The 72,089-nt window shown below is 30.4% G+C and overlaps 4 protein-coding genes, 2 long non-coding RNA genes and 1 pseudogene across 9 annotated transcripts in view; 4 read left to right on the top strand and 3 right to left on the bottom strand.

Annotated features, from left to right (window-relative positions):
* LOC103492612 (transcription factor EMB1444) overlaps window positions 1–922 on the top strand; it is an 8,493-nt gene extending 7,571 nt beyond the window's left edge. For 2 of the 3 annotated variants that reach the window (XM_051091727.1, XM_017045595.2), the window contains one exon: window positions 557–922. In XM_051091727.1, the coding sequence (XP_050947684.1) occupies window positions 557–637 (81 nt within the window). In that variant the 3' untranslated portion in view covers window positions 638–922. The remainder of the gene's footprint in view (window positions 1–556) is intronic. The other variant, XR_538292.3, reaches the window with a different exon arrangement.
* A 208-nt stretch (window positions 923–1,130) lies between these two features.
* LOC107991157 (1-aminocyclopropane-1-carboxylate oxidase homolog 11-like) lies at window positions 1,131–1,918 on the bottom strand (annotated as a pseudogene).
* Window positions 1,919–10,564: 8,646 nt separating this feature from the next.
* On the top strand, window positions 10,565–14,573 carry LOC107991152 (uncharacterized). 2 transcript variants are annotated; one of them, XM_051091652.1, is made up of 6 exons: window positions 10,565–10,739; window positions 10,870–11,258; window positions 11,654–11,749; window positions 13,562–13,647; window positions 13,748–13,834; window positions 14,210–14,573. In XM_051091652.1, exons 2-6 carry the CDS (start codon window positions 11,202–11,204, stop codon window positions 14,244–14,246), a joined length of 363 nt encoding a protein of 120 aa, XP_050947609.1. In that variant the 5' UTR covers window positions 10,565–10,739; window positions 10,870–11,201; the 3' UTR covers window positions 14,247–14,573. The 2 variants fall into 2 exon arrangements, with proteins under 2 accessions (XP_050947609.1, XP_050947586.1); XM_051091629.1 differs by having other exon boundaries at window positions 10,565–11,258.
* A 23,670-nt stretch (window positions 14,574–38,243) lies between these two features.
* Window positions 38,244–43,277, top strand: LOC103492610 (hyoscyamine 6-dioxygenase-like). Its single transcript, XM_008453039.3, has 4 exons — window positions 38,244–38,623; window positions 40,430–40,680; window positions 41,883–42,198; window positions 42,756–43,277. Exons 1-4 carry the CDS (start codon window positions 38,417–38,419, stop codon window positions 43,005–43,007), a joined length of 1,026 nt encoding a protein of 341 aa, XP_008451261.1. The 5' UTR covers window positions 38,244–38,416; the 3' UTR covers window positions 43,008–43,277.
* Window positions 42,650–48,652, bottom strand: LOC127151680 (uncharacterized). The gene is made up of 3 exons (XR_007824776.1): window positions 48,322–48,652; window positions 44,098–44,157; window positions 42,650–42,957 (listed from the first exon to the last, which is right to left on the bottom strand). It is a non-coding gene; the product is annotated as an uncharacterized LOC127151680 (long non-coding RNA).
* A 14,510-nt stretch (window positions 48,653–63,162) lies between these two features.
* On the bottom strand, window positions 63,163–65,931 carry LOC127151660 (uncharacterized). The gene is made up of 2 exons (XR_007824725.1): window positions 65,603–65,931; window positions 63,163–63,369 (listed from the first exon to the last, which is right to left on the bottom strand). It is a non-coding gene; the product is annotated as an uncharacterized LOC127151660 (long non-coding RNA).
* A 970-nt stretch (window positions 65,932–66,901) lies between these two features.
* LOC103492608 (palmitoyl-monogalactosyldiacylglycerol delta-7 desaturase, chloroplastic-like) lies at window positions 66,902–70,108 on the top strand. The gene is made up of 4 exons (XM_008453036.3): window positions 66,902–67,254; window positions 67,774–68,121; window positions 69,075–69,181; window positions 69,750–70,108. Exons 1-4 carry the CDS (start codon window positions 66,949–66,951, stop codon window positions 69,976–69,978), a joined length of 990 nt encoding a protein of 329 aa, XP_008451258.1. The 5' UTR covers window positions 66,902–66,948; the 3' UTR covers window positions 69,979–70,108.
* The last annotated feature ends 1,981 nt before the right edge of the window (window positions 70,109–72,089 follow it).

Genomic DNA, 72,089 nt, shown 5'->3' with positions numbered 1-72,089 from the left:
GAAGCTCCAGGCTTTGGGGCTTTTTCATTTTATTTAAAAAATAGTAATAATTAAGAGTTTTCCTTCTTTATTAACTAAACGAAGCAAGTTTACTAAGCCTAAATGCAAAAATTGTTGTGTTTGAGGTCTTTTTTCCTTCATATTTCCACTTTAGCTACTTTCTCTTTTTAATGTAATATTTTTATATGTTGTCTGCCTCACAAAAAAAGCCCGTGCCTTTCTATGCGCCTTGCTCCTAGGCTCTAGAGGGCTGTGCCTTAGGCATTTAAAAACACATTTAGGCCCACAAGTGAGTGAAAGTCTTAGATGATACGTAGATATTTATGAGTTATGCAAGAAAAGATGAAAGTATATGGTTGAATGCACAAGAATCTGCATCCTTGGTCTTATCATTAAACGTATTATATAATGGTATGTTGGGTGAAATCAAATGTTGGGATATCTCTAATTGCATAAAATGAAACCATTTCCAATTTGTAGAGCAGTGTGAAAGCCAATTTGATGTTTCATTATACTTCTCAATCATTGTTTGTTATCTGGTTTTGAACTATTGTAGGGGGAGAATAACAGAAACATACACAGAATGGATATCTTATGGTCTCTTGTTCAAATACTACAGCGCAGTAGTACAATGTGATAGCTTCAACTGCTGAACTTTTTGCAACTGTTTGTGTAGATTCCTTCTGTAAAATAGTGTGAGTTGCTTGTTGTCTTGTGACTATTTATTCATCTGTCTCCTGCTTTATGGAGTACAACACTTTTTCTCAGAGATTCACCCTTCCCCATACAGCAAAAATGAAGAATGAAAAAGAAAAAAGTAAAGAGAGAAGCAAACCAAGTTGGGTTACTCTGACAGCAAACCAAGTTTCTGTGAACAGCATTATTGTTTCTAAAGTGTGAAAAAAAAAAACTATTTTTGGTTTCTTTGGGTGTGTTTTCTATCTAGCAAGTAATGTCATTTGTTTGAAAAAGAGCTTTCTACTTGATAGAGTGCATCTGTTGTGTATTAGTATAACCCAATTTTAATACTATAAGTTCATTTGAACAATAAAAGTGTTTCTTCTTTTACCTACACTAAAAAAGGCCATCAGTTCTATCTTTTTGACTTTTCTTTGTGGTAAATGGAGTTGTCATATTCTAAAATGTGGTACAGCTGAATGACCATCTAACCCCTTCAGTACATAGTGGCTAAGATATTCATTGATATTAGTGGGTCTATATGGGTGGATTGTCCTCAGATTGAAACTCTTTTGTTGGTCCATAAGGTGTAAGTCTATTCTTTGCACTTGGATAAAATAAACATGCTGCTGATACTCTCTTCCAATTGCTCCTTGCCAACACCCTATGCTCTACATTCTTGATCTTGTCTTTGGTGATTAACTGCAGAAATTGATACAAGATAGCATCAAAGTTAAGCCATTTTGTATTTGTTTGTTTCATTTTTGTTTCTGAACTATTCGTTATCTAGTTGAATAGTATCAAAAAAGTTGATATCAAAATCAATGACACTGCAATATTTAGAAATGGGTCTCGCATCATGTTAACTTTCTGTTATTATCCAACTTAGCAACTAACATCAACAACTAAACTGATGTGGGCTTATGAAGATATGAGATAGAAAGGTATGCTGTCTTTGGAGGCCTGACAAAGCAGAGGCCACCGATATGAAGATTGACCCATTGATTTTGATGGAAGATTTGGAGGCCACCGATGCTGTCTTGGAGAACTGACAAAGCAGAGGGGTTGAGTGCTTGGTTGTGCCCAAAGTGAGCTGTGGTTGATGACAAGTTGGGTAATAGTGACAAAGAAGAGTTTTAGATTTCGTTCATTCTAACCCTCCAAGGTAATTTGTACTGAGCCCCAATGCTTCTAATAGCAACTCTGATATCTTATCTCTTAACTCTCTTATACGCTCCATTTGAATTCACTTATTGCCTCTCTATAAAAAATGAAGAAGTATATATTTTGTATAAGAAACTCTTGCTTCCTCAATTGGATATATTGTTCTACTACGACAGAGTTTGTAACTTCCTACCCTCCTTGAATCACATAGGACTTGTGTTAGACGCATTTTTTGCTTTTAGAACGAGTTTGAAATAACTTTTGAAAACAATGGTATGATTAAGTTTTGAAGGATTCTTTTTCTACTCGATCAAGGTCTACTTTCCTTTTAAATGCTAAACTCACATCTTCAGCTTGATCATTTAAAAGTTTAATTTTAATTATGGGTTAACATTTGAATCAGGGAAAAAGTGAGAATTTCAAATGCAAAACTCACATCTTTTTTATCAAGGTCTACTTCCCTTTCAAATACTTCTTCGATGTTTTGTCTTTTTAATTAATCTTTTTTTTTTATTCAATCTTTTGAGTTTAACTTCTAACTAAATATAAATCTTTTTAATGTTTTATAAATAGTTTATATGGAAGATTTTATTAAACTATAAAGACTATTTATGAAGTTCTATTGGTACTAATTTTTAACAATTTTCTTTTTCTTTCTAAACCACGATAATCAAATCGATAATTTAAACTAATTTTTTATGTTTAAATATTCAATACTCCTAAACATCTAATTTATTTTTTAATTTTGATGTTAAACTTTTAAATGTTAAAATTTAAGCCTTATGATTTTGAGGGATTTTAATTCACGTAGAGTTTTATGTTATTTGTTACTGCAGGAAAGAAATTCTGATCAGAATTCTTGGATTTCATAAGATTTAAAAGAAAATTACTTAATTTATCTTGTGGTATACATTCTAATTTTGAATGGAAACATCATTTAGAAACCTATATTAGTAAATTCGTAGCTTTCTTTTCTTTTTCAGCTACCATGCATCCACACACAAAATTTTAAATTCCTTTCAAATCTTTTTCATTTTAAATAAAGTAGTTAATTTGAAATCATTTATCGTATTTCAAATAACAATATCTACAATAATTTCTTTTTAACTTTCAAATAGCAAGATTTAGAAGTTTAAATAAATAAATAAAGAAGTAAAAATTAAAAGGAAAACGAACCGTTTTGTTTCAAGTTTTTGCCATGTGAATTTAGAAAAATATTGAATATCTAATTTTTAATATAACTTCATTTTTTAAAAAAATTTATGTCATTATTACATAGAGAACTTAAATGTAAAATTTTTCTAATGCTCCATAAATGTAAAATTCTATACCTAGGAGAAGAGCTTTTAATGACTTAATAAAAATTAATAATTTTTATTAATTATTAATATAAATATTATTCGAAAGTTTAATAGATTTTTTCAACTAATACATTTAAAATTAACACTTTTCTTGTTATCTTAAGTATTTAATATAAAATTGTATTATCAATTAGTAAGATTATAATTACTTTGTATTATTTTAACTTTTTAGTAATTATATTATTGTTTAGTACAAAAAATTTCATTTATTTTTATTTTAAGGGGATTAAATAATTAATTAATATAATGATATACTAAATAATGCTAAATTTAAATGACTACATTATTTCCTTACATTTAATTAGGTATTTTCAATTGAAAATTTGTCAAAACTAAAACATATGGAATCAAAGCTCGAAAGATATGGAGTCTCTCCAACTTGGTGTCTTTGAAATTAGAAGATTTCCATTACCAATAAAACTTAACCTTTTGCGAGGGATACCTTGAGTACCATTTCATCTTTTCTCTTCTTTTGGTTGCTCATGGAATTCTACGACGGCTTCCAACACCTTCTCCATCACCCCATTTGGAATCCATATGAAATATCACCCATCTGATCTCACATGCCTCCCCAATCTCCCTCACCACCTCCTCCGGCCTTTTCCTATCCCCCCTTAGGTCTATCACCGGAACCTCTCCCACCCACCCCGTCCTCCCCCGTCTACCCTCTCCGGATGGATGAAGAACTTTGGGATCCTTATCGCTCCTCCATCCTGTATTTGACTCTTTGAAACCCTAAATCCGAGCCGCGAGCCGGAAGCCGCTCCCCCTGGTCCAAGCCGTGAGCCGTGCTCTTATTCCGAGCCGTGAGCCGCGCCCCTTCCGTCCGAGCCGCGAGCCGCCCCTTCGGCCGCGCCGTGAGCCGCGACCCTTTTCCGAGCCGTGAGCCGAGCCCCTTCGGCCGAACCGTGAGCCGCGCATGCCTTCCGCCCGAGCCGTGTTCCCTTCCCAGCCCAGCCGCGTCTTGTTCCTTTTAAGCCTAGCCGTGTTCCCAGGCCAGCCAGACCGATTTGGTCTGTTTGGAAAATTAGTTCGGTTCTCTCTCTCTTTGTTGGGTTAAAATACTATGTTAGCTTTTAGACTAACCTTACTTTATTTAGCTAATTAAAGGTATATAAAAAAAAAATATATATATAGTTTTTAGAAATTGATGTTCATCCTCGTATTTCTTTCTCTCTTCAAAACATTGTATTCGTTTCACACTCTCTCTCTTGATATTGTCTCTCTCCCTTCAAAACATTGTATTCCTTTCCCTCACTTTCTCCATCTAAGCTTCGAGCCTTTGCGACTCATACGCACAATAAATAGTAATATTAATTCTCAGGCATTCATCATCTTATTTCACTGCTCATTCTTTTCTATTGTACTTCTCCTCCCACTGGTAAGCTTAAAGTTTTCAGCTTTTTTATTTCATTCATTTCATCTTCATTGATTCTCCCAATTTCTAGTTTATATATATATTCATTGTCTTCATCTATTCTTTTTTTTTTTTTTTTTTATGCATTCAATCCATTGTACACCACTTAGTAGAATATATAATTAACCACAATGGCCAAAATCCATAATAATTTTTTCAGTTTAAGAAAAAAGTCCACGACTCCACAAGATCCTCAACTCCACAAGATCCTCAACTCATCATCAAAGACAATGACCCATCCCATCAATCAAGAGACGTATTATTATTTTCTTTTCTAAAGAAAACTTGGAGTAAAATGACTTGAAGTATACATATTGTTACAAAATTTAGAATTTAACCAAGAGAGAAAAAAAAAATAATAATAAAGAGGACAAAGGAAAAGAAAAGAAAACTGAGAGTTACTTAATTGAAAGAGGTTTATTAGTATAAGAAAATTTAGATTTCAAATTGTATATAAACACAAAACACAACGTATACAACGATTGGAAATTGTCTATTTATTTACTATAGACCTTTTATATAGAATTTTAGGAGATTAGATTTAGAAAATAAATCATTATTTTTGTTTTATATATTTTTATTTTTAAGTGATCTAAAGTTTTATTATAGTTTCTTAACATGATTTTTTTATTTTTATTTATTTATTTTAACCTAATTAAACTTTTTCAAAAAATTTTATTATATTCCTTTTAAAGTGTAATAGCACCACCTAAGATAAAATTGATTTCTTTAAAAACTTTATTTTACACCCAAAAATATGAATTCTTTTTATTAAGGCAAGGTAAATATATTTCAAATTAATCATGCATGTGTAAAAATAGAAAATTAGAGAAAACAAAACAATGTAGGGATATTTACAACAAAACTAAAAGAGGGCAAACAATCTCATAACCACAATTAGATAGTATAAAAGTATAGCGATAGATAAATAAATCATGAACCTAAATTTGAAATACAAATATTGACAGATAACTTTTATATCTAAAAATATATTTTTTTATTGAATATCTCATTCTTATCTACTATAACTACAAGATCAAAATTAGGCCGACGTTGTTTACATCACCATATGTATAAATCTTGTGTCGGCATAAATACGTATGAAAAATATATGAATTTCTAAAATTTTACCAACGAATTAAAATGATACAATATTTATGATACAAACGATCCCTAAAAATCAAAGACTAAATTAATTTACATGAATTTAAACTTTTATGAACGTGTGTCTCACATTACATAAGAGAAAAATAGTGTTATTTTGGGGACAACACACAAGCACCTAGAAAAGGGTATTGGTATTTGCAAAAACACAAATACTTTCTAACTATATCAAACGATACGTGTCATGAGGGGATAAAAGCCCTTAGCAACTCAAACTCATTTTTTAATTGGAAAATTAAAAATATCATTACATTGGAAAAAGAATTATAGAAATTAAGGCTAAACATGCTTTCTAAAAATATATAGAAAATTACAAAAAAAAAAGTAAAAAAGTAAAGGTACACTTATGTCGTTGACGACTCTGTATCTACCAAATGCTGATTTTGGGACACTACCACTTGAAAACCTTTCTATTCTCTGAACGAGATTTTGGTTTGTGGGAACCAAAATTGGAGTGAAATTTTTGTTTAGAGAGAAAAACTTTCTCACGCAGAGTTACAAAAGCATCCCTCCTGTCGTACACTTATCTCTCATTTCATTCAGACCGAAGAAAAGGGAAGTGCATGGGAAAGTTAGAGAGAATATGGGCACCCAACCACGTTTCCTATTAATTTAATAAATTAAATTAATTAACTAATTATGGGTCTTTTAAAAAATATAAAAAAGCGGCAAAGTATTTACTTGTATAAAACAGTTTTGAAAATGGAAAAAGCCTAGAAGCCCACCGTGTAAAATACCAAAAATGCCCCGTCAACAATGCGCGTAATATATTTGGTAATGCGATTTGTTACACCATCGTTTAATTAATTGGGTACACGATCGTTTAGATTTGTCTACACAACGTTTACACTTGGCTACCCCAAATCTAAACGATTTTTTTTTCAAAATTTGGTATAAACGAATTTTTTCAATATTCTTTATACACGATATTTTAATTTTGGTTACTCTAATTTAAATGTCTAACCAATTTTTTCAATATTCTTTATACACCATCTGCATAAAAAGTAAAAGAAGAAAATCGAATTTTTTCAATATTCTTTATACACAATCTTTTAGTTTTGGTTACTCTAATTTAAATGCGTAACCAATATTTTCAAGATTTTGTATACACCATCTGTTTGAAAAAGAAAAGAAGAAATACGATACAATGCATATAGTGAATGAAAAAAAAAAAAAAAAAGAAACAGGAATAAAAAGAAATAGATTTGGTTACCCAAATCTAAAAAAAAAAGAAGTACATAGGAAGAAGACATAAAAAATCAGAGAAAATGATGGAATGGCAAATCTGGAATATTTAAAAAATGGTTAAATTTATGGACTTTTTATACTACCCGTAAATTTTTGAGTAGCTTGTTATATTTAGGAAAGTTTCCCAACTAATTACTTAATTAATTAAATTAATAATTAATTAAGTAAATTAATAATTAATTAAGTTATATTTAATTAATATTTCATTTAAATCAATGAATATATCTCATGTCAATTTAATTAAATAAAATTAAACTAAACTATTAATTAATTCTCAATTAATTAATTGTTAAATTATATATCTTATATTTAATTTAATTCAAATTTGAATCATATTCAAATATAAATTTCTTGATGGAAAGCATATAAACGCAGCGAAACAAGATTGAAAAAAATTACTCTATATGCAACTAAACACTTTAGTAATTAACATGCTTAAGACTACCTTAATTACACTAATTAAGGTTAAAAGAAATTCTTTACCTTTGAAGCTCCCTGATGCTCCAAATCTTCCACGACCACAAAACCGGAACCACCACTAGAGATCACTCGCTATACTCCAAACTAAGAACTGGATTGTGATATACCCGTCGAATGAAGGAATTAGAGAGAGATATGGAATGAAGTTTTTATAAAGATTAGCCAAAACCAAAACTTTTTTTTTTCAGCTTGAAAAAGAGAACTATTTATAATCTAATTACATGCAAAATTGCATGTAATTAGTTGGATAATTTCTCAACACTTTGTATTCCACTAACATTTAGTGGAATTACTCACAATTCCATTTAGTGGGAATTTTGGATATTCCCATTAATTTTGGTCAAGGACAAAATTGTCATTTGACTATTTTAGTCATAGTCAAACTTTGACTTTTCAAGTAAAAAAAATAACATTTTGACTTTTTACCATTTTGTCCATCTTGATTAATTTCAACCTCCCGAGCATGAATCCACATTCATTTTCTTGAAATTCAAATCACATTTGAATATAAAGCCGGTCAAAGTTTGACTTTTCAAAGTTAAAAATCAACATTTTGACTTTTCACAACTTTGAACATTTCCATCAATTTTGAGCTTCCGAATATGAATCCATATTCATATTTTTTAACGTTTAAATGTGATTTAAATGTAAAGCCCTATAGCCGATGACTATATCACATATATTTGTTGGTTTCTCTCTTTTTATCGAATTCGAACATTTCGAATTATTCCAACATATTGTTCTGAGTTAATTCCGTATGAGCTAGCAGGGGAACCTAATGGACCTATAGATCATGAGCTCCAACGATCCGAGATTAACTGGCTAAACCCTTTTAGATCAAACTAATCAACATTCGTGAACTAACGAGTCATTCTACTAAAGTCTCGTAGCTGCACTCTCCTCACTATAGATATATTTCTGTCCATCTGATATAACCATGATTAGTAAGTTAATCCTTCACAGGTTGTTTGTAACCTCGACTGGGTCAAAATACCGTTTTTACCCTTAAGACTATATCTTGTTCCTTAAGTCTTATTGATCCGCTATTAAACATTTGGTTTAAGATCCAACTTATAAACCGAATCTCTCTCAGACCAATAAAAGGTTGGGGCCCCTATGTTCAAGACTTGGATTAAGTTCTTAAGGGAACAACCTATCTACTAACCCTAAAGCAGGTAGGAGTGAATTCCGTCTTGCATCCTATGTTCCCAACTATTCACCTGATCTTATCCCCGAAATGGAAGGCTTATTGGGCCAACGCAAATGAGTTGTCTTCACCTATGCAAATATAAGGATAATCTTGTGTGAACAAAGTTCACAGTCAGCTTAGGATTAAGGTTAAGTTACCTAGGTCATCAATAAACGAGATAGTCAGTTTTAAACGGTAAACAACGTTATTACGTAAAAGTGACTATTTCATGGTTCTGTCTTATGTAAACCTTTTACATAGGATGCCCCCTCTTTCATGTCTCTACATGAACGATTTAGGATTACATCGTTTGTATTTATTTACAAAGTGGGCCGCATCCATAGTATCTCTGAATAAAAGCACCTAACCTTTAATCATATACTATATACTATTTAGACTATTTACTCGAACATAATTCATGTTTATGTCTTTACGTAAAGTTCAAGTTTACTCAAAAATAGCCTTGGGATCTATGTTTATTAGTTTTAAGAATATAGTATTCAATTTCTCAATAATGACTTTATTGAAAATTAATATGATTACAAACTACGAGTTTTAGGACAAAAGTTCCAACATTTCTTTTGTAACTTATAGTTTTTTTAATGTGTACCATATGCACATTAGATTTTAACTTATAGTTTTAATATGAATCTAATTCACATTAAATTAATATTTGAACTCACATCCAAATATTTTATTCTCTCATAAATTAATTTTGAATCATATCTAAAATTAAATTTAAACAATAAAGTTTAATTAAAATATAAACTTTATATTATAGTGTAGAACCATACAATATATTGATTTTCAAAATAAATTTGAACATTTCAAATTACAATCAATATATAGAAACCTCATTACTCTTTGCAAGCTAGCTAGAAAAAAGACTTAATGGACCTACCGACCAAAAGCTACAACGATATGAGATTAATTGGCTAAACTCATTAACCACATTAATCAATATTCGTTAATTGTGTGTACACCCCACTAAAGACTACAGTTGAACTCTTCTCACTATAGATTTATTTCTATGTCCACAGATATAGATCAATAACAGTAAGTTAGTTATTCACAAGTGTCTGTAACATTAGCTAGGTCAAATTACCGTTTTACCCCAGGTTACTTCTAATCCTTAAATATTAGTGCTCCTCTAATGAACAACCTTTTTATGGTCCAACCAAATCCCTCTCCTGTCATAGAAAGAATAAGATCCTTTATTCAAGTCCTAGAGATACCATTTAAGGGAACATTCATCTACTTACCCTAAAGTTGGGAAGGAGTGAATTTCATCTTGTATGATTATATTCCCAGCTCTCACACTCGATCTTGTCTCCAAAATGATAAGCATATTGAGTCGACAATCTAGTAGTCACTCTTTTCCGTACAAATCAAAGGATAATCCCTCTCGAATAGGAGTTTATAGTACACTCAGGATTTAGACTAAGTTACCTTGGTCATCCTAATGAAATAGAAACCTAACTAGTCAACAGAGTTACATCTAGTGGTTATTATTTCGTGGTCCGATCTTATGTAAACTCATTGCATATGATACCTTCACTCGCGTGTCACTATATAAACGCGTTGAATCATTGTATTTGTCTCAAATACAAAGTGAGTCATATCCATATATAGTACTCATTACTACAAAAACAACATTACTTAGATGCTTGCAGTTTAGAAATACTTGATGCTTCTAATAAAGACTGTCAAATAAAATGAAAAAAACGTCAAGAATAATGAAAAATCTAAAAAATGCATAATTTTTATCAATACTTGACTGGTTAGGAGCGTGAGTATAGTTTTATGTACTTAAATGTCAAGTATTATCTATTTTTAAATAAAATTTCCCATTTTCTCTGAAAATACAAATTATCCTCCAAACTTTCCTTTCCTTTCTCCCTTTCTTCACGCAATTTTCCTCCATAACCCTAGGGACGAACAACTTCTTTGTTCTCTGCCCAAGGGATGAATAGCTTCGACGAAATCGTCCAAGGAAGAACACCTCTGACGAACAACTCCGTTTTTCTCTGCCCAAGAGGTACATTTCCTCTTCTTCTCTGTTTTCCTCCGTTTTTCTCTACCCAAGGTACATTTCTTCTTCTTCTCTATTTGTCTTCGTTGTTCTCTTTTTCGGTCCTTCCACACGGTTCTCCATGACTTGAGAACAGATCGCGATGTGGCAGCGTGTATCTCACTTGGCGTCGCAAGGCGGTTCTCAAGAATGCAACAGATCATCAACAAGTATGACTCGAGAGTAAAGGTGTAAAACTGAGCAAATATGTAAGGCTCCGGCGAGATATAGAGATGAGGTTCATAAAGATTTTGCAAAGTTGATGTAGGGTTCTGAACGAGTCTACTCAACCAAGTGGAGTGAGTCGGTAAATCGTCAGAAGACGAGTGACTTGGTGACGACGGAGACGGCGACAGGAAGAGCATGATTTCTGGCAAAGAGAACGGTGGTTCGGCATGGTGTGAATTGGGAATGGATGGCTGAAATTCAATGATATCGAGAATCACCATAATATCAATTTGGCTTCAAAGAAGTCTGAAGAAGACTGTATGTTCTTTGTTTTCTTGTTTTATGAGGGTTTTCCTTGTCTTTACATAATGTCTATTGAATGATGCGATTACCATTTCTGTTGTTGCAATGTATTTTGTGAATTCTTGAATCGTTTTGTAATGTTTGTCGTTTTTGTTGTTGGATTTTAACAAACATATTTTAGCTACCTTGAATTCAATCCCACGTTCGGTTAGAGACTCAGATTGAGAGAATTGATATACTCTTCTATTTTTCCCTTTCAATTGTATTGACACAATTTAATTGAAGAAAGAGGCACAATATTTACCTTTGAGGGAACGGATAAAAAATGTACTGATGAAGTTTGGCAAACAGATGATTAATTGGAGCTTATACTTGTTATATTCCAAATTCTTATGAATTTATTTTGGCAGATTCTAACACGAGCTGACTTAGGCCTTCCAGATGCATATATCAATGGAGACTTTTCTTTTGTTGATAAAGATGAAGATCTTCTAATTTTTTTCTTGGTAAGCTTTTTCTTTCAACTCAAAATATTTAATCCTTATTTGGCAAGACTCTATCATTCTAATTTCTTTTGCAGATTATTATTGCTAGAAAAGATATAAATTCTTCCATTGCAAAACAAAGGAAGAAACGATATAATCAAAAGAAGAAGAAACTTTGTTGATAACTTGTAATTTACTTCATTCTTTGGATCATATTCTTTCTGTAGTTAGAGATGTGTATTGATGTGGTTGTGTACTTTCTCTGTAGGGTTTAATTTACAAAAGATATAGGAATGTACTCTTAGTTTGTTTCTAATTAGACAGGTTTTTCCAAGTATATGAGAGCTTAGCACTGTATAGCAATAAAGTTTGATTAAGGTAATTTGGAGATTTAGATTTTTGTTATCTATTGTTTTGCTCTTTTATCAATTTTCTTGGAGATTTGGTGTATTTTCTGAAGAGTAAGAGGTCAGTTACTTTTCGTTTTTTAGTATAATAGGTAGCGAGATTTGAAATGTCTTGTTTGATCTGTGTATTTTTTGAAGGATAAGAGATTTGCTTAGACATGATTTTGGCTGTGGTAGATAGCTTTAGACAAAATGTCTTGTTTGATCTGTGTAATTTGTGTATGTGTTTACTCTTCTTTAATCTAGAACATTAGAAAACATTAGGGGCTCATTTTTCATGATCTGTTTCTCACATTTAGGTGTAAAATAATACTTGTTTTGCTTAATTTTCTCTTCTATTTCAAGTTGTTTGTTGGAACCTGTCAGGGTTTAGTTTGGTGAACTTTTGTAATGGGTTGGCTTTGCAGAACAGTTTGGAGTGAGAGTTTTCTCTTTTAGTTTACTGTCTGGAATATTGAATTTGGTTTTGTGATGTTTCTACATTTTACAAAATATTTGTTGAATTCAATTGTGTACGAAATGAGTTGGAACAACACACCGCATACAGAAGTTCATCATGTGAATAACAATTATCCTTATAACACTGTTGGAAGTTTTCTGGAATACTTTGAAGGACTTTCCTACGACCATGTAAATTTCATTTTTTTCAGGTGCTTCACAATCTCAGATAATTTAAATCTGCTTGCTTCTGTGTTCCAAACTCTTGAGCTTTAATTTTTTCCTTGCTATTGAACTATTCAATTGATTATTTGTTTATTTTTATCTTTTTAATCTTCTCCGATGTTCTAATTTCATCAATGAAAAATGCAAGATCTCCAGAAAGTGGATTTGAAGAGAATGTATGATTGAGATAAAGTTTTAACACATTTCTTTGTTATCAAGTTATGAATTTCTTAAGCGTTTGATACTAACACATTTTTGTCGCCCCTAATAATTGATGTTATTAGGTTTGATTTTCTGAATTTTGAATTAGTTTCAATTTCAAGTTTGTGTTCTCTTTTACAGTTGAGTTCATCTTACAAATGGCTAAATGTTAAATAAAAGTAGAATCTAACTTATGGTTTGTTTATGTTTAGTTTATTAGTTGTTTGGGTTTAGTTTGAGAGATTAAGACTAGCACAGGTTTGCAGAAAAGAAATTGGGTCTTTTTTACTTACTACTTTTAACCATTTCACATGAAAGGAGGACCTATATTGCCTTTTAGCTCTCAATGTCGTAGCTTGAATCGTTTTCAGCTCTCATTTCTAATTTGAACTATTGTGTACTGATGTTTCTTGTTTAACACTACTGTTTTCATTCAAGTATCGTTTTAAGTTATTAGTTAAGTTGTGCATTGAATTTCATTAAAGAGACCTCCCATTCAGGTACACTCTTTTATCTTTTGGCTTCAAATTTCCTACATCTAGGTTTCTAATTTTTCATTTAGGCTGTAACTGCTATGGTTCAACAAGCGATGCAATACATTGATGAAACACCGGACATTGAGACCAAAATAGGCTATAACTACTCAAGGTTTTGCTCTTTTAGCTTGAGTATTTTTTCTGGAGGAAAATATTTTTTTTTTCGGTTATCCCTAGTTTAGAATTTTATACTTCAGTCTATTGATTTGTAGAATCAAGAGAGCCCAATTAATCAAGAAATTGAGATGGCTCAAGGAAACGACTGGAGTGAAGATATTGAGAAGTTTAGTCAAGAGAAGGTAAACTTGAATTGTTTAGCAAACCTTGAGTAAAAAACTATTGTGTTTCATCATTGCTAAGTGTTTCATATTTTTTCTCCAGTTGTGCCTATTGAAAATAGTGAAGGTAAGTGTAAAGTTTAGCGATGTATTGTGCAAAACTTAAGTGGAAAACTTGAGTCAAGAGGAGGCTGTAACTACTCATTGTGCAAAACTTAAGTGGAAAACTTGAGTCAAGAGGAGGCTATAACTACTCATTGTGCAAAACTTAAGTCGAAAACATTGCACAATAGTTCTTTCTAGTTTAGCAATGTTGTGTTTAAATGATTGTTTGAATTATTTTATACAATTCAAGTGATCAAAGTATTAACTTCAATATTTTGGGTTTCATATCAGATTAATACAAGGAGCTCATATAGCCAATTCGAGTTGAATGAAGTGTGAATGGAGCTTGTTGATTTTTTAGGTGGCCACGTGTGATTATGGTGATAGTTAAGTTCTTTTGGATTAGATAGATGAGTTTTGTCGATACTGAATATAGGTGAGAAAGACAAGTTTTGATATGGTACACTTTTAGGCTATACATATTTTGTTTATATCGACATAGATGAAAAGTTTAGGCTATTGTTAGAAGTTTGGGCTACACATATATATGTTGTAATTAAGTATGTAATGACCAACTTATATATGTATGGTTCATTGTGTATATATATATACAATTTCTTCGATGGAAAGTTTGAGTTCGATTTCAATTGTTCAATTAATGTGTATTTTAATGTTGCTGGACTTCAAAACAGGTGCAGGATAAATTATATGGATATTTTAAAATATATAATTTTTCATTTGAAAAAAAATTTGACATGTAAAGTGTGTAAAGAGTACACAAATACTTGACATGTAAAAACTGTCAAAAAACAAAACTCTCCTTATTCTTGATACTGGATTACTCAACGTAAATCTTATATACTTGACGTTTTTTACCTGTCAAATATAATTATACTTGACGCTTAAAAACTGTCAAGTAAACCTGTTTTATTCTTGACACTGGATTACTTACACATTGAAAAGCGTTAAGTAAACCCAGTTTTGTAGTAATAATTGCTACCAAGATAAGGTACCCAACATCCTTATCCCTATATTATAAACTCTTTAAGTTGTATCTTGAATAATGATCCCTGTATGTCTCTACTGTTCAAGATTAGATCATCGAATAACTTGTGATGTTAGTTTATTGAACTTAGGTTATTAAGACAAAACTAATAATATGATCAATGATGTTTTATTGAAATTATAATAATAACAATTTATTAATTATAATGGTCAACGGATTACACTTACTATCTACGAGTTTTAGGACATAAAACCCAACATATATCAGATACCAATACTTTTAGATACATATCTAACAAGCGATTTGACGTATATGTTTTTATGATGATGGATCTGACACGTAATTTGACATATATATTTTAATGATGACGTTTTTCTAAAGAAACAAATAAGCAACTTATATAGTATTTTCTAACTCACAAAACTAAATAGCCCATTTAAAATGCTCATCGTCGTCCAAAATTAAAAGAAAAAATTAATTAATAGAAACCCAAATCCTAGAATCATCTAATCTTCATCATCATATTTGAGTCCCTACAAAGTCTTGTAAAATATAGCTTCTCTTGAATATCTTCAACAATTTAAGGATGAAGTTTTCGCTTATCCTCGTATTTTTCCTTTAATCTTCTTCTTCTTCTTCGTGTATCTATTTTTCTACTCCATTCTATTGATTATTGTACTTCAATATCTCTCATGTTTTTTTCCTTCTATTTTTCATTTTTTGTATTGTACTTCAGTGATTGTATTGCATTATGTACTATTGTTCATTTATGACTGTAATTTTATGATTTTTAATTTGACTTGACAGTTTATGATTTTTAATTTGTTGGATTAGCGAATTACATTTAGTATCCATATGTTAAATTTATCTATTTTCTAGACTTTTTTAAGAAAAAAAATGTATCTTCAACGTATCAGGATCTTTGTTTTTTTAGAAATTAACGTATCAATGTATCTTATGATATACATACCTCATATATGTATTTGAATCTGTGCTTCATATCTTGCAAGTAACTAAAAAATAGCAAAGAGAGAGTCGTTTTTCATTGAGTTTCAACATGAGAAGTGGCTTTGTTGTTGGTGTAACTGGTTCTCATTGCGTTTCAACGAGAGAAGTTGCTTTGTTGTTGGTGTAACAACTAACTTGTTTTCAGTCTATATATGCATGTTGAGTTATATTAAAAATATTTTGTATTAAAAAAACTTCACTAGAAGAAATATAGGCTTTAATGTCGATTGATAAAAATGAAAAATGAACATTAATGTCGGTTTTTCACCAACATTAAAGAGTAAGCTTTGATGTCAGTTTTATACCGACATTAAACGTCCTCCCTTTTGAAAATTGACATTAACGCTCCATTTTAATTTTAATTTTGTAAAAAAATAACACACTCTCTCATACTTTACTCTTTCGCGAATAGTTCTTCTCCTCCTCTTAATCACTTCGCTCAAGCCCTTTCTTCTCCGAATGGGGATCGCCCCTTTCTTCTCCGAATAACCATAGCTGCCACCATTGTGCTTGCCGCCACCATTGTGCTTGTTGTCACCATTTTTCTTGCTACCACCATTGTCGTTGTGCTCGCCCACACCTTCTAAACAAATTCACCCGCATTTCCCTCCTTCTAAACAAATTAAACTCGTCCGCGTCTCCCTCTCACATTCTCACCCCAGGCTATAAGTGTCGCTCCTACCTTTAACACTCATAACTTTGGCACCCACCTTCTAAACAAAATCGCTCGCATCTCCCTCCCTCTCACATTCTCACCTCTTCATGAAATCACAGTTGCTGGGGCCTTCGCCGTGCTATTCAAGCTATAAGAGCATTCGCTGACGGCGTCCCTACTCGACACTAACATCTAACTCCGGCGGTGGCGGTGGAAGCTTCACAACAAAGGTAATTTCCATCTTCTTTCAAGTGGTCAGAATTTTTTTGATTTGGGGTTTAACCTGCAATATTTTTTACTTCAATTTAGACTGCAAACCACCAATCAATCTCTAAATTCAACCCTCGTTGTTTTAGTATTTGAGTCCTATATCGGATGTGTGTTTATGAGTTGTAAGCTTTGGGTTTTATACTTTGTTGGATCTTCCCTTCAGTTCGACTTTGACAAATCTGAACCTTTGATGTTGTCATTCTAATCTGCTTACTCAGGTTATGGAATGCTGGTGATTTTAAGATCGTGTAGTTTAGTATCGTATAGGAGTGGTAGCATTTTTGGAAAAGATCAAGTGGTTAGCTAGACTTTTAGATGTGTTTGATTTTTAAACTAGTTGAGCTGATTGAGCTTTCTTCTTCTGTGTTGAGCTCTTGGTTAATATGAAATGGTAGACGTTGTGGGAACTGGGAAACATTCATTTTCAAGAAGGTATTGTTCTTTGCTTGCTCCGTCTCTTGTGGTGGGATTTATACCAACAGTGTTATCTAATAAGCAGCCCCCATTGCTAAGAACAGAGGTAGGCTTTAGCATCTCATGTTTGCTTCCCCCTTTTAAAAGAAATAGTTGACTCTTTAAGGATATGGAACCTGAGTACCGTTCTAATTTTAAAGAATCCTACAAAAGAGGCTCCTAAACTAGGTAAAAATGAGAAGTATGTGTATAATATAGAACTTTTAGGTTTGGGTTATATAGAACTAGTTAGTTTTTAGAATGTGGGTAAGAGTTTAAGTTTACTTAATTTTGTTGTTTTCTCGACTTTAATTTGTAGAGTAAATTGTATCTTATTTCTTTTTTAGATTAAAATTTATATTTTTGTTTAAATCATTATATAATGTTAGATATTCTCTGGCTTTTTCTATTTTATATTCGTTCATAGTAATAATTTGTAGATTTCAATTTTGTATCTTGATTACAAATATATGTTACAACTCATCAACAGTTTATGCAATTTTCCAGAGTTCTTGCTCTAATGCTTAAAAAGGTAGAATTGTTTTTTTTCATTAATACTTAAAAGAGATGTGTAAATCATAATGTTCTTAAATTTTGGGTTTAAAGGAAAACTCAAAGGGAACTATGGCATTTTGATATAAACTTTTTTGAATATTTAGGTTGTGAGTTTTTGTGACATATGTTTGTTTATCATCCTTTATTGTTTTTGATATATTATTAAAGAGATTTAGAGATTGTTCAAAACGTTGAGTTGAGATAGGATGTCAGAAGTTCATATGTATGTGGAGTTCGTCATATGTTTGGGGAAGTCATATGTCTGTGTTTGGGATGCAAAGTTATTTTGTTTCATCAAATTGTTTATTGGTTTGATAAGTTTTAGAAGAAGAAGTTTTTTTTTTCCTTTCTATTTTTATTCCTTCAGATTTTTTTTGTTATGTTTATTTTGTTCTAATTTCTTCTTCACATTATTGAATTGTTTGTTGGTCTAATTCTTTCAGATTTTTTCTCTATTAGAGCGAGAAGTATTTTTTGGGCAAGTTTCTGTTTGGCTATCAAGGAAGAACAATCATAAGATTTTTCTTTGTGTTTTTCGTTTTTGGAGACAAAAGAAGTTAAATGTAAGTTTTTCTTTTGGTTTTATGTAATGTTCATGTTTGTTATAAAGTTTTTATTTTTTATTTTTAGGCTATGTTTCCTAATTCATTGGATAGAATTCATTGGTTTTGTGTAGTGTTTTTTAGTATTTTTAGGTTCATGTTTTTAGGGATTTATTATCATGTGTGCATGGCAAGTGGTGGGGTGGTTCCATGAAGTTCTTATATATATTGTTTCGAACTCTATGCATTATATTATATCGATCCCATAGTTTAGTTTTCGTTCATATACTCTTTTTCTTCCTTTACTATTCCATATAAATGCATGACTTATTGCACTTTAAATAAAGTTCAATCAAAAGCTAAGCATATAAAAGAAGCAAATTTATCCTTCTTCTCCCATGCAGGCTTTAATTAATAGAAGTTAAGTAAAATTTTTTTAGTTAGAAATAGAATCAAGAAACAGAATAAATAGAACAAAATATTCAATTTAAGCCTAAATCAAGAACCAAGATCCATCAAATTATGTAACAAAAGTAATAGTAAATTTAACATTAATTACAATCTAAGCCTAAATCAACAGAAACAAGGGTCTCAAGAATTATATATTTAACAAATACAAAATAATTAATAAAAAGAAATAGAATTTTAAAAAAGAAGAAGATGAAGAAGAAGAAGGGTAAAAGCTACCTTATGGTTATGGTGTGATGTTCATAGCGAGACCCCAATCAAAACTTTACCACAATTTCAGTGAGCAAGTTCATGATTTCGACTCACGAACTCTTCTTCTTGACTTGGCTGAGCTTGTGTTTGGTCTTTGTGTATGGTTTTAATTTGAGATTTGCTCGTTAGTTGATTGAGTGATATAATTGCAAGTTTTGTAGTTGTTTGAGTGTATAATATAGAACTTTTTGGTTTGGGTTATATAGAACTTGTTAGTTTTTGGAATGTGGGTAAGAGTTTAAGTTTACTTAATTTCGTTGTTTTCTCGACTTTTTTTTGTAGGTTAAATTGCATCTTATATAATATGGATAAATCATGGATGAAAAAGAATAGAATGTCAACTGAGTATGCTTTTGGGGTTGAGATGTTTATTAAAAATGGGTTGGAACATTCAAATACGTCAAACGTCATGGCCTGTCCTTGTTTAAAGTGCATGAATGCAAAAACTTTAGATATGAATACATTTAGAGATCACTTGTTTTTTAACGACATCAATCAGAGTTATCAAGAATAGATTTTTCATGGTGAATCATTACCAATGAAGAGAAACAATGAAAGTGTCTTTAGTAGTGTAAGAGAAGAAATTGACGAGGATGATGTTGATGACACAATTAGAATATTTGAGGCTACGCATAATTATTTTAAGGACTAGTCAGAAAATTTTGAGGAACTAGTAGATAATGCCAAGAAACCATTATATCCTAATTGTACGAATTTTACCAAAATATCTACGTTGTTAAAGTTATATAATTTGAAAGCTAAGTTTGGATGGAGTGATAAGAGTTTCACAAAGTTATTACAATTAATTTGTGACATCTTAACCACTCCCAATGAATGCCCTACTTCTACTTATGAAGCAAAAAAGATTTTGTGTACTCTTGAAATGAAGTATTAGAAGATTCATACCTGTAGGAATGATTGTTGCTTGTTTAGGAAAGAACTGTCTGATGCAAATGTATGCCCCTCTTGTGGTATGTCAAGATGGGAAGATTCCTAAAAATTCAAAAAAGGAGGTCAAGAATATTCCAGTGAAAGTCATGTGGGTATTTCTCGCCAATCCCAAAATTTGAAAGAATGTTTCGAAGCAAAGAAACATCAAGATTATTGGCGTGGCATGCTAGAAAAAGAAAAATGAATAATCTATTACAACATCCAAAAGATGCATTATCGTGGAAAAAAATAGACAATTTGTGGCCAAAGTTTGAGTCGGAACCTAGAAATCTACGTCTTGCTTTTTCCACAGATGGGGTAAATCCACATAGAGATCTTAGCAGTAGATATAGTTGTTGGCCATTGATGTTTGTGAGATACAACCTACCTCCATGGTTGTGTATGAAGCTAAAAATTTTTATGTTGACCGCACTAATATCTTGTCCTAAACAACCAGAAAATGAGATAGATGTTTATTTAGCTCTATTAGTTGATGATTTGAAAAAACTTTGACATGATGGGGTGGAATGTTACGATGCATATCAAGATCGATGTTTCAGGCTAAAAGCTATTTTATTATGGACCATTAATGATTTTCCTGCGGATGAAAACTTGTGTGGTTGTACAGTCAAAGGATATCATGCATGTCTAATTTGTGGGGAGAAAACTTCATCCTTTTATTTGCCAAAAGAAGGAAGATGACATATATTGGGCATCACAAATTTCTACCATATCATCATCCATATAGGAAATAGAAGAAAGTTTTCAATGGTGCACAAGAATTAGAATTGGCTCCGATCCAGAACCATTGAGTGCGGAAGAAATTCTCGTACAAACAAGTAAGTACGAACACTCATTTGGTAAGAGAACTATCAACAAAAAGAACAGTGAAATGGGTTCTTTAGGAACTTATTGGAAGAAAAAATATATATTTTTTTTAGTTAGAATATTGGAAGTACCTTAATGTGTGGCATTGTTTAGACGTGATGCATATTGAAAAGAATGTGTGTGCAAATATCATTGGCACATTGCTTGATATTCCCGATAAAATGAAAGATGGAGTAAAAAGTCGATTAGATTTGGTTAAACTGAACATTAGATCTGAGTAAGCCCCTCAAGTAGGGGAGAAAAAGATCTTTTTACCCCCTGCATGTTATACATTATCTCGAGCAGAGAAGTTGAGTTTTTGTAAGACACTATCTGAACTTAAAGTACCAGGAGGCTATTCATCGATTGTTCAAAGTTTATTGTCACTCACAAATTTGAAACTGTATGGACTTAAGTCGCATGACCATCACGTTCTTATGTAACAATTGCTACATGTGGCAATTCGTGGTATTCTACCGAAACATGTAAGACTTGCAATTATTCGGCTATGCTTCTTCTTTAATGCTATATGTAAGAAGACAATTGATACATCACATTTGAAAGGAATGCAAGAAGATGTAGTTGTCACTTTATGTCTATTGGAGAAGTATTTTCCACTATCATTTTTCACTATAATGATACACCTCGTAGTGCATCTCATAAGAGAAATTGAGTTTTGTGGACTTGTTCATCTAAGGTGGATGTATCCTTTTGAACGATATATGAAAGTCCTGAAAACTTATTGGCGAAATAGAAATCGACTAAAAGGATGTATGGTAGAAAATTATATTGTTGAAGAGGCTATAGAGTTCTATTCTGAATTTATTGCTGGAGTTAGTTATATTGGACTTAACTCATCTGTAATAAAAAGGGATTCAAATGTGGATAGAGCATTATCAGCTTCTTCTTTTATTAGACCGAGTAAGGAGCAGTTAGATCAAGCTCATCTTTACGTCATTCAAAATGTAAATGATGTTCTACCATACGTCGAGTACGTGCTAAACCCTATCTATCTCATTCTACATAAGTTGGTTGTGTAATTACTTAATAACTTGTCATTTATGACAGACAACATATGGAGAATTTGCGTAAGCTTAACTCTGGTAAAGCTCGAAGTAAAAAGTGGATTTAATAAGAGCATAATCGCACATTCAGTCGGTGGCTGTCCACTCGGGTATTCATTAGAATCATACTCTTTTATGTTTGTTTTGGATCTAACTAAATCTAATATATTGTCTAGGTTGCACTTGCTCTCGAAGTACCTCAAAATTCAATCACGCATTCTTTAAGATGGATAGCTCACGGTCCTTCTCCAGATATGGCCACTTATTCTGGTTACATGATTAATGGTTATTACTATCACACAAAAAGCCGTGATGATATTAGGAGAGTTCAAAATAGTGGAGTTAGTATAATCGCTACTACGATGGAAGTTTGTAGTTCTAAGGACAAAAACCGGTCATGTCAGATATGACGTTTTATGGTGTAATACAAGAGATATGGGATATTGATTACCATCAATTATCTTTTATTTTATTTAAGTGTGATTGGGTTAACCATAGAAATGGAGTCAAAGTGGACAAGCTTGGGTTTAGTATCTAATATAATTGATATGCTTATGGTATGCCATTACTTTGCTTTATAATTAATGTATTTATGTTTAGAGTTCGTAATATAACTGCTATGTTTATGGTATGTAATTACTTTGCTTTATAATGTATTTATGTTTAAGTTCGTAACATAATTGCTATGCTTATGGTATGTTGACTTTTCTTACTAATATATGTCTGTTTTTTGTAGATTCATAGATGGAGGATAGCAGTGAGGATGAAAGAGAGAAATGCTTCCAGAAGTAAGAAAGAAATCATTTGTTCCACGTGGCCCAACTACTATATCTAAGTTGGCATCAATGAGAACTTCTGGGCAACGGTTGCCCATTTAATTTAATGAGCACAAGTAACCTATTGGAGCCACTTCTAAGAAAATGCAAAGTTACATTGGTGTGTGCGTTCGGCAACAAATTCCTATCATATACAAATCTTGGAAAGAAGTTTCGAATGAGCTGAAAGATAAAATCTATGATTGTATATCAGTATGAATTCTATTATTATGTATTTCATATAATGTAGTTTTCTTTACACCCCAAGTCCAACTACGTTTTTCGTTTTTATTGTGTAGATGTTTGATTTACAACCCAATGCCAAACATTTTATGCTTATGTTTGCATCAAGAAAGTTTCGAACTTTCAAGACTACGTTAACTCAGAAGTATATACTTTCGTCTAAGGATCAACCATCACTCTTGCAGTTTCCTCCTAAAGTCTATTCTCATTTAAATCAAGAAGATTGAGAATCGTTTGTGGATGCTAGACTAAGTGAAGAATGGGAGGTAAATAATTTAATTTTGATTACAAGTTCACTTTAATATTATTTTGGTATCTACCTACAAACTAATGCGTTGTACAAGATTATAATTGTATTCAAAGGGAAAGAAGGTCGAAATGCGTATATATTCACCAGATGTCTCATAAGGGATATGCTAATCTTGCTGATGAACTAGTGAGTATTTCTAATTAAATTCAAAAATTTATCTTAATATGTTTACTTTAATTAGATATGTATCTTTGGTTGTAGAAAATAACGCATGATGTTTCCTATCGTTCAACTCTTTGGAAAGAAGCACAAAAAGGAAGAAATAATGATTATTTCGATGATGCTACTCAAGATTGAGCCTCTCGGATTGTAAGTATACTTATGATTACAATAAATAATCTTTTGTTAACTTAACTAATGATGAAAATACTTGTATTGTTTTATAGGATGAATTAGTTGCAACACATAAAAATGAGAAGATCTTGACTGACACATTGGGTTCCAAGGAGCACGGTGGACGTGTAAGAGGCGTGGGTGATTCTATCTCTCAATCATAATATTTTAACATAGTAAAAGGGAAGGAGAAAATGATAACTCCTGAAGTTAAAATATGTCATAAAGAAGAGGATGAATCGAGATGCAAAAGTGACAAGAAGAGAAGTAATCACTCGAGGTCATCCATTGGAAGTATTAACATAGATCTTGATGCCGATGAGGATCTGGTTAACACACCTAGCAACAAAGGAGTGGAGGTAATTGACTTTGTTGTCATTTTTAATTTTTTAACGATATAGGATCAATTGTCCTTAACAATGCTTTTAATATTTGTAAAGGTAACACATGCCAGTTGTCTATAGAATCCATTAATAATATCGTTGCAGTAACCACGATAGTTGAGGATAACATTGGTTGTCCCAATGTTAAAGTTTTAGTAAATGCGTGGTTGCGGGAGAAAATTTGACTATACCCAATCCAGTGAAGGAAAAGATAGAGACCTTAAATCAAGCATTGAGTAACATTATAGAATGGCCTCGTCAGCTTGTTTCCACAATCAATGACAAACAAGTGTGTCTCTTTTTTACTATTTAAGTTTTGATTTTATTTGTGAATGTATTTTGAATTTAAAACCTTGGGTTGTGGTAGGAGCATTGAACCATGAAGGATGTCGTGTATTCTTCAAATTATACTGACGTTAACGGGACTATTAGGCTTTTAAATAGACATGTCGTGAATAACATGAAGGATGTATACATGATTCACATCCCAATGAACGAGCTAATATTTGGAAGTTACAAATTTGTTTATTTAGCTCGTGAAGACTTGTTGCATTACTGTGGCATGGTTGAAATCGACTATATGTGTATACTAGCGTACATTACATAAGTATAAGACAAATTTTACTCATATTTATCTCCAATACCGCTGTTATAGTTAGTTTGCTCATATTTTAACTATGGTTGCTTTTACTTAGATATATTTGGGTTGACTATGACTGTGCAAGGAAGTTTTTTGTCATTGACCAATAAAAAATATCATCACATATCAAGGATCGTGATCTTCAATTCATAAATTTAGCCAACCAGTTAGAAGCAACTAACTTGGAACAAAAAATGTTAATTTCATATAATATCAGGTAAATAAAGAAGATGAACACATTAATTTTTTTTCCATTGAGCTTAAATGTGTACTCACATTGAAGATGTTGCTTATTGTAGTTTTCGTTGGATGTCGCATGTTATCGATCTTCGAGAAAATTGCGTTTATGTCTTGGACTCTCTTCGGAGTAAAGTCAATGAAGACATTCATGGAGTCATAAATGTGTAAGTGTATTCACTTTATTACTTCTTATTTCACTTCATTATTTTCTAATGTTTCAAAATATTTAGAGGGTTGAAGACATGACAAGCGAAACACGATCTACAACGCTATCGATCAACTCCAAAATGAAGATTTGTAAAGGTAATTTGCATTTACACGTAATTATTTTCGATGAAACATAAGATTAATTTGTATTCAATTTATATACATGCAGTGCCCTCGTCAATTAGATTCTGTAGGGTGTGGGTACTACGTGCAAAAGTACATACATGAGATAGTGCATAATTATAGTACTTTTAGTACTGGCTTTGTAAGTTTCTACTTTCACGTTTTATATATTACAATTTATGATCTAAACTCGTACTTTCCATATCTTTCTCACTGTGTGTAGTTCAATACCAAAAGTGCATATAGGCAAGAGGAGATTGATGAGATTCGAGCCAAATGGGTAGGTTTTGTTAGCAGATTGTGTAAGCTTTTAAATGTTTTCTTTGGTCAAGTTAAGTTAGTAGTTGATTTTTGTAAATACTTCAAGTTTGAGTTTTTCCACTTAAAGTTTTTAATTAAGTTTTTGTAGGGACGAGCGTCCTATAGTTTTTGGAAGGGCAGGCGGTCCCGTACTAATTGTTGTTTATTAGTATACTTTAGTTAGTGGAGGAACTTTCTATTGTACATATACATTGGTTATTAATCACGATCTTATATATTATCTTTAGATTTTGAGTTTTCACTTACAGTTGTTGGTGTGTTTATTCAAATATGTGATTGTATATAGGTGTTGGATGATTGTATTTGTTGTAGTACCATATGGAAGTGTGGAAAAGTGTGCTGGTATTTTAGGTGTTGGATCTTGTGCATTGTAGGAGTTTATTATTGGTTTGCCATGGAGGGCAGCATGCGTTGTTTGATATGTGTGATTATATATATAGGTGGATATATTGGAAGATTTGTAGTAGTTGGACTTATGGGTGTTAAATATAGTTGTTTTTATTGATATGTGATTATATGTAGGTGTTGGATGATGCGTATTTGTTGTAGTTTTATATTGAAATGTGGAAAAGTGTATGCTGGAATTTTAGGTGTTTGATCTTGTGTATTGTATGTGTTTATTATTGGTTGCCATGGAGGACAACACGCGTTGTTTGAAATGTGATTATATATATGTAGATATGCTAAAATTTTATATGGAAGTGTATGCTGGAATTTCATGTATTCTTGTGTGCATTGGAGGTGAAATAGTTATAAGGTTTGCCATTGAGTAATAGGCGTTCTATAGCTAGCGTGCATGCAATTTTTTTTTTATTTTTTACAATATACGATGACGAACATTTTCGGACGTAATTCGAGACAAATAATGTCGGTTTTGCCATCATAAAAAATGGTTTAAATTCTACATTAAAGGTATCTTTAATGTCGGTTTAAAAATAACATTAAGGATACCTTCGGTGTAAAAACGTCATTAAAGATAGCTTTAATGTCGGTTCTACATGGACATTAAAGACCATCTTCAATAACACCATCAAAGATGTTAGTTTATAACCGACATTGAAGGCCTTTTATGTCGGTTTAAAACCGACATTGAAGAGGCCTTTAATGTCGGTTATAAGGCCTTTGATAACGCTCACAAAAATGTCGGTTGTCAAGTGACATTAAAGCCCTTTAATGTCGGTTTTAAACTGACACTAACAACCAAATTTTTTCTAGTGCTTATTTATTATCATTAAGTATTGGATTCATTTCTTAAAAAAATTGAACAAAAGGATCAAGATAGTTTTCTATTTTCTTAAGCTTTTTTATTTCTTATTTGACTATGAATTTGTCTTAATCGAACAAGTTAAACATTAGTTTAATATATTAAAACTTTTGGTTCTTTCTAAGAAGATTACACTATGGTTTAATTGTATTTATAAAAAATCTAAAGACCGATATTAAAGTTAGCATAACGATTTGCTAAATACTTTTAGAAGTACTTCAATGTGAAGCCCAATCAACTTTCACTCTCTCGAGTAAGAAAATGATAATAATATGAGGTTTCGCATCTTATTATTAAAACTAATTGATAATCATAAAAATAATCATTTCTATGGATTAGACTTGAATTATCTATATTTAATGTAGGATAACCTCTTTAAAATTCATCTTTATATTGAGTTAGATCTTAAATCTTCAAGACTAAAAAACATGATTTGGACTTCATGTACTCTTATACAGCCATCTTGAAAAGATAGATAGAGAAACTTCACATTTAATTTCTTTAAGAGATTTATAAGCTACTTACTAATCAAATTTTAAGTAGTAGGATTTTCCATATTTATACAATAGAACTTGCATGGTTTACTTGAAGAGAAAGGTTTTAGACATATTAAACTAGAACAACGTATATATACATCCTACTAGAAAGTAAATTAAAGGTCTAACCGTCCCACATGCATATTTTTTTTTAAACTTAATCTCTCCAATTTCAATGCTTTAATTTCTTTAAAGTCAAAAAGAAAAATATAAAATTAAAATAATTCGTTTTGTTAATTTGAAGTTGAAAGACCTTTTTTCAAAGATGTTGTAATTAAAGTGTGTGGTAGGAAAATCAAACATTAACCTAGCTCAAGGTTGATAGTAAATAGTACAAGTACTATGTTAGTTGAACTACACTCATGTTTGTATTCAATTATAAATACATTATTATAACTCCATATATGTAATATCCTACGCTTAAATTTCATTAAACTTGAACTAGAATAATTCCATACATCTTAAACTTTTGACTTCTTCTCCATTCTACAATGCTCCATTTTTAACTTTTGGCTTCACTAAGTTTTTAGTTCGGTTCAATTCCGTTTTTAAAGCAATTTTTGGTTTCTACATAGTTTGAATGACCACTTGAACTAACTTTGACATCACGACTTTTTCTTTTTCCTACTTTGAAGGTCCTCTCTTCTCCAAATTAAAAACTTATTATCATATGGTTGACGTCACATGAAGGTCATGTTCATATTATTTGTTATCTAATTTTGACATCAACAAATTCTATTAAAAGCCAATGATATTAACTTAAATACACATTTGATACATATGTAAATTATTGTTATTTTCTAAAAGAAAAAAAAAGACTCAATGAATACACCTACAAATTGTTTGTCTACTCGTTTAAAAATTGTACTATTTTATTAAGCACATGCACATGCAATAATGGGATAATAACTCCATTATTCATTTCCAACATCTGATAATTTATGTCAACCAATATGAGAATATTTTTTTGTCGACAGAAGAAGGGATGAGTTGACTTTAAAAAGATCTTTTTTTTTTGTTTATAAATTAATACTATGTATTTTAGGAAAATCGTCAAAGTAGCAAAATAAACAATATATTTTATGTTTTGTAGAAAAATCGAGTGTAACAATTTTTTTTTGTTTTCTGGTGACTTTTTTTATATCAATCACAAGCCCAAGACTAATACATACCAATAAATTCTAACAGAATAAGATTTTAACGAAATGATAACGTGATTCTCTATATTTTGATGATTAGAATCCATATTCATCATATTAATTAAATTGATAAATAACCAAGAAATTTTACCAATTTATTCTATAGATCTTATTTGACATCCTAGTCATCCAAATGTAAAAGTCCATCTCATTATTTCATCAGAGAATTAATAGAATTTTAACGACCATCTCACCATTCTATTAGGGATGAAAATAGAATAACAAACTAAATATGAGATTTAAACCTAAATGTCGCGTTATTGCTGGTTTATTGTTGCTTATTTTTATAATTAATTTTAGGAAATATATTTTAAGGAGGAGAAATATATTTAGAGCAAAAATATTGGATAAAGTATTATAGGCAAGTGTGTGTCCTAATGACATTAATATGGAATGGACATCCAACCGGCCATGTCTCCTTCAAACCCAACCACTTCCATTTTCTCATGAACCCTAAACCCACTCGGTCTGTGTGCACTATTTCTCCCATGTTTAAACTATGGCCCTCCCTTTCTCTTTCCCTTTTCTTTTTTCTTCTTTCTTGTTCCCATATATGATGATTTCATATACATGTTTTGGTAAAAAAACATTTAAACCCTTCTCATCAAAAACTACTTTCTCACTTTGAACTTTCTTTGGTCTAAGAGATTAGATTGGCCTGTGTCACTTGGACCAACTAATTGGAGTTTAGGATTCCCCACTTAAGCCAAATTAAGCGTATGTCTTTTTATTCAATTAAATTTGAGCTAAAATATTAAAGTTTGTTATTTTCTAGAGTAAAAATAAATATTGCAATGGAAAATTGAAGACAAATTCATTTCAATTACATTCAAAGAAAAATACAGTATTTAAAATCTTAAAAATAACTACCCACTAACATCATGACCCTAAACTTTCTCCACTAACATCATGACCCTAAACTTTCTCCACTAATCAACATGACCCTAGACTTTCTCCATGATTACAAATCATGAATGACTAATTCCTAAGAAATAAGAACAAACTTGGACTAAATTAACTTAACAAAGATAAACACACATGAGCATGTTTCAATCCTAAAGCACTTTCTTAACACTCCTCCTTGCTTTAGGAGTTGCAAACACCAAGTTTTGACCTTAGAAACTCGAACTTGCAAGTAGGCAACGGTTTAGTTAATATGTCTGCAACTTGATCTTCTGTTTTGCAGTAGACAAGAATCACCTCTTCACTTTTCTGCACTTCCCTTAAAAAAAATAACTTGATGTTAAAATGTTTAGTCTTCTTATAAAACACAGGATTATGAGAAATAGCAATAGCCGCTTTGTTATCAACAAGAATCTCCGTGCTTTTCTTCTGCTCCAGATCAAGGTCAAGTAAAATTTTCCTCAGCCATAAAGCTTGATTGGCAGTAGCTGTTGCAGCAATAAATTCTGCTTCAGCAGTGGATTGGGCTACAATCTCTTGCTTTTTCGAGCTCCAAGAGAAAACACCAGAGCTAAGAGTCAAACAGTAACCTAAAGTGCTTATCATATCATCAATGGAACCTCCCCAATCACTATCAGAAAAACCAATCAGTTTGAACTCCTTGCCCCTAGTGAACTTAACACCAAAATCACTTGTGCCTTTGACATATCGTATCACTCTTTTTGCTGCCTTAAGATGTAATTCACTTGCACAATGCATGAAACGAGACAAAATACTCACAGCATTCAAAATATCAGGTCTTGTTGCTGTGAGATACATCAAGCAACCAATTAAACTCCTAAAATATCCTTCATCAACTTTGTCAGCACCATCTTCTTTGCACAACTTCTCTTTTTGATTCATTGGAGTGCTTACAGCCTTACACTCATCCATCTTAAACTTCTTTAGTATTTCCTTTGCATATTTTTTCTGACAAATGAAAACTTCACCTTGCCCTTGCTTGATCTCTATGCCAAGGAAGTAGGACATGAGGCCGAGATCTGTCATTTCAAACATCTTCATCATCTCCCATTTGAAATTTTGAATATGATCTGCATTGTTTCCTTGCTTCTCACATCCTTCGGGCTGCTCAACATAAATTTCTTCTTGTAAGACACCATTCAAAAAAGCTGATTTGACATCCAACTGATACAATTTCCACCCCTTTTGTGCAGCTATTGCAAATAGTAACCTGATTGTGTCCATTCTAGCAACAGGAGCAAAAGTATCAGAGTAATCAACACCAAAGATTTGAGCATACCCTTTAACCACAAGCCTGGCTTTGTGCTTGTTAATCGAGCCATCAGCATTAAGCTTGGTTCTAAACACCCATTTAACTCCAATTACCTTTCTATCTTGAGGTATGTCAACAAGGATCCAAGTTTTGTTCTTCTCTATCATTGACAACTCCTCCTCCATTGCAGCTATCCACCTTTGATCTTTCTTTGCTTCTGCATAGTTTGCAGGTTCACACACAGCAACATTGCACCTTTCATAAATATCAGAAAGCAACCTTGTTCCTCTCACGGAAGCATCATCTACTATTTCATTCTGCCTGTCATCTTCCTCTTCAATGCTTGAATCAAAAAACTTGAATTTCATCTTTTCCAAGGTCTGACCTTTCTTCTCTGCATCATCAAAGTTCCACTCTTCATCTTCCTCGAAGTGAACATCCCTGCTCACGAAAATCTTTCCAGTTTGTGGCTGGAAAATTTTATAGGCTTTGCTGATAGAACTATAGCCTATAAAGACACCCGATGAAGCTCTTCTATCAAGTTTGTCACGCTTGCTCTGTGGAACATGAGTGAAACACAAACAACCAAATACTTTGAGAAATTTCAATGATGGTTTGTACCCATACCATGCCTCAAATGGTGTCTTTTCCTTCAATGCTTTTGTGGGAAGCCTATTTTGAAGAAATACAGCTGTATTTGCTGCCTCTGCCCAAAACTTCTTTGGCAAACTCTTTTCATGCAGCATGCATCTTGTCATCTCCATGATGTATCTATTTCTCCTCTCACTAACTCCATTTTGTTGAGGAGTGTAAGGAGCTGTAAGTTGATGTTTTATGCCTGAATCTTCACAAAACTTGTCAAATTCTGCCGAAACATACTCCTTCCCATTGTCAGACCTTACCATTTGAATTTTGCAACCACTTTCATTTTCAACTCTTGTCTTGAACTTCCAAAAGACATGAGCAACCTCTGATTTAAACTTCAAGAAAAAAATCCAGCACATTCTGGTGAAGTCATCAATAAAAGCAATATAATAGAGACTGCCTTTTAAAGAAGGTGTTCTCTGAGGACCTGCAACATCTGTGTGAATGAGCTGCAATTTTTGAGTGGCTCTCCAAGATGACTTGGGAAATGACTTCCTATTTTGCTTTCCAAAATGACACGCTTTGCAGCTTGAGATTTCTTCACTAAGCTTGGGAAAATCAAGTGCCAACTCCGTTAGTTATAGCAGCCCTTGATGATGATAGTGACCGACTCTTTTGTGCCAAAGCTGTGTTTCATCTTCTTTGAGAGCAAAAACAGATTGCTCCTCCTCTAAAGGATTAAGTGAAAAACTTTTTCCTTTCATTTTTACTTTGAAAATATCTTGATTTGCTGCATCCTTAATCAAGCAATATTCATTTTCAAAAGTAACTTTAAAACCTTTTTCAATAAGTTGACCCACACTCAACAAATTTTGGTTAATGTCAGGTACAAAAAGAACATCTTGTATATGTTTTGTACCTTTACAACTGGCAATCGCAATAGTCCCTTTTCCTTTGACTGAGATGTAGTCTCCATTGCCAATTCTGACTTTGGTGATATTTGTTGGCTTCAGATCACCCACGAAGCATGTTGCCACAAACAATTGATCCTCCTCCTCCTCCTCCTGATAAGCAATTTTGGCCTCTACACCTTGTTGTTGATTATTGTTCCTGCAAATTACAGCTTCATGCCCCATTTGGTTACATTTGGTGCACTTGGCGTTTGGTCTCCTCCAGCATTTAAAAGGAGGATGACCCTGTTTATTGCAATGTGAACAGGGAGGATAGGATCCCTTATTGACTCCTGCTTTGTTGTAAGTTGAAGATTCTCTAGTAGAAATTTGATTCTTCTTGAAAAACTTCTTCTTCTTATTGTTCCTAACGTTCTCATGATGCTTCGCTGGCAAGGCTCCTTCAACAGCACCTTCTTGCCTCATGGCTCTTCTTTGTTCCTGCGCTTTCAAAGCATTGAGTATCTCTGCAAGAGTGATTTGAGTCAAATCTTTGGTATTTTCTAAGGCAGAAATAGATGCCTCAAATTCTTTCTACAATTCTTGAGTTCTTGAACACAGAACCAAGTAATCTGATTTGGTTTGCAATGTCCAATAACCTAATAGAATACTCTTTAATTGATTCTGTTTCCTTCATCTTCTGCAACTCGAATTCTCGAATCAAGTTTAGCACACGCATTCCTTTGATTCTTTCATCTCCCTCATATTCTGACTTGAGATAATTCCATATCTCATATGCTGATCTCAGAGTCATAATTCTAGTGAAGATAGTAGATGAGACTGCAGCAAACAGACATGCCTTTGCCTTGGATTTCTTTGTCTTCTTCTCCTTTTGCGCTTTGATTTGTGCCATGGTAGGATTGTCTGGAAGAGCAGGAATTTCATAATCCTCTTCCACTGCTTCCCAAATATCCAAAGCTTCCATACGAACTGCCCAAACTTGGTAGTTGTCTCCATCAAATATCAATGGAGAAATTGAAGTGAAACTAGAACTTGTTATGGCGTCCATGACACAACAACTCACACTCACAGATCCCTTAAGAAGAGAGCTCTGATACCAATTGTTATTTTCTAGAGTAAAAATAAATATTGCAATGGCAAATTGAAGACAAATTCATTTCAATTACATTCAAAGAAAAATACAGTATTTAAAGTCTTAAAAATAACTACCCACTAACATCATGACCCTAAACTTTCTCCACTAACATCATGACCCTAAACTTTCTCCACTAATCAACATGACCCTAGACTTTCTCCATGATTACAAATCATGAATGACTAATTCCTAAGAAATAAGAACAAACTTGGACTAAATTAACTTAACAAAGATAAACACACATGAGCATGTTTCAATCCTAAAGCACTTTCTTAACAAAGTTAAATTGAATGAGTCACAATGAAAGCATGTAACATCGTCAAGATTTGTCAAACTTATATCTTTAATTTCAATTTGGGACAAATGTCAAATTCTAATATTAGTTAATTTGTTATTTTCGACGGGACTCAACCTTATTTATCTTTTGGTATGGAAATCACTGTCATTGTTTGTTTATATATGAAGTCATTATCATATATATGGTTAAAGAGGGAGTGTTTAGAGATTCATCGGTACATTTCTTTTTCCTAATTTTGTTTGGTTTGATTTTTTGTGGTACAATTTTTTTTTTTAGAATTTTTAAGTTAATTATAAGCTGTTAGAATTTGTTACATTTTCTTTTTGACTTTCATTCTCCTTTTTCTTTAAAAAAAAACATTAATGGGATAAAAGAAAAGCCAATTATTATTCATCCTAATTAAAATGTAGATGGATGTGTAAAACATTAACATCTATATGCAATTAATTTGATAGTTTAAAGTTTCTTTCAATTTAATTATTGTTTTTATTTTTAAGTTATTTCTTTAAAATTGATATCCATCTATTCCCATCATGAGAAGTGAGGTTTCTCTTAAAGTTTTTTATTCTTTTATTTTTTCTAATTATTAAGATAGGTCTTTAAGTAAAAATGCAGGATAAAATATCCCAGAAAATTAAAGTATATATCAGTAAATTTTTTAGAAAAATAACTTCCTAATGACTCAACAAACATACAATAATTCTCACTAAATGTGGAGGACATGCATCTTGAGCTAAGACAAACCAATTTGGTTTTGTGATCTGTTATTGAAAAAATACATTTTATTTTTTAAAAAATTATTCTAATCGAGAAAACATTTACAAAATATTTTACTGTAATTATAATATAAATATTCTATAAAATCTATAATTTTTACTGTATTCAATAAATATTCTAGTTTAATATGCTATGCTTGAAAATATTTTTAATAAAATTTTAAGATAAGGATGAACTAATATATAACCCAACCCAAGTATATATGCCAATTTATCCTTTTAGAGGAATCACCTATTTGCCATGAACAAAAAATGGAGTACCTTGATAAGGGAAATCAATTAGTACTCGACAAATGAGAGTTGGGGATAGAGATGAGACAGAGAAAAGAAAAAAGAAAAAAGAAAAGAAAGACAGAAAGATAAATAGATATTTCATCCCTCTCCCTATCCCTATCCTTTTCTTCTTCTTCTTATTGTTCTTATTATATTTTTGACATAATTCTTCTCCTTATCCTATTCTAAAATCATGAAAAAGACACACACATCTTTTACATTGGTGGTTGAATTTCTTCCCTCACCAACTCTCTTTATAATATACAACGTATATATATATATATATCTCTATAATCTTTCCCCCTATTCTATATTTATATATACCCAACATAGAATATATTGAAACTGTCAAAATCCAAGTTGACATAATTTGAATTGGATTTAGTTCTAGTTACTTTTATTGGATGATTTCATTTAGTTTTATTTAATAAAATTTTAGCACAAATTTCAGGCAATTTGATTGAACAAAAAGGGCTCGATATGGTGGAAGAGAGATGAAGTAACCTAGTTACGAATTAGAGATTTGAACACACAAGTCATGCTTAGCACAAATGGTTTGTTGCTAAATCAACTCATTTCACTGATAAGGTTAGAGTTTTGAATCGTGATATTAACTTAGATAATTTGACGAAGGATTTACAAACAGCATAGGAAAATGGATTAAATATTGAAAAATAATTAATAAAGATTTAAACAATTAAGTTGAGACACAAATATTGCGCATCTTTAAAAGAGTTGATTCAAGTCTTTTGTTATATGTATTCAATTTCTTTATATCAAATGCGTCGATGCAACAAACTTTTTTTGGCTTGTTCGCCGTAGGATATAACAACTCAACTAAGACATGGTATAGCTCAAAGTTCCACAATGGAAAAACACCGTTCTTTTAATTTGGCAAATTGCTTTTAATAAAACTAATGAGAGAAAGTAAGAGAAAATGATATATTGAATATTGATTATGGATATGTTCAATTGTTATTTGAGAAACATAGGTATTTATATTAAACTTACAATCTAAATATATTTAATACATAATTAATGAAATTTATCCCAAATAACTGTGAAAAAATATTTTTTTTCTCTAATTTAACGATGAAAATCTCATTTGAACTTTCTAACTTTCTCATCGTAAAAAATATTAAAAATATAACACTAAGATGATAGACATGAAAGATTCTTTTGATCTTTTTTCATAGATTCAAAGAACATGTATATGATTGGATCAAACAACTTTAGTCATGAATAATATTCAAAGAAAAAGACCCATGAGAGAGGACGTAACTCACACTTTTAAGGAAAAAATGATTGAAGAGGGAGAAAAAGATGTCCCTTTCTGTTCTACACTTAAGGAACAAGTGGAAAACAGAAGTAAATTCCATTTGTTTAATAAATATCAATGATATATATAGTACTATTCAAACTTAATCCATTTGAATTCTAAAAATTACTTTTCATGTGAATATTGAATATGACACTTGCTTAATAATGTTGCATGATGATAAATTATGATGAATTTTTTTTTTTTTTTTGAAAAAAAGTTTACAACATTAATTAACCTATAGTGGGTTATTGTGATATTCCATTTATTAATATCTGAGATTAGAATTCATATTCCATCTACACACATTTTGTTGTATCAAAAGAATTAAGGGATAATCTGTTTAGTTGGATATGGTTTTTATGGATGAGTTGAAATTAATTAAAAAAAATAAACCACTCACTGACTCACACATTATGCTTCTCATCATTTTCCTTTTTGCAGAGAAAATTTTTCAATGGTAAGATTAAAATGGAGAGTTTTTATTTTCTTAAAAAAATTTGAAAGAAAGTAATAACAAATCTAGCTACATCAAATAAAATAGAAAACTAAAGTATAAGTATAGGGATGATCAAGCTCTTCTTTTTGAGTATGATTGGGTGCCGTTGTGATAGAACCTCAGAAACAAACACCCTCAACTATTATGTATCCAATATTTTATATAAATTTGTATCATGTAAAAGTTATTTTTATCCATATTTTCAAATTATATATTTTACTTAAACTCTCTCTCTCTCAATTAAATCTTGTAGTTATGTTCAATGAATAAGCATTGATTTCATTAAAAAAAAATGGAAATACAACATTAAATGATCTAAGAATGTCAAATTAATTAGATCCAAAGTTTTGAACAAAAAAAGAAAAGATAAAATTAATTCATTTGTATCAATAACTTCAAACATGTAATCAATTAACCGACTCCACTATACAAACTAATTTTTTGTTTTTTTCTTTCCAATTGGTCCATCAAGTATAAATATAATATATATATATATATATATATATATATGGTATAATCTATGCATATCCTAAATTTGGAATAGATGATGCAATCACATCAATATAAATCGGTATTCAAACTAATTTTGATTGTCGAGAGATAAAAGTGGACCGATCAATATTTTTCGAAATTTTTTGATTTATAATTTTTTTAAATCAACTTCGATCTACTATTCTTTCTATTTGATCAATCAACTCCGAAGTGATTTTTAAGTTTGTATATAATAATATAAAGATATATTTTTATTTTAATTAAAAAAAGTTGCGCCGAAAACTTTAAACAAAGAGGTTAGGATAGGGCATATTTTATTATTGTTTGTTTCTAAATAAATAATAAAGTTTTGTTTTTTCGAGATAACAAAGTTTAATTAATTAAGTTGATCGATCCCTCATAAAATCTAAGTCAAAGTCTTCCTTCAATAATAAATTTAATAAACATGAGCTCGAATTATTGTTTGGTCCCTCCCAGTTTTTATTTCAACTTCAATTTATTAATTAGAATATATATCTTATACAAATATTTGTTCAAATACTAATCTTTATTCACTTTATCGGTTTTTAGTTAGAAGTAAGTTAGCTAATGGCAACGGATAGTCATGTGGTGTTTATCTTAAAATTTAAAGATTCGATCGTTTTATCGTTTTTGGACTAAAAACTATTCTCAAATTTAAATACTATCTTAACCATGGTATAATCTCAAATCTAGAGCTTCCTTAAAATACTTCGGTCAAATAAAAATAATACTTTTGGTGTGCAAGAAAGTACGTACATCATATAAACATCCGATCTCATTAGAACTCCACCAAATTAAATGTGTACTTAGGCCAAAAATTAGTATTTGTATTTTCCAAATTTATTAATCCCATACTAAATTTTGTTTCGACGTTGAAAAATATGAAAAATTAATTAATTGAACAAATTCTAGGGCATAAAGACCGACAGTTGATATGTTTTTAACATGCTTGAACGATATTAATATGGAAGTGAATGACCACTTAAAAATTCTCGACATAAGCGTGCAGACGTCAAAGGAAAGAAATTGAGCTAGGTAAAAACAAAATTTTAAAAAAGAAAACAAATAAATATTATGGCAAGTTGCAGAGTTTTGAAGTTTGTATTAATACAAGTCTTCTGTTGCAGCAAGTTGCATTTTCTGTATTTAATGCCATGATGAGAAAAAAAAAAAAAAAAGAAAAGAAGGGGACAACCCAACTAAAACAAGAAACCTCACTACTATATAAAGGAGCTTGAGTTCTTCAAAATATTGGACATCATCATATCATCTATATTGACAACAAAATCTTAACATCAACTAGTTACTACCACAAATTAATTAATTAAACATGCAGCAGGGAGATGCTAAGTTTGTATCCAATTGGGAAACTGCTGAATCGGTACCAGAAAGTTATGTGTATCCGCCGGAGAAGAGGCCCGGGAACGTCGTTGTTCCGATGGCGAAGGCCATTCCAGTGATTGATCTATCTATCTGCGATCGAGCCCTTCTTGTTCGCAAAATCCTTGGTGCTTCTAAAGAGAGTGGATTTTTTCAGGTTTGAAAGCTCCTCTTTAGTATATGTGGAAATGTTTTGTTTTGTTTTTTTCCCCTCTAAACTATTGTAAAATAAGTGAGTTAAAAATGTTATTTCATGATATTATTTTCAAATTTAAAACTTTAGTTTGGTATAAAGGTTTATGGTAAATAATATATACTTTATGTGAATATGTTGACAAAATTCAAGGATCCTAAAAAAGTAAAGAGAGAAAGAAAGTAGAATTGAATTTTCATGTTTTCCTTTTTGTTTCTTCTTGATTGAGAATATATCCTATTTCCCATTTGGGTTTCAAGTGTTTGGTATGAATATCCTTTAGAACCTATTTTTTTTATATAAAAAAAGGTTTTTTTTTTTTAATGATTTGATTTGTTTCTATGATCTCTCTAGTTTTGTAGGAAAGAGAAATATTTAAATTATTAGTCACCTCAAAAAACAAAAACATGATTTTTAAAACTATTTTCCATGATCTTGATCATGATTTCAACTTTAGGTTTTAGTTTTTAGTTTTTTTAATTTATTCATACTTTCTACTATTTTTTTTTTTATTTTAGTGTGGGTTTTTATTTTGTTAGAAAATTGAATTTCCAGTCACTTTGAAAAGTATTTATTTTTTCTTAGTTTTTAAACCAATTTTTTTACTTGTATGGATGATAGTGTGAACTTAATATTAAGAATTAAATAACTATCAAACGAGGTCAATTTTTTTTAAAGTTTATTTGAGATTTTCAAAACATATGAAGTAACAAAACAAATAAAATTTATAGGTATTTGTTTTATAGGTGGGAGTCTTATAAACTTAATTTTTTTAAAAAAAATCAAGAGGCTATGAAACTGATTTAATATTGAATTAATTTAACAAATAATGAAAAAATATATAACCAATTAAAAGACATAGCTTGAAACATGAGTCATCACCATTCTTACTCTTTGTTTGTTTTTAAATTTCCTTTTGGAAGACAAAGAAAAACTCCATATTTTCTAGTACTAATAAAGAATTATATATTGTCCACTTTTTTAATAATCTAAATTAATTACTTTGTGATCATATAATTTATATCCCATTAAAAAGGGCTGATTTGTAGTACACCTATAAGAAGATCTTCATTTTTTAACTATTTCAAGGACTTTAATCCCAAGTCCAAATAATATTTTAGGTGAAAAGATGTCACATGAATATAATTTAATGCAATCTAAGATAGAAGAAAGAGAGAGTATGAATTAACTAAACATGAGCATTAAAAGAGACATTAATAATGACCATAAACCAAAATGTCAACTCTATTTAAGATTCAAAAGGTGGCAATGTCATTGAAGGCATGATATAAATCATATAATTCATAAGTCCAAAGTGTTGAAAATGTGTCCTATTGAATAGGTCATTCCAAGTTTCTAGTCAAAGATACGGTTAACTAATTTAGAGTTACGTCGTATACCAATTTCAAGCTCTTTTGATTTATCCTAATTCTTCTATTGGAATATATACCTTCAATCTCTTATCTGGCGCTCCAAATAATCAAGCACAACACCGCTTGGTGGATGCTCAAGGACAATGCTCTAAACTATAATTTGTATTTGTTTTATGTGTTGTTTTATGAGTTTGACCCTAGCTAGAGTTTAAAGGAGTGTTGTTATATATAATCTCTCTGAATTTTAGAGGCATCTTAATTACGATCTATATTTAGTAATATTCTCTCTAATTGATAGTAGACTCTTCCTCTACTTGTAAGCGTAGCTAACTCATTAATATTATCAGTAAATTATCACGTAAATAATGTTTGTCAATCTCATAACATACTCTTTTAGATAATAAACCATGGAGTGTCGAAAAGGGTATCAGAGGCGACAATGAGAATATTCAAGGAATTTCACGCGATGTCGGGGCCGGAGAAGGCAAAGGAATGCTCTAAGGACCCAAACAGAAGTTGTAGAGTTTATACAAGCAGTGAGAATTATAAGAAGGAACAAATTCACTGTTGGAGAGATGCTTTGATTTTCAATTGTCATCCTTTGGAGAAATATGTTCATTTTTGGCCTCAAAATCCCCCAAAATACAGGTAAAATTTTCACAAAACCTACTCCTTAATTAATTAATAAAAATTATCGATATTAAAAAAACTTCATTTTGTGAAAATGTTAGTGGTAATTTTTAAATGTGTTTATTGCTACAAATTTTTACATTATATCATTTTCTCTCCTAATTGACCTTTTACTATATGTCACTTTCTTAGAATGAAAATTACTCAAAACTAATTATTTAATATTTATAGATATTTGTGTACTTCATTCTAGAAAAATAATTGGGTAGTTGGGATAAAGTGTAATAATAACGATGGTAGTATGATTTATTGTAGCTCTATAGTAAGATATAGTTAGTTGGATGTACTTTTTGGTCCATTATATAGTTCCTAATTGATGTCGTTCGACTAATATGAATTATGATTTATTCTAGTAAACCACGACTCAAGTCAACTAACATATTTAAAACGTTGATATTTTTCTAAAAAAAAAAACTATTAATGGGCTAATTAAAAGTTATTACTATGTACCAACTTGATTTGAAAAATAGCTTTCTTTAGATCTGTCCATTTACTATTATTATTGTTATATTTTGATTAAGTTTTGTCTATAAATCATAGAATAATTTGAAAATAGCCTCTCAACAAGGCTTTAATTCTTTATAGCCTGAATCAATAGTTATGAAAAGTAATTCATAATAATTATAGACGAATCAAACTATTATAACAATAAATTGATCATCAATGATTTTACTTAGTCATAGTCATTTGTTTTACTTATATATATGGATCAATGATTAATAATAATTAATATTAAACAATCTAATATAATAAAAGTATAAAATTTGTTGATCTCATCCTTGGAAATATATATTAATGGTTCCACAATACGGTTTTTTTGAGTTTCACAAAAGCATTCTTTCTTGTAGTGATACATTATATATGTAAGATGAAAGCACTCCAATATTTTTTTTCTTCCCAACGTTTTTTATTTGTGGACAGAAGTTCGTTAGTAAAGCTTCTGCGAATCATTTTAGCATTGTGTTGGCACTTTTTTGCATACAAAAAATAAGAAAACGTAGGAATAAATACATTTTAATATCAATTATGTATTATAACTAGTTAAACTGTGCTTACTTGTGGCTTGAAAATACTTACATTTCAATAATATTGTGCGCCTCTGTTTGTTTTCAAGCTAATTATGATAACTACTCATGTAATATTTTTGGACTTATATTTAGGGAAGTGGTTGGAGCTTATTGTGTTGCAATGAGAAAGTTAGTTTTGGAGATATTAGAGCTGATGAGTGAAGGGTTGGGACTTGGAAAAGGGTACTTAGGAGGTGAAATGAGTGAAAATCCATTGTTGTTGGTAAACCATTACCCACCTTGCCCAAACCCTAGCTTGACTTTGGGATTGAGCCAACATTGTGATCCAAGCCTTATCACTATTTTGTTTCAAGATGTCAATGGCCTTCAAGTCCTCAAGGATGGACAATGGATTGGTGTTCAACCTATCGATAAAGCCTTTGTAGTTAACATTGGCTTCGTTTTACAGGTACATTCTTCCATTTCCTCTTAATTGCTTTTAAACGATTAAAGATGTGAAACATGACTTTTAAAATAGTATAACATAACAAGTAGATCCAAAGAATTGTCAAATACAACACAACACAAAAAAGTTTGGAAACATAATAAAACATAGATCCAACTCCCGAAATCTATCAGTCTATCAGTGATAGTACACATTAGTAGATTTTGATATACTCACAGTTCTTTAAAACTATTGCTGTACACTAATTATTAGTGATAGAAGTGCTACCCATTACTAATAAATATTATAGTTGTTCACTATACTTTTTTTATTATTATTATTATTATTTGCTTTAAGTTCTACCCACGTTTTTCTTACCAATATCTCACTTTCTCACACCATTTTTTTTTTTTTTTTTTGTATTATCGTACTTAAAAATGCATTTCATATAATCGCTACTTTTCAAAAGCATATCTAAGCACACAAACTACTTCCATGTAGACAAGTGTTCTTCCATAACTACATTGCTAAAATAACATTACTATTGGAAGCATTACCAAGTATTTGATGGTTTTATGTAGATAATTACCAATGGGAAGCTACAAGCAGCAGAACACCGAGCTGTGACGAATTCGAAAACATCCCGACAAAGCTTAACATATCTAGTTTATCCAAAAGATGAAGCAACGATGGAACCAGCAAAATGTATGATAAACGAAGCCAACCCTCCACGTTATCGCTCCCTTAACTTCAAAGACTTTCAAAGAAATTACCTGCCCAGAGCTGTTGATACTAAGGCAGTTATGCAGTATATTGAAACCAATCAGTCTTAAACCTTTTTCTTTTCTTTTCTTTTCTTTTTTTTTCTCTGTTGGGGTAATAAGACAAGAAATCGCATATATATATATATATATATATATATATATATATATATATATATAGTATCATCAAATAAATCTTTACTACAAAATCGACTAGAGATTTACACTATTACAGTTACACTTTTCCTATGTGACACATTAGTGTGTAGGCCTTGTTTTTGCATCATATGACAATGTACTGACATTTTGATCTCGAAAATCTAACTGTACTTTTATACTTAATATAGGTAGTTGCTATGGAGTTTTTGAATCTATTCTCTCATAAAACAGTGATAACTGTACTTTTATTCACTGGGTTTCAATCCAGGGTAGTTCATCTAGTTTTTATATTCTTGTCTATTTGTCAACTTACTTTTGTTATTGGCATTCTTTCAAATCAATCAAAGAAACAAGTCACATAATTGATAATAGAGATTTTAGAGTATCATAATTTAAAACTCAATTACGTAACTAAAGCTTCTCAAAGTTTAAGGACTAGAACACTCTATCTATCGAAGTTTTTATTTATTCATTAATATGTGTGAGTGTCTAGGTTAATTTATGTATGTCTCAGTTAATCTCACCGGACAACGAATTTGACTCTACGACATTTGAGTGAAAAAAAAATTGTTGGATATTTAATCATAGGTAAGTGACCACTATAAATTGAATTCATTCATTAAAACCACGGTCAATTTTTAACTGCGAAAGTTTTTAACAGTTAAATGCATTCTAAAATCTCTTTAAACTCGAGGCAAAGAGAATGTAAATAAAATTCCTTATTCCCATGCTTGTTAAATTGGTGAAACCAAACCCCTGAGCATAGAGTAGATTTGACATCACATGACATGATGTAAGGATAAGTTTCTTTCTCACATGAAACTTATGCAGCTAATAGCAAACTACAAAATCATTTACACTATGAATACAGTTAATTTTGAAGAAACAGAGTAAAAGTCAAACATAAACTTATCATTATTTTGAGTTCAACTGAAATGATTTTCAGAGAAATTTTAAAGAAACATTACCCCAAATATGAGAGCTTTTCAAGGATAGAACTTACTGAGAAGTGTCATCAGATCCAACCACTTGTCTGGAGAGTAAAATAGCTCGAAGGACATAACTACATCAGCAGAAAATAACACAAGGATCAAATTCATGAATTCAAGAATGGCTCTCAATCTCGAACTTGTCATTCAGTAAATGAACTCATCTTGATGCAAACAATAAGGGGTTTTCATCATGAAATCTGATAGAAAAGCAAAACTTTTCTATAATGCTTTTGCTGTCATTCAATAGAAAATGATAAGCTACTGAAGAAAATAAAGAGGAAGAACAAGAGATATCGGATTTCTCAATTAATATTATTGTTCATAGCCCACAACTAAGTATGCAGATGCAAAAAGTTTCTCTTGGTTATTTCAACAAAAGATCTATATTACTATGAGGAAACAAACATAATTTTGGAAAACAGAAACAAACAAATGAAATCGTTATTAAACAGAGCTTTTACGTTATTCCAAACAGTTCTCAACATTAACCATATTCACACTTTTCTTTTCTTTCTTTCTTTCTTTTTTTTCGAAACTAGATGCCAACAAAAGATCTATGCTCTCACATAATCTTTTCTGTTCAAAATACTCATGACGAAATTGTAACGACCCAACTCTTTATACTAAGCTGAGGTCGTTACTAAAAAGAAATAATGACAAGAGACACTTTTTGAAACGAGGGAAGAATAAATTTTCATTAAAAACGGAATATTAAAACACTGAAACATAAACGCAGAAGCAAAACTGAGTCCCCATATGGCATGTCACGGATCCTTCTCTGTCGCTCGCCAGCTTTCCTCTACCTTTACCTTCGCCTGAAATGTTAAACATAGAAAGAGTGAGTATAAACATATACTCAGTAAGGGACCTACTACTAGTCCCGCTAGGTGTCTGTTAACTTCCCATTAGAGTCCTGAAAATGGTACCCAATCTCTGGCACGTTCCCGAACACGTGCAACATGCGCTCCCGTAGGAACGAAAATCTGGTCTTCGGTGTCCCGAGGGAGCACCTAGGACATGCTGGTCTGTAGTGAACCCGGGGGTAACACTAAGACAATCGGGATGCGAGGACCCCGTCGAATCACTCGAATCATATCTATATCCATGCTAGACTGGCGTCCCGTCGGACCACACAGTCCTAAATAGGTGGTGATCCCGAAGGACACCCATGCAGGTACGACTCTAATAGACAAAGTTAACAGAACACCCTATCCATAGCATGTAGCATAACATAACATCATAACATGGCATGAGTATTAATCTTAACGTCCTTAATCATGTGATTAATATATCATGCATTAACAATCATCAACAGTCATCAACAACATACTACCGGTCATTAACATAACATCAGTCATCATCATCAATCATCAACATAATAATCTCAGTCATCATCATCAACATCAATACAATGACAGTCATTATCAGTAGCATCAAGTTATGCATTTTAGCTACCATCAATGCATAATCATAATTACATGCGGTCTCTTGAATTCAGTTCGAAGGTCTAGTAGGAGAATCTCTTACCTGAAGATTTTAGCCAAACAAAGGTACTCCCTAGTTGACAGTAAAATTCTCCAATTAACTTGATCCTAATCATAAAAGGAACACTTAGTATCTTAATTAATGAAATTAGCAATTGGCTAACATCCAAAAATCCTCCCAAATTAATTAACTTTCTAAAAATTGGGGTTGAAACCAATTCATGGGAAAAATCCAAGATTTAGATCTTAAAAAGTTTAGCCAATTGAACCTTTAAAGAAACCTCAAATAGATCCAAAATTAAATTAATAAAATATTAATTTAATTTTATTTGCTTACCAAGGTTACTCAAATGGAGGTCGAAAAATCCTCTTAATTCATCACTTTAAATCCTCAAGCTTCCAAAGAGACCAATCTTAACTTTAACTGAGGCGGCGACAGCAGAGGGTTATCTTAGAGAAGAAGATAAAGAACCTTTTTCTTTTTCCTTTAATTCCATCCTAAGCATTCCAATGCTATTTATAGACCCAAATAATAACAATAATAATAATAATTATTATTATTTCCTTTTCCTTTTAGGATATATATATATATATATATAATACCAAAAAAATATACATATATCTTTATTCCCATTATCTTTCCTAAATCAATGCCTTAATCTTAGGCATTTATAACCATTAGTAATAATAATAATACTTCTTTATTATTATTATTATTATTTTTCTCTCACCAAAATCTACAATAAATATATATTTATTTAAACCATTATTCTCTCTTATAAATATATATCTTTTTCGTCCAATCAAAATCAATCATCTCTCTCTTCATGAATTATTTTCTTTTCCAAATAAATATAATTATATTCCATAATATAATTAACTACACTTTTCCAAATTATTAATTAAATATATATATATATCCATATATATATACTCAATTAATTACAATTCCACTAAAACTAACTTTTCCCTCCAAAATCTCAAATTAACTTAAGTCCTCAATTAATTTAATCAATCAAATCTTTTCTAATAAATCACTTATAACTTCCAACATGAATTATCTTAACTCAACCATAACAACTTCACTCCATAAACAATATTTATCTTTCTACAGAATAATTAATTATCATCCACAATAATTAATTATTATTTACCTTTCTTCCAAAATAATTAATTATCTTCCACAATAATTAATTATTATTTATCTTTCTCCAAAATAATTAATTATCTTTCACAATAATTAATTATTATTTATCTTCTCCAAAGTAATTAATTATCCTTTTACAAATAATTATATTTTCCCAAAATATAATTATTTTACTTTTTCTCCTTTAATAAATATCCTTTCTCCAAAATACAACTATCTTTTCCTTAAATAATTATATTTCAACAAATATAATTATCTTTTCCTTTAACATAATAATTATATATATATTTCCACGTATACATATAATTATCAAATCTCCAACAAACTTTCCACCCTACGGTTTAATTAAATAACGTCCATAATTATTTAATTAAATTCAACTTCAACAACACTAAAATCCACAACTTTACTTAATCCTCTTAACCTACCATTTAATAAAAACTCAACAAACACCACGTGTCAAAACCTCTAATTAATTAAATATTCATCCAAGAAATATTTAATTAATTTTAATTCCCACCTAAATCAAATAATTCTCATTAAATGGATTCAAAATAACGCCCAATAAATTAAATCTAGATAAACAAAATTAAGATAACTGACTCCAAAATTATCTAAATTTTTGGGCGTTACAGAAATATTGATCACTTCTGTCTAATGATTCAAAGGACATTTCATTCCAAGATCAAACGGTTGAAAAGATCCATCACCAGCACTCACAAACCCATTATGTTGGCTTAGTCCAAATATTGTTTGACCTCCTTGTGAAAACTCAAATTCTTTGACAAAAACTACTTCAATAAAGTTATGACCATGTAGGATTGGCAGAGCATCAACACACGTTTAAGTGAAGAAAATTGACTTTTCTTTTGCAATTAAGCTAACAAAATTTCCAAATGCCGCTGAGCTGCTTTGTTTTGTTTTCCACTCTTTTATAGGAACACTTTCATTGATATATGACATAATACGAGAGAAGAAAACTGTTGAATAGAGATAGTACAGAGTTGTTTTTAGGTCATCATATAAATTATTAATTACATTGATTAGTTTTCTTCATTGCCATTCTAAACTATACACCTTTTTAAATCAGTGAAAATCCATACATTTCTCCCATCCTTTCTCTTAAGCCATGATGGATGAAAATATATACAAAACAATATAAGAACAACATAACCACCCATGTTAGTAGCGACAGGGAAAAGCTTGAAAGTAACCATACCTTTCTATTGCACTATATTCTTTCAAAAATATTGTAGCATGATTCAAATGGATCTTAATGATAGGAACCAAGTGAAACCTCATGTATCTTCAATGCATTAATACAAAATTTAAATTTAGTTTTCCCTACTCTCTACTAACCTTCTCAAAGGTTAACTCCTTAATCTCTAAACACTTTGTTGCTAACATTAGAAAAAGTTCAATCTCTACTTGCTAACATAGCACAAAATAAATCCTCAGCACTAAAACCCATCATCTGTAATAACACTATTCAGAATCCCTAAATTATCAACAGAACCTACGAATTGTAATGCCATGACAGGGGTTCAAAGCTCAATTAGCATATAACAAAGATATTTATTTATTTTATTTTGTAGAGTACTCACCATCTCGATCAATTATCAGACCAATCTTCAAGGAAGACAATTCAAGAACCCTCTCCACAAAATCGGATTATCTGTCTTTAAACGGCTTAAGAAGTTCATCGACAGTCTATGCAGAGCTTTAGGCCTCCACCAGCTCGGATTTCTCTATGAGTTTTCCGTCTATGGAAGAAAATTGAGGGAGTTTGTCTATAAAATCCGGACATGGGTGAGGTTGAAACTGACTGAATTTGAGAAAAAAGCTATGGTTTTGGGAAAGGAGCCACCGGAGATGGTTGAGGTGTTCGGAATATCCAAATGATTAAATTAAAAAATTGAGTTCCTTCCTAACCTTTTTTTTTTAATTTTCCCCAAATAATAAAAAAATACAAATTATATAAGGTATTTTAAAAGATATAACAAATTGTCAAAGTATTTACACGCGTAATATATTTGCGATCATTTATTTTGGTTATTGTTTCGTTTAGATATTGCTACAATTTATCTTTTCAATTATATCGTTTAATTTTGTTACAACGATTTTTTTCTTTCAAAATTTAGTATACGATTTTTTTAATTCTTTTGGTACACGGTCGTTTAAATTTCTCTAAATGATAATTTTTTTTTACACGATCGTTTACTTTTTTTACATGTTTACATTTGGCTACTTCAATCTAAATGATTTTTTTCAAAATTGTTTATACACGATCTTTTATTTTTTCTACACAATCGTTTATATTTGGTGACTCCAATCTAAATGATTTTTTTTCAAGATTTTTTATACACAATTCTTTTTTACACGATCGTTTACATTTGACTACTGTAATCTAAAGGATTTTTTTTAAAGATTCTTTATAAACGATATTTTATTTTTTTTACACAATCGTTTACTTTTTTTACTTTACATTTGGCTACTCCAATCTAAATGATTTTTTTTCAAGATTTTCTTTATACACGTTCTTTTAGATTTTGCTATTTTTTGTATACGATCATTTAGATTTTGTTACCCAAATTTAAACACGTAAAAAAAAAAAAAAGAATAAAGAATTCATAGCGAAAAAAAAAGGAAAAGAAGAAATACGATGGAAAGATTAAACGACATAAAAAAAAGAATCAGAAAAGAAGAAAGACGATGGAAAGAAATCGCAGCAGAAAAAAAATAAGGAAAAGAAGAAAGACGATGAAAGAAATCGCATGAGGAAGACGATGAAAAAAAATAGCATGAGGAAAACGATGAAAGAAATCTGAAATATTTAAAAAATGGCTAACTTTATGCGCTTTGTTACATATATGAAAGTTTCCCAACTATCTACGCCACAAAAGAAAAAAAATCAAAACAAAATCTCATTATTCTAGTCCATTTTGCCATTTTTAACAATTTTTTTCCTTTTTATATTTATTTTCAAAAATCAAGCATATTTTTCGATCGTATTATATCCTCTCATAATTTGCATCATTTTTAAGAAGGGTAGGTCGAATTTCTTACCAAATTCTAAAAAAAAATGCAAACTGCTTTTTTTTCTTTTCTTTTCTTAAAAGTTTAGCTTGGTTTTTCTAAAATGGTAAAAAGTAAACATCATTTTCATGCATTATCAAACATCATTAGTTATCATCATCAACATAACTCAGTCATAACTATCAGTTATTATCATATGTCATCAGTACATTATGCATTTTAGCTACATTAATGCATAATAAAAAAATCACATACAAACTCTCAACTTCATTATGAGGGTCTAGTAAGAGAATCTCTTACATGTAGACTAGCTTAACCAAATTATTCGTAACAGCAACAGTCAAGCCTTCCAAGAATAAATCCTAAACAGTAAGAGAAAAATATACTAAATTCAATAACTTAGCAGTTACTTAAAGATCCAAAAATCTATTTAATTCAACTTACCCAAAGTTGAGATCGAATCCAATTTTTCCTTGGTTGGAAAAATTTCACAGCTCAAAACTTCCAGTTAAATCTAACCAATCCTTCTAGAAAAAAAACTAAATTAATCTAAAATTAAATTATTTAAAGGCCAAAATTAATATTTATTAGACATATCTAAAACCCAATCAAAACTTATCAAAATTAGGTGGGAAAAGGCTAAAATAAGCTTGGTGGCTTAGCTAGGGGTGGATAGGCAGCTCGCGCGGCTCAGTGAGGGAGGAGGCAGACACATGCGGCTCATGAAGAGACGGCTCGACTTACGACTTGGAGGGAATAGATGGTCGACTTGGACTACAAGGATGCGACTCGAACTACCATGACGCGGCTCATATTGAGGAGTTCGGCTTAGGTTGCAGCTTACGAATGGTGATGGCTCAGGTGGTGGTTCGTGAATGGTGGTCGGCGCAGCTGATGCGAACAGACGACGATGCTTGACAAAGGAGAGACGTGACGAACGACGTGTAGTGTTGAAGCACGGCAGATGTGAAACGAAGACCCAACCCACAACTACGACTTTTGTTCGTGCGACGGATGTGTGACATGATTAATGGCTAACTCGCGATCAGCTTTGACGGCAAGATCAGCGGATGACAAACTAAGCGACGAAGGTTAATTGGAGAATCGAAAGTGGCGGCAGCTGGACGACGACTAAGGTTTTATGATGGTTTCTTAAGGATGAAGAAGATGAATAGTAATGCACGTAAATCAAGATCTATTTAAGAAAATAATACTTTTCTTTTTCTTTATTCTTTTCCCAAAATAAATTTCATACCTTCTCTCTCTTCATTTAAAACAAATCAAATCTTCTTTTTAAAACTCAAATATCCTCTCTCCTCATTAACTATTCCAATCAAAACTTCTTTTTACCTTTTCTTCTTTTCTCCTAAAATAATATATCTTTTCTTAAATAATTATATTATCCCTAATAATATAATTATTCTTAACATTTTCACAATTTAATTAATTATATATACACATAATATAAAATCAACCAATCATATTGTTCATACGAGATTTCAGGAGAAATTTAATTCGTGGAATCGAACTTTGTATTGATTTATGTATTGTGGATATAATCTCTAATATTTACTCCTTTGATTCTTTCTCTCGAATACAAAAAAAAATAAAATTTAGAACTTCGTGGTCTTTGATCTTCAAGAAGTTGTAATTACAAGTCAAATCGAGATTCAATCTTCTGGAATTCAAGGAAAGTTTGATCTTCCAAGTCTTCGATCTTTCAGAAGGATGATTTCGAGGTTGATGATAATTTGCACGTCTTGAGAGTCTTCAGAAGTTTTTGTCTTCAATTCTTCAGAGCTTCGATTCTTCTCTTCAACCAAAAAGTCCCCTAAATGAATGGTAGATGTCTCTATTTATAGTGAAATTTTATGGGCTTTAGGTGGGTTTGAGCCCGTTTGCTTGTTGGGCTTGGGCTTGGGACCATCTGTCTGTTGGACTTAGGCTTGGCCAATTTTCTTGTTGGGCTTGGGCTTGAGCCCACCTGACACTCTGGGCTTGGGCCATTTGCTTGTTGGGTTCATCCCCGGGCCCACTTGTTTGACGGGCTTGGTCCATTATTTCTTGGCCTAATTTATATTTAGGGCTTAATTAGATCGGATACGAGAGAACTTAATTATCCAAACCCAATGAAATTATGATTATCACAATGTTTACTGTGATGACGTGGCGGAATTTAATTGGCCAAAATTTATTGCTCAACACACATTCCATTTAAAACAGATCTTTCATAACACCAAAAATTTCGAATCTCTAAACTAACTAAACATTTTTCCCAAATATTTAATTAATTCTACCTTCCACAAAATCAACAATTTCAACAATTAACTCAAGTAACACTCAAAATAATTTCAACATGGTTAAAATTAAGATAATTAAAATTAAAAATTACCTTATTTTGGGCATTACATTAATAATCATTCAAATATAGCTTTTGATTTTTTTCTTTTCAAAGTTCATTTTAGACAATTTTTATCAAAAGAAAATTAAATATATATCTATATATATTTTTTGAAAACATCCTTTCTTTAATATTTTAAAGATGACTTTCATCAAAATTGATTAAATAATAATTATTATTTCCATGGCGTCCTTAAATATGTTTTAAATTTTTAAAGAAAACTTCTTATTGGGGTAGGAGGATTCGATTCATAGACTTCTGATTACTAAAACACTTAAAAGTTAAATCTATTGTCAATCATTTTATTAAGAATTTATTAATGTTAGTAATAAAAGAGTTTCGAAGGAAAAAAGATTATAGGTAGGAATAAAATTTAGGGGCTTTTGCAAATATGATAATTATAGTATCATAAATTAGGCTCATAGCACAACATTTTTATATTTGCAAAAATAGTAAAATTGAAGCCCAACCCACATTTTAAAAAATACGAAATTACGTGTAACATCCCAAATTTAAGGTAATTTATTCGTAATTATCTTAAGTTTAATTTTAAAAATTTTGAGTTAAGATAATCTCTAAGTAAGAGATTCTCTTACTAGACCTTCGTATTGAAGTGAGAGCTTGCATGAAATTCTTCTATTATGCTTTGATGTAGTTGGTATGCATAATATGATCATGTGTATGGTGATTGAGATATGTTATGATGATAATATTTGAATACGAATGCTATGATTGATACCTATGCCATGTTTATGATAATGTTATATTATGTACATGCTATGGATAGGGTGTACTGTTATCTTTATCTATTAGAGTCGTACCCACATGGGTGTTCCTCAAGATCACCACCTTTTTATGACTGTATAATTCGACGGGATCACCAATCCAGTATGACATAGACATGATTATAAGTGATTCGACAAGGTCACTCACAGCCCGATTGTCTTAGTGTTTCCTTCGGGTACACTAAAGACTAGTTTGTCCTAGTGTTCCTTTGGGTTCACCGAAGACTAGATATGTTCCCTGGGGATCACAGATTGCACGTGTTAGAAAATGAGCCAGTTTAGAGATACCATCTTACAGGACTCTAATAGGAAGTTAACAAGCACCTAGCAGGACTAGTAGTAGGTCCCTTACTAAGTATATTTTCATACTCACTCTTTCTTGTTTAATTTTACAGGCATAGGTAGAAGTAAGGGCAAAGGAAAGTTGGCAAATGACAAGAAGTGACAGTGGTGAGCCATATGGATCATTTTTGCTTCCGCCTTATGTCATTTGATCAAATGCACTTTCTATTTTATTTTATTTATTTTTCTTTAAAACTAGATAGAGTCCGAGTTAAGATTTTATTTAATTTTATCTCTACATACACTTGTTTATGATTTTTAATGAGTATTTAAGGTTTTGTTTTATTTTCTATTGTTAATTTAAGAAATTTTATTTATCTTTTAATTAGTAATGACTTTGGCTTAGTATAAGAAGTTGAGTCGTTACATTACGAAGCTACCCTTCAGTCATTTCACATTTTTTTCTTCCCTTCACGTTTTAACTTTTCATTTTCCCCAAAATTTAAGATAATTACTGATACCAATATATATGGTTGATATACCAATATATACCGTTGATACACATGATTTGTTTTGTTGATGTACTGCTCATGCACTTTTTTTTTACTCTTTAATACCTCACAAATACATATTATTAGTTTGAAACACTTGATATGTTGTTGATACACTTGCTGAACTGTTGATACACTCAATCAATTAAGTACACCTAATGCACTAAGCATGATACACTTTATGCATTGTCGATACATGACTCAACATGAACATCATTACTGCCTATAGCCAACAAATTAAAACTGAAAGTTCAATACATGACTCAACCTGAATTTCAATATGAATCAAGTTTCCAAAAGAATTAAATGATGATATCACTCCATCAACCAAAACATAATTTGTTTTGTAATCCACGTAGCAATGTTGCTCATTGTATTGACCACTTTGAAAAACAATTACTGCCAGCTTAACCATAACTACAATGAACTGCAACAATTTTGGGGAAATAAAAAAACACGTAGTAAGTGTATTAATCAACTAATACATATAATATCAGTACATCATACCACAGATATAAAAAACTGATACAAATAAAAAAAAAAAAGAAATGTAACTAAATAAAACCTAACGGATCTGCAAAGCCTCTTTCAGTAAAAGATATGAGGAACAAAAACAAGAACAAATAAAAGAGATGAGGAAGAACAAATCGTAGCCTTAATTTCAATAAATAATAAATATGAGTGATTCACAGGAAAAAGAAGGAAAAGATAATGATCAAACTCCCTTACCAATTTCGAACATCAAAATACGTACATAAGTATAAGAAAGAATATTAGGGCTTTAGAAAAGGGAAAGAAATATATACATAATTCTTGTTTTTCTTAGAGAAAAAATGAGGAGAATAGGAGAAGAAGACGAGGAGAAGAGGGAGAAATCTAAAAGAATGAAACAGAAGAGAGAAGAAAAGGACGATAGAGAAGAGGAAGAAGAAGACAAGGAGAGGAGAAGTAGGCGAAGAGGAGAAACCATGAAGAAGAACGGTGGAGAAGATCTGGAGAAGAAAACGAAAATTGAAGGAGAACAATAAAAGAAAGAAACTGAAGAGAAAGAGAAAAAAATTGAGATTTAGAGAAGGGTAATTTTGGAATAATGAAAAAAATAAAATAAAAAATATCAACTAAAATTAAAAAAATTGCTATATTTACAAAATTGAAAATGTTAGTGCTAATATTCATAAATTATATTTTTATCGTGCGATCCAATATAATTTTCCTAAAATTTAAGAGCTACCAAAACTACAATTAAACAAATATGGGATTAGATAGACTTAAAGTAATATTTTAACCTAACATTTAATGAAAGTCTACATGGGTAGTCTCAAGTCTTAGCTTCATTTAAAATATGAACTTTCCCTATGATCTAATTAATTAATTAATTTATTGAGATATTTTCCTATCTCATTTAATAAATTGTCTAAAAGTACGTCCACATCTTTACATTAGTAGTAAGTTTTACTTGGTGCACCATTCCTTTTTAATTTGGGATTTACTTGTACGTAACTCATGTTCCTTACATCAAAATTATTTATTCAAATTGCCACAATCCAAAGAAGATACGTTTAATGCATTTTAGTTCAATTTCAAAAAAATTAGGAGTGATCACCGATCGATCAATCTTATTTTTAATCAATTTTTTAAAAGAATTATCGATTTGAAGTGAGAATTGGTTCCTCTCTTTATCCATCGTTGATTTCATTTTTTGATATATCGTTGTCTCTTTAAAAAGAAAAGTTGCATTTAAAATAAGAGAAAAGATTCTTTCTTTTTCATACGTTTCTTATAAAGCCACGACACTGCCTCGAGTTGAAAGAGATAAATTGCAAAAGTAAATAAATAAATAAATAAAGGTGATATACATTATTTATCATACTTATTTTATTTTACCTTGGTTAGAGGTGTTAACACAAATGTATCAATTCTACTTTATTTTTTATTATACTTAATGTTCTCATTTGCTTCAAGTTCTAGTTTGAAAAGTAAATAAATAAATAAATAAAGGATGAGAGAGTCGAAAAGGGTAGGTGAGAGAATTGAGTTTTGGAGAAATAAAGAACAAAATTAGTTTTTTTAGCTTGTTTGATTCAAGTGCGTTGATAATGCTTATATGTTACCCTAAAAGGTTTATAAAATAAATTAGCAAGAGTTTTTGGTTATTTACTATTTAATCAATATGATGAATATAGAGCATAAATATCCAAAAATAGAAGTCACATCGTCATTCCATTCAAGAGTTAATAGAATTGTAATTGTTGGGATCAAAAGTAAGCTTTTTCAGAAAATTTGGGGACTAAAACAAACATTTTTAAAAAGTTTAGAGACCAAAATAGAACAACATACAAAGTTTAGGGACCAAAGTATCATTTGAACCTAAAACTTACCCTCGACCCATAGTACGTAAAAGCTCATTAAAGACATGACAATTCGCGGAGGCTCGAAATTTTTCCTCTTTTTAAAATCTATCGATAATAGACCTACTTGTATCACTAATTTAAAATAGACTTATTTATCGACTATAATTCAAAATATAGTAAAATTTACTTTCAATCATCATATAAAAAATCCAGAAATATAGCAAACTTCTATTCATAAAAGCATATTAGCTTGATTCAATATATTGTTTAATTTCTGTAATTCGTAAAAATTGACGACTAGCTAATTATTTTATCACTAAAAGAAGTGTATATGACAGAACTTTGTCAATTCATAAACTAGACTTAATTATCATCATTGATAAACTTGTTTCATCGAGAAGTATATATCTTTAAAAACATATTAGCATGATTCACAGATTTTGCTTAGTTTCAACTATCAATAAAAATAAAACATCAATACTAATTCTACCGTTGAGTCTATCTATGATAAATTTTATAATCGATACATTTTCGATGATAGAAGATTGAGAACATATTAGAGTTAGTGATTCACATTTGTTTTCATCTTTTATCTTATTAATGATGTTTTCTATCATTGGATAGAGTTTATCGATGATAGAACTTTCAATGATGAACTTCTATCATTGATCATAGATTTCGTGTCATTCACTTATAAACTCTCATATTGTTACATTTTTCCTAAATTTGATAATGAATATTAATCGGAGAATGACAATGTTTAAATGCTCAAAATTTCATTAATTGGTATGAGGCAATGACTTTCAAATCTTTTAAATTTTTCTTAACCATACTTTCATATACTCAAAAAATTTTTTTTGATGTAATTTCGGTTGATTCATGTTCTTTTTCTAAATTCGAAGAGTTACAAGAATTATGTAATTTTTTTCTAATTATATTTTGCTGATTATTTTATGATATAATGAAAAGGTAAATCTATTTTCTAACTTAGCTTTTCAATTATTATACTTTGAATGATATAATAAAAACGTCCATTTAGCAGTACATTAAACTTTGTAGAAAATTGAATGTAATGTCAGACAAAAATTTAAAAGCCTCCATAGCGCTAAGAATAAGAAGGGTTACGTTCATCCATAGCGCTAAGAATAAGAAGGGTTACGTTCATAGATAATGGATGAAAGACAAGCTTTATTAATGGAAGATAGAGAAAACACTTCATTGATATGGGAGAAGGTCAAGAAAGGCATTTAATGAATGTGAGTGAGAATTAAAATGGGAGATGGAGAATTAATATGGGAAGGTGGGCAGTTCCAATGGTAAAGATAAATATTGATAGAGATTAGAGAGGTTTAATTAAATAAGAAAAATGAAAGGGTGAAAATGAAATTTAGTCCTAAACTTGGTGATTCTTCCAATTTTAGTATCTTTGGTTTTAAATTTCTAATATTTAGCTCTTTTAATACTTGTTCTTATTTTTTTAACTTTTGCTAAACTACAATTTAGTGAACTTATTAGACCTTTCATTTCAAAATTTGGAAAACATGCCCCATCTTGCCTTTTTCTAATTAATGGTTATAGGTTTTTATTTTTGACACATTTTATCTACATTTTAAACCTAACATTGTTTCACATTTTAAAAATTTATTGTAGAGGACTAATTAAATTTAACTCAAACATTTCCTACGCTCCTTGTTGTGTCATGACAAAGTCTTTGTTTAATTTGGAAGTAATATTCTCAACGCTTCATTTCTTAACCGTTTATTTGAAAAGATTTACAAATTTATGATCGTGTTTGTCAATAGTATTTTTAGTTCTCCTAGTGATTTTGTATTTGTGTAATGGTGGAGTTAAGTCTAAAGATCGTTTATTCTTTGAATGACCTTTTAGGAAGGCTACTTTGTGAACATCTTTTGTGGGGTTTGTTGCTCTAGTAGAATTTTTGCACTGGGATACGAATCCCATTTTGATATACCACCAGTTTAATTAGCTAAGAAAAATGCAGTTGAGGTGTATGATATGAAGAATTACTTAGGATGTTGTTAGCAATCATATTTGGTGTGTGTAATTTGTATGTCAATAGGACCATATATGCATCTATTCCAAGTGAGTAGGCATATTGTGTGTTTTTGTACTCTTTAGTTGTATCCTTTGTTTTCGTTTTGTAAATTAACCTCAAGTTGTAAGATGATCTCCATTTAACAAAATTGCTAAGAATACAATATTGTAATCTTAAAATACAAAATAAGAGATTTTTTTGAAAATAGAAAAAAATAAAACATTTACCATCTATAGAAAAAAAAACCACTAAAAGATAAAATTTATTACATCAAATTAAGCCTAAATATTTTGTCAATTTTTTTTTTTATCATTTTTCTAAAATCAAAAGAGTAGTATTATATATTTTCTTAAATTTAGCCATTTTTTCAAAACTACATAATGGCATTTTTTTTTTTTTAAAGATGAGGTACTTGATTAATTAATTTTAGTCCTTTTTCTTGGAGATGATTAATGTATAGTTATGATAGAAAATTGGTCCACATGATAACAGTAAAAAACGGTTATTATCAAACTATAGAGAACATGAAAATGATAAAAACTAGACAAAGGCCATAGGTCATTGTCAAACATGGCCTCATAAATCTCTCCTTTCCTAAGACATAAGTACAAGTGTACTTATCAAAGTTAGATGATCATAATACAGTTTTTTCTTTTTGTGTTTTGAAACAATTATCGTTGCTATTTCACGACGTGAAGCAACATAAACCTTTTAAACAAATAAATTTATTTTATGAAGTGGTTCGGAAGAGTAAGTACCTTGTAATTAGAGTTCGACTAACCGTTTAATGTATTAAAGACCCCTAGCTACCATCAACAGTACATCTTGGAAAAACCGATTATATTTTAAAAGCTCCTTTTGATCACTGTGCATACAACCCTCTAGAGTGTTGATGATATTGCACAAAACTTGATGTCTCTTTTATCTTTCATATTTATTATATTGTCTCTCTGTTTCCACTATTATTGTTTGATATAAATATTTTGTTTATCAATTATCGTACATCTTAATTACTTAGACTACAGACCTTTTCATATGTTAGACCCAGTTTAAAATTTTTTCTTATTATAATATAAAAGAAAAAAGAATTTCTAATTGTCAAGTTTGGATATTTTAAAAGAAAAGAAATGTGTATCCATTAATTTTGGAAAAAAATTGTACTTCCAGTGTGTATATAATATTAGTTTAGAGTAAATTCTTCAACAAACAACCAAAGGGTAAAGTGGATAAAATATTTATATTTGATGGCAAGATATGTCTTGTCCTTAAGTAGTTTTCTTTTGGCATGAAGTGTAAATTGTTTCTTTTCCCTGTTCTAAATAAAACCCCTAACAAACATAGCATTTTATGATATAAGTTCTATTGTTTATAATATTAAATTAAAAAAAAAACATATCGAATATTACAAAACGATAATTATAAAAAAAAAAAAATATTAAACAAACATCGTCAACTAGTTAACATTCAAATAAACCCTCCTCAAGAACAAGAATTAAAGTTATTATCAGACAAAGATTGATTTGAAAAATAAAAAGGTTATATTATTATCAATATACAATTTTAGTTCAAACTAAAAACAATGTGAACATAGATATTTACCTATGAGAGATCTCATTAATGTGGCCTACTCTCTCTCTATCCACAGAAGGAGAAATTATAACTAACATCAGTATGCCCATAACAATCCTATTCTATCCACATTATCTACCCAATAAATTTTAATATTCTCTAAAAAAAAATCTACACATTGAAGTGAAATGGGGGAAGGGGGAGAATGTGAGATTAAATTGATGGAACAATAATGGACTGTGACAATAATAGAATATATAATGCACTAATATTCACATGTATCTATATATATATATTAGACTATTATTATGAATGGGGAGATGTTAGAAGATGTGGGCTAACCACTCAATACTTCTTAAAGTTACATTATATATAAACCACTCCGATACCTATCTTCTTTGTACATTGAAATATGAATTTTTATAAATTCATTATCCCAACAAACTAAAACTCAAATTCAAAATTTATGAATGTAATTCAAAAGGGTAATTCATCAAATTAAAAATATTCATGCATCTTCTCACAATTTTTGGGATATGAAAGAAAAAATGAAATCTTTCCATCTCTATCTCCATGGCTGTAATAACAACATTAAATCTTTCTCATATAACCTTATCACTTTATCTTCTATAAATTTTGGTCCAACGAACTCTTTTAATTATCTAAATTAAAGTTTCTTTTTGAAGAAGTTTCCCAATGGGGGTGTCGAGTTGTTGCAACTCCAACATTTATCTTTTTCTTTCCTATCTACTCATCCTATACACAACCATTTCCATTCCCATCCTCAACATATATATTCATCAACCTTTCTTCATACCACTGATACATTTTATTCCTTTTATTTTTATAAAATATAATTATATAAACAAACACGTACACTATATATATATATATAATGAAAAAATAAACATTTAAAAATAACTATATTTAAAAATAAGTCAATAGATTCAAGATATGCATTGTACCTTTTGCTATGTTAAATAAACGATAAAATGAAGGAAATAAATAAACTATTAATGAAATTTTTGTGTACAATGTACCCACACCTTATTATTATTTCCTTTGTTGAAATTATGTTTTAGAAGAGGGTTACAAGGAAATGTAAGTATTTCACTAAGGAATACATAGGACCTTCATGCGCTCTTAGACATAAGGCACACAACTTAGTAGGATTAGAGGGTTTGCATAACTGAATAGATACAGTTAATTATTGATCATTTATCGTCTAAATCTAGATTGACTAATGTAACTAAATCACATACCAAGTCCACGAAACGTCGGCCTAAGTTATACCAAAGCATATTTTTTGTCGGCAAGAACATTGTCGTATCTGTGTCGGGAGAAGTTCTTTTCGACGAAATTGAGTTTTATCAGCATAAGTACCTTTTCCCCTACATTTATAGTTGCATCAGTGTACAAGTTTTGCCGACGAAAATGAACGTTGTTGGCATAATACCCTTTTACTAACGAAAAATGATGCGTTGTTGGCATATAAGTTACTTTTTGTCGATATAACTGTTCTTCAAAGTGTGGTAAAAGATATATGTTTTCTGACGTTGTTTTCGTCAACCTAAGTGGTTTACAACTTTATATATAAATTGTAACCGCCAAATAAGAAATTAATTTTCAGCTTTTTTTTTTTAATAATACCTAATTATGCTTCTGGGTCAAACACAGGGAGCACGAATATTTCTCGATCAAGTAATTAAATAGCTTTTTCAGCTTAAGGGTAACCGATGGGGGGTGGTTGGATTGTTTTTGGTACAAATTCAAATGAAACATGGTAAAGGTAAAGTGGATTGGGATTCAATAACTAAAAGATCCTAGCTTGGGTTAATTGGATTCAATCTATCCAAAACATTTGCTCATGGAAATTTCACTACTAAATGAATTCATTACCTATAAATAACCAATTTAATTAGAAAAGCTAACTAAATTGTCCTAACAATCAACCGAGCCTAATTGGAATTGGAATGGATGAAAAGTATGTCAACTCCAATCAACCTAATTACATTAAGTTTAAGGAAAGTTAAGGTTGAATAATTAACTTCCATGTGTCATCATTAAAATGGAGAATATAGTGCCTAAATAAATTATTAGCAAGTTAATCTAACTCAAGATTAACCAATATATTCAAACTCGTATGTGTGTGAACATTGTGTTAAAATTAACTCATAATGTTTGATGTCAAAATCCAAATAGGGGAAAACAGATTTGACCTTCAAGTATGTGACAACAACGGAATTTGAAATTTAGAAAAAAGTGGAAACTCACAAACAAAGAGAAAAAAGACTTTGATTCAAAAGTAAGAAAGGAATAATTGTGGAATTGAGAAAAAGTTAGAAATGTAAGTTATTGTATATGGAGTCGTAGTATTTATAGAAGACTTGACGTAGGGGATATTTGAAATTAACTCTCGTAGGACTAAAATTTTAGTTTTTCCTAATCTCAAACAAGATATATCAAATTTTATCTTATCTAGGATAGAGTATTAGAATAGAACTTTTCAATGCATTTCTTTTACCACGTGTGTTTTTTTTTTCTTTCTTTGGGCTAGATTGCAAACAAATCTGACTTGGTATATTGATCTTATATTTAGAATAGAGAGGTAAAACACTATTGCTCCTACGGACGAAGTTAACTATTGTGGCAAAAAATGGATGTAAAAAAAAATACATCATCTCTTTCAAGTGACAACAACAATAAGTATATAATTTGAGAAGAAAAAACTTGCAAATATTAAAGAAGAAATCACAAATTTATTGTTGGTACAGAACCTCTTATACTTAAGTTAATAATTAACAAAAAGGTCATACTACTATTTTTAAAGTGTGAAAAATTCCTCATCTTGGGGATGCTTATGACCCTCGGTTTATAGATGGTTGGACTTGAAATTTGAGGAAATGCTATTTCAAGTCGGCCATAGGAACTAAAATCATGACTCGCACTAGTAGAAAAAAGGCCTACGATGACAGTTAAATGCTGTCATAAAATGATTTCGTGACAGTTATTTTGCAGTCATTGATGTGGCAGTCATGAAAAGTATTTTATGACAGTTCTATAAACTGTCACGAAATATGTTTTTCATGACAGAGAATAAATGTCACGAATTCTTTATTTTATGACAGATTATAAATGTCATTATTTAAATTTTATGACAAATAATAACAGTCATTGTTTATATTTTGTGATAGAGAATAACTGTCATTGTTTATATTTTGTGACAGAGAATAACTGTCATTATTAATCTTGTTTGACAAGTATTAAATGTCATTATTTATCATTTATGACTTTTATTAACTGTCATCATTTCATCTACCATTCTTGCCCTATTTTTAATTAAATCCCTGTTTTTCTCGTCACCCTGCCATTACACACTAATACAATCACAAAATATTATACAACACACCCATATTGAAAGAAATGGTGAACGTATTAATATATATACTTTAATATATGTACAATTGTTTGTCATAAAGTGTTTGTACAATAAAGTGATGAACAAGCTATTTAAATAAATACATTAGAACCAAAATTTGGCTACCAAACCTACAAAAAGACCTATAAATCAATCAATTGCCGCATACATGACTTCGCTGCTTCAATGGATTCTTGCAAAATCTAATAAGAAAAGAAAATGACGATTGTAACTTAGAATAAGACTTACTATAAAGACAGGAAATAGCACACACCCACAACGAATAACAACCCGAACTTAGTATAAAGATAAATAAAATGGTACAAATATCCACAAAGCAACAGTCATTAGTCTTAATTAATCATAAACCAATAACAACGATTAAAAAAATGATCTTCACAATCCCATCATAATTCACAAACAATTGAAAAAATGATCTAAAAACAAGATAATATACACATGTAATTACATCAACCTACACATAACTTAAACCACCTAAAGCATTTCTATACAAAAGCCACCTACATATAACTTAACCCAAAAATCAATAAGCCATTTCAGCACAACCAATATGAAAATCACAAACCCTTTCAAATTTTCAATAATACTTCTTATCAGAAAAACACCATTCATCAAACAATAAAAGCAATCAATAGAGAGTTGCAACAAATACACATAACTTACAGTAGCTCTTCTCTACTCTACAACAACAGCAAGTGCAAAAGCAACGAGATTAAAGATAAACACCACAATTAGATAAAAAAGGCGAAGAATATGAATCTTTAATACTTAACATTTTTTTCAATGTAGTTATTTGATATGAATATGTTGAATATGCTTGTATTGCCACCAAGATCTTCCAAAAAAAAAGAAAATATTGGCATTAGATATGAATGTCAATAACATTTACTAAAAGTTCAACTAAACTGTTTAAAACCACAACCAATTACTCGATATTTCACATGGTGTGCAAGCATATGTACAAAAACATTGGCACTATCTCTTCAACATACACATTATTAGTCCCCTTTAACTGGCCTCATAACTTATAAAACACTTGTATATTGCATATTGATAAAACTAGCATCAATGTCTATAAAGTTTATAACGATACAAAATCCTAAGGTTTAGAACCCAAATATACACTTGTTGATGAGTTGAATACAAAATTATATTACAGTTTAGAACCCAAAAAGTAGAATAAGTTATGGAACCAATATAAGGGTGAAAAATATCAGGGAGATGTTGGTCAATATATTCAACTCTCGGCTCTTAGAGGATAAAAGACTCCAATTATGACATAATTTAATTAGAATGCACCTTACTTTAAAAAATCAAAAAAGACGTGACAATGGCTTGTCTAAATTCTTTCGTCCTACAAAAACTACGGTAACATGAACGAAATTGTGGAACAATTTGTAAAAGACATGGATTGACTTAAAAGTTAAAACAGTTCATCCTTCATTCGGTAAAGAAGTAAAGGTTCCAATGGCTCTATGCAACATAACAAACAATTCAATTAAATGCAAACAAAAAAAAAACTGATGTCTTGGTAAAAAAGAACACTTATTATTTTTTATGTAAAGAAAAAGAAGACGACAACACCTCTATCAAACTATAACACATCAAACAATAGCAAAAAGCCCATTACCTAAGTCTACTGAAATCTTCTTGACCTTCAAAACAGAGCAACATATACCAACTTAGGGAGATTATAATCTATTAAAAGTAAGCAGACTACCAAAAGGGCAACCCATTTTACCAGCAGTGTCCCATAATCCCGAGTTGACAATATGCCCATCCACAGCCACATTAGCACTGAAGTTATCAAAAACTAAAGGAATATAATCCTACCTAAAAAAAACAACTGTGAATTCATAACACAAATAGAAGAAAAACACTTGAAAAATGGTAACTTAGGAAGAAACGCTGCAGAGTCTCTCAATTATTTTTTTGTATTATTTTCTGAAGAAATTAAGGAGCCCTGAATTCTGGAATTGAGACCGATAATAATAATAATTCTCATGTTGTGCTTTAATTTGAACATTTTTTTTATTTAGACAAATGAAATCTGCAACTTTATTCGCCTAAAGGAAGCATTAGTTTTACCATGTAATATATTAAAATAATGGCAGTTCAATATCAGAAATTGAAAACACAACCAACCAACCTACCAAACACAAACAAACACACACACATAGACTGTTTTAGTAGTTACCCATTCAATCTTCAAGAGTCTTGACTTGATGGAATAAAGAAAGCTTTTCAAGAGATAAACATTGTAGCTCTTTTCAAGAACTTATTTTGTTGTTCTCTCTGTCTATCTCAAACTTTTCAAGAGATTCCCATACCCACAAGCACCACTAAAATAGAGAAAATCAGAGAAAGATACCCAAAAAAGAAAATGTGGTAAGAAGAGAAGGAAAAGGGAGATACCCATAGTTCCGAAGGCATCGCTGCCGCCGTAGAAGGTGGCGTGAGCGTCTTGCTAGGAGCCGCCGGAGTAGACGCTGAGGATTCATACAAATTGGAAATTGGTTCGTTCCATTTGAAGAATAGAAGTGCTACCTCAAGTTGTTTTACATACAAAAAGAGAATGGTTTTTGGTAACAGTAATTGACTTATCACTTATCAGACGAGGTCGAGGGTGGGCGAAGAGTTTGGAGATGGTCGGCGGCGTTTGCAGACGAGGTTGAGGGTGGAGTTCGACAATTTGATGAAGGGAGAGGACGGACGAACAACACTTTTCGTAAGGTTCTTTTTGTGTTAGGGTTTGAGTTTTATTAAAAGATATTTTTAATACATTTGAATAAAATTTATTTTAATAAATTATTTAATGAATTTATCTTTTATGACAACAAACAACTGTCACGTATAAGTGCAATCCAAAAACAACATTTTTTCCTGTCAACAACGCGAATTTTGACATTTATAATTGATGACAGTTACAAATTATTTATAATTGATGACAGTTAAAAATTGTCATAGATTTATGACACTTAAAAACTGTCATAAATTCTGCAAATCCGAAAAATTCCGTCTTTTCCCGCCAAAAACGCGCTTTTTGACTTTTGATGACAGTTATTTCTTCCCTCCTTTCAATTTGAGATAGAACAACTTTCATAGGAGGAAAGAAGCTCGTCTTAGTGCCTCGAGTTGAGGTTGAGGTAGACCATTTGGGTCAATGAAGATACTCTCTCCTCAGCCTCGATCTTTGACGACTAGTTAGGCCATTTGGCCGGCCCCAACATAAACACTTACCTTAGCCTCAACTTCCCGAGGCAGAGTGGTAGACAAGTTGCATCTGCCATTTCGCCCCCCAATATATCTTTCCTTTCCATAAGCCCTTTCTCCTCTCCCACAACTTATCTGCTCATTTCTTACACTCTTTGGCCCTCACTTGGTTGTCATTACTTCGATTTTACCTTTAACAGTTTGCCCTCTCGAGCTCGTAATTTTTTATCTCAAAATATCCATAATACATAAAATATAAAATTCCACCCCATCACTTCGTAATTGATGAAAAAAAAGAAAAAAAGAAAAAAGGAAACCTTTGGCAATAAATAATAGTGGCTGTCCACCTACCTTTAGCAGTTTATACAAGTAAAAATAGTGTATTGGTGTGTGGCAGTACATAAATGTTCTGCTGAAAATGGTTGATGATTTTGGGGACCATTATCTAATTTTTTAACTTTAAATATTTGTGTACTTCACAAGTATAAATACAAATATATGCCCAACATTGAAGTCACAACTATAGCAAAGAAAGAATAAGGAAAGAAATGGAAGAAGCATCCAAAGAAGAGTCAAAAGAGATGGTGATGAACTCTCCTTCAAGGCTCTTTAAGAGGAAAAAGTGGACAAAGTTTGATAAAAACGTTGCCTTTTACTTTCTTCTTTTGCATCTACTTTGTATTTTGGCACCATTCTATTTTAGTTGGACTTGTTTATTCCTTTCTTTGGGATTAGCCAATCTAACAGGTATGGGAATTAGTGTTTCGTATCATAGAAATCTTGCACATCGAAGCTTCAAACTTCCAAAATGGCTCGAATATTCTCTTGCTTATATTGCAGCTCATGCAATTCAGGTTTGATATTTTGAATCCCTTGCTCTAACTAAAGATGGATAAACTATGAATATAACTTGAATTACAAGTAGATTTCGATTTTAAATTTAATTTGAGCATCTACACCGTAGATGACACAATACTTAAATTTACAACCCATTAACTTAAACTTTTGAATTAATCAATAATTTAATATGATATTAAAGTAAATGGTTCACAAGCTTCATCTTTATTTGAATTTAAGAATTCATGGGCAATGTCTCTACCTCCTCAATCCTACAAGAGTAAGTGTAAAATTATTTTGAATCAACTGATAATTTAATGGTGCATTATTTTCTGGGTTTTTAATCTAAAAATGAACATTGTTGATCATTATGGTTATATATGAAATAATGATTTTTATGGACGTTATAAACACCAAACCATAAAATAATGAGTAGTGTAGTAACTACCTACCATATATACCATTAATAAGGATAAAATAAGAGACAAACCCTTATGTAGTATTTTGATAACATTTTTTTTTTCTTTCAATTTTAGGGTGATCCAATAGATTGGGTGAGCACACACAGATGTCATCATCGATTCGTTGATTCAGAACGAGATCCACATAGTCCTATTTATGGATTTTGGTTTAGTCAAATGACGTGGTTTTTTGATTCATATAATTTGACGAGAAAAGTTTGTCCAAACTATTTTAATAATTTTCAAAAGGTGGAAAGAAACGCCTTCATGTTTTACATGAAACATGGATATGCAGACAATGTGACAGATTTGGAGAAACAAAGGTTCTATAGATTTATACACAAAACATATTGGCTTCATCCACTTGCTCTTTCACTCTTGCTCTATGCCATTGGAGGACTTCCTTTCATCATTTGGGGAATGGTAAAATCTAATCATTATTCCCTTTCCATTTCCTCTTTTAATTATTAAGTTATGAACTCTATTTGTTTGGATGTTTAAATTTTCTTTCAATTGCTAATTTTTCTTTTCAATCTTTTTTAAAAGAAGGAAAATTTAAATTTTTTTTCCATTAATAAATTAAGTTGTTGGTTTTTATTTAATTTGTTCACTACATGTTTTTAGGCCATCTACACAATAGATAATTTAAGGGGTTTTTTTTTAAAAGAAATAAAAAAGGAAGAAAAAGAAAATGCATGTATAATGCTTGTGTTTTTTCTTTTTAAATAAAGGTAACTGTATTTTATTCTATTGCACAATTAATCATTTATATTATATATAAAGTTAAATCAATATTATATAAGCCCATAAACTCTAAATCCTAAATTCTAAACCCACAAAATTACAAGTTTAACTCTTTGAGGTGGGAAACTTATATTCATCTGATTCTTGATCTTTAAAAATATCTAGTAGGTTTTTCGACTATTTGTATGTTTAACCAAGCAGTAGTTTCAACTTCTTTTTGTCCAGAAGATTTGTAAATTAGTAAAAAAATATTTAAATTTTTTCTATATTCTTGTTTGATAATGATTTTGTTTCAATTTTCGTTAATCTTAGGCTTATATCCACATAATTTTTTATACCATGATTTTCATATTTCCAAATAAACATCAAGATTATTAATCTAAAAAATAAAAACAGGAACAAAAATTTTAAAATCACCTTTCCTTCTACTTTGTTAAAACAGTAGATCACTGATAATCAGTGTACACCGTAAAGTATTGTGTTTGATTATGATTATAAAGATTAAATTAAGGTAGAGATGAGATTGATGATATATTTCTACCATATATTTATTTACATATATGTTTTTGATTGAAATATATATTTTATTTATGAAAGTGTTTTTAATTATGTTTTACTTAAACTATTGATAGTGCGTGAGGTTCGTAATCAGCTTGCATTTCACATCTATGATAAATTCAGTATGTCATATTTGGGGAAACCAACCATGGAACACTGGGGATTTATCTAAGAACAATTGGTAAGACATACCCTTTTCTTATTTCATTTCATTTTGTTTTGTTTTGTTTTGTTTTTATTCTTTTCTCTTACCACTTGCTTCTGAAAAATGGGTTTTATATTAATTAATTCATACATCAATTTTCATATTAATTTATATCATCAATCCAATTATTTAAAATTTTGAATAATATTCTACATCAACCCTTTTCCTTTTTTGTTTCATAACAATTTTGTTTTAAAGTAGGAAGTAAAATTTTAAACCTTATTAGTGACAATTACAAAAGTGATGTTTCAAATAGAAAAAATGTATATATTTTTCATATAAATTCTAAGATTATGTATTACCTGTTTTTTCAAATGTCATTATTCTATTATTTCAAACCACATATTTTAAAGATTTTTGAAATAATCTCTTTTAAAATCATATTTGCATAATCTACCGTTTAATGTTTACATCCATAAAATATCTCCACTTTTTAAATGTTATTGTCTATCAAAATAATAGACAATGATAGCCATTGATAAATATCTATTAGTATCTAGATGAACTTTGACAAAGTTTAAATAATTCATTGTTTCATTTTCAGGATCGTCGCTATATTTACCTTTGGAGAAGGATGGCACAATAACCACCACGCTTTCGAGTATTCAGCACGACATGGTCATGAATGGTGGCAAATTGATTATGGTTGGTATATTATTAAATTCCTTCAAGTCATTGGATTTGCCACCAATGTTAAATTACCTTCTGAAAAGCAAAAATGGGCTGCTTTAAACAAATCAAAACCCACCTTTCTTAAGCCTATGATAGATTAAGATTCATGTGATATTTAATATTTTCCCTCATTTGAGAATCTTGTTTGTAAGATAAATGATATAATCTACGTATTAATGTTAATGATAGTATTATATGGTATGGTTTTTATGTAACTCACTCTTAATTATATATCCAGCTTCTCATTCATCTTATAAAAGATAGTCACTAAATACACTCTAAATTGAGATTTATGACCTATTACGTATCTTTAATAGTAGCCTACATGCCAATTGTTTGGATCAAACTATTTACAAATTTAATAGAAGTATTTTATTTCAGTTAATTAAGATGAGAAATACCTAAAGTTATTTTTAAGTTAATACTCATAAAAAAATGCTTTTGAATTCTAAAGTTGCTTAGTTTCTCCTTACTACACACAATTTATTTTTTTCATACCATAGATGGAACCAAACAAGTGAAAGAAACGAAGATCTTGTTGTTGACTTAAAAAAAGAAGAGGGAAAAAAAAAGGAGAAAAAATAGTGGACTAAGTGTTAATAGAAAATCTAACGTTAAAGTACGAAAAATGATACGAGACGCTTTTAAATATTGTTAAGTGGTGATGGTCTTAACTCTTTGAAAAAAGAGTAAAGTAATCCACTATTAAGAATATTGAGATAACTTAACCAAAGATAAAAACGTCAAATTATATTTTTCTTGATACACTCTACCTGTTAAGGATATAATCACAAGCTTAACGATGGTTATATGTCAAGTGTATCAATTCTCTCGACATTGATTACCTATACAACTTTTTGAGTCTATTCCTTTCTAGCATTGATAGACAGTAACATTTTGTTATATATTTGTAATTAAGTTGGTTTATATTTTTACGAGGTTTTCTTGCATGTCTAATAAAATAAGTTTAAAAAATTAGGTTTATAGCACCAAACTTATCTACTTTTGCAAAAATGGTAAAAAACAAGCTCAACCCATGTGATACACTTGTTACACCTAAATCCCTGATATATATATATATATATATATATATTTAATACACCACTAATAATACACTCAGTACACTACTAATATACGTTTGATAAACTACTAATATCCATTTTGATACACTTGTGATATACACACTTGATACAACTTCTAAATACACTTGATATACACATTTGATACAGGGATACACACATGTATTAAATATTTAGATTTGTGATAAAAGATTTTGAAATTTTTGTTAAATGATTGTGAAAAATATATTTGTTTTAAAAATATAAACTATAAACGCATACTGTTATAATTAAAACTAAAATAATTTATACCCTAAACTCAAACTATTATAACCTACGACTATAATAAATTACTCATTGCCCCAAACCCAAATGCCCTCTCGAAATGTCATGTTTCACAATTTTTGGCTCTAAAGTCAATAAAGATCAACATATTTATAAACTCTGCACATTGTTTTATTTACTCTAATGTCATTAGACATATTTACTTAATTATTATTAACTCAAAAACTTTTAATATTTTGTCATTTTCAACATTTATTTATATAATAAATATGTGTATCAAATATATCAAATGTATATCATGCGTATCAAATGTATATTGAGTATATCAGATGTACGTACCACTTAGGTTGAACTTGTTTTTTGCCATATCTATAAAATAAGAAAGATGTTTAATAAACTTGCAAATTACTAGATTCAAATTATCACAACTATATTTTCTTTTTTATATTTGGAAAAACTCAAAAAAGAAAAAATTATATATATAAATTAAGCAACTAAAACCAACAATTTGACACCAATAAATTGTCTTATTGTTAGTCAGCTAATGATGAAAAAATCCTTCGAAATCAATTTATGAATCATTTTCAATTTCGAACGACTAATAAAAATTAATGTTTCGCCTGAAAATTACAGATTAGATAATAGAGATAACCTAGGAAAAATATAAATGTGCATAAACGTGCTATTATTAGCTGCTATTTCTGAAAAATGTCAATAAAAATTGCTGATAGCTACTATAAATGATAATTTCTAATTTGAGAAATGTAATATGAATTAAATTGATTGATCCAAATTCGTAATAGTTCCAAAATTTTTTTAAGTTGTTCTATATTTTTTTACATTATTTTCATGATTGTGTTATATGCTAT

This window comes from Cucumis melo, chromosome 1 (genome assembly GCF_025177605.1).
Source record: "Cucumis melo cultivar AY chromosome 1, USDA_Cmelo_AY_1.0, whole genome shotgun sequence".
NCBI lineage: Eukaryota > Viridiplantae > Streptophyta > Magnoliopsida > Cucurbitales > Cucurbitaceae > Cucumis > Cucumis melo.
Note: the sequence above shows the minus strand (reverse complement) of the source record. Positions and strands in the feature narration are given on the sequence as shown.

Excerpts from the sequence above, each read along its gene's own strand:
- LOC107991152 (XM_051091652.1), top strand. The coding sequence starts at position 11,202 with ATGATATCGAGAATCACCATAATATCAATTTGGCTTCAAAGAAGTCTG. Across the intron at positions 11,259-11,653 it reads AAAGAAGTCTGAAGAAGACT|ATTCTAACACGAGCTGACTT; the intron begins GTATGTTCTTTG and ends TTATTTTGGCAG. Across the intron at positions 13,835-14,209 it reads AGAAGTTTAGTCAAGAGAAG|ATTAATACAAGGAGCTCATA; the intron begins GTAAACTTGAAT and ends GTTTCATATCAG.
- LOC103492610 (XM_008453039.3), top strand. The coding sequence starts at position 38,417 with ATGCAGCAGGGAGATGCTAAGTTTGTATCCAATTGGGAAACTGCTGAA. Across the intron at positions 38,624-40,429 it reads AAGAGAGTGGATTTTTTCAG|ATAATAAACCATGGAGTGTC; the intron begins GTTTGAAAGCTC and ends ATACTCTTTTAG. Across the intron at positions 40,681-41,882 it reads CAAAATCCCCCAAAATACAG|GGAAGTGGTTGGAGCTTATT; the intron begins GTAAAATTTTCA and ends ACTTATATTTAG.
- LOC103492608 (XM_008453036.3), top strand. The coding sequence starts at position 66,949 with ATGGAAGAAGCATCCAAAGAAGAGTCAAAAGAGATGGTGATGAACTCT. Across the intron at positions 68,122-69,074 it reads CTTTCATCATTTGGGGAATG|TGCGTGAGGTTCGTAATCAG; the intron begins GTAAAATCTAAT and ends AACTATTGATAG. Across the intron at positions 69,182-69,749 it reads GATTTATCTAAGAACAATTG|GATCGTCGCTATATTTACCT; the intron begins GTAAGACATACC and ends TTTCATTTTCAG.